The sequence below is a fragment of the Triturus cristatus genome, chromosome 1_1, assembly GCF_964204655.1.
Source record: "Triturus cristatus chromosome 1_1, aTriCri1.1, whole genome shotgun sequence".
Classification (NCBI taxonomy): Eukaryota; Metazoa; Chordata; class Amphibia; order Caudata; family Salamandridae; genus Triturus; species Triturus cristatus.
The window spans coordinates 1,263,761,030-1,263,833,118 of record NC_140579.1 but is presented as its reverse complement, the minus strand read 5'-3'; positions in this window follow the sequence as shown (position 1 = coordinate 1,263,833,118).

Sequence of the window (72,089 nt, the reverse complement as noted above, 5' to 3'; positions counted from 1 at the left end):
TGATTTTGGGGATCACAACCCTGTAACTGTAATATTTAAAATGGCACCAAAACCGGTTTACAGTACATTGCAGGGAGCAAAAGATTTAAGTGTATCCACTGACAAATTAGGGTTAAAATGGAAAGGTATAGATAAAGCAGGAACCATGAGATCTCTGTTAAGGGAAAACCAGCAGTGCATAGATTTTTACCTAGACCAAACAACTAGTGGCCAGCTAACTATAATATATTTTAGCAAAATATGTGCCACAGTTAGGACTATGCTGATGGTTCAAGCCCCTCAGAGCCCTAAAGATCCCAGGTGGTTTGACCACAGCTGTTCTGTGGCTAATAGGAACTTACGCAAGATACTTGCAGAAGTTCCTAGAATTGGAGTAAAAGTAAGTGTAGCAAGGAAGGCTTATAAACTAGCACTAGAGAAAAGGAGATCTACGCTCCTGGATGAACGCTGGGAGGCATTGGCTCTGACCGCTGAAGGAAGAAAATCGAGTAATTTATTTTGGCCAGCAGTAAAAGAACTCCGGAATATGGGCCAACAATTTACTCCAATTAGTTGTACCATTTCCGCTAGTTCTTGGGAATCACATTTCTCTAAAATCTATGCTGCCCCGGTAAAAGGCCCAATCATTAACATCCCCGAAACTTCTCCCAATTTAAAGATAACCATCGGAGAAGTGGAGGAGGCAATCGCTCAGAGTCTTGGCAATAAGGCCCCCGGCCCAGATGGACTTCCGATAGATCTCATTAAATGGCAACCTGATTTCTGGGCACCCATATTGGTGAATGTTTTTAATAGTTTGCCCGAATCATTAATGCCTGATACATGGAGTACTAGCATAATAGTTCCAATTTATAAGAAAGGGGATAGGTCCGACCCTATAAATTATAGACCAATCTCACTGTTAGATAACACACTGAAAATATTAGGTTGTGTTATCTACAACAGATTAATTACATGGACAGAGGAGACTGGGATACTATCCCCTTGCCAGTTAGGATTCAGATCAAGGGTCGGCACAGTGGAACAATGCCTTAATCTTAAATTAATTATTGACAAATATAACATTGCCCGCTCCCAACCTATTTATTTAGCCTTTATGGATTTGTCATCCGCCTTTGATTTGGTTAATCGGTCCAAACTTTGGACTATTTTATTAGAGTATGGTTTGGATATCTCTCTGGTCCACTTTTTAGCTTTTTTACATACGGACCTAAAGTCCAGAGTGAGAATAGGCGTCGGTGGGGAACTGTCTGGACCCATTGAAATCGGAAGAGGAGTCAGACAGGGGTGCGTTTTAGCTCCCCTGCTTTTTATTATCTATATAAATGGGCTCAGTAATTATCTTGTAAAGTTTAAACCAGACGTACCCTTAATAAATGGTAAAGCCATACCCACTCTTCTGTACGCAGATGATGCGGTGCTAATGGGACGTACGCCAAACTCGCTCCGTTCTTTGGTTCTTAATTTTACCACATTTATGGATGACTTGGATTTACGAGTCACTTTTAAAAAATCTTTTATAATGGCAACTGGCCCTGGCAAACGACAATTGAGCCCCATACAGGTCGGGGGAGAAAAACTTATTGCTACCAATACCTTTCCATATTTGGGTGTGACCTTTGCTGCGAATGGCTCGTGGTCTGGGCATTTGGCCCAGGCCACGAGCAAATTCTCAAAGGCCACAAACTCAATTTTAAGTATTCCCAAACCAAAGAGATCGGGAGTTACCAAGGCGATTGCTAAGATTTTAAAACTTCAATGTGCCCCAGTGGCAACTTATGGAGCAGAAGTTTGGGGCATTGGGAACAGCATCTCTATCCAGCGAGTGGAGAATCGGTTCTGTAGGAGACTATTAAACGTGCCAATTTTTACATCTAATTTTATTACACACCATGAATTAAATCTAAATTTTATCTCAGATTTTGTTAGTTCCCGACCAGTGCTATTTTGGCACTCGGTCTGGATGAATAAATCAGCGTCACTTACGCAAGAAATAATAACCGATTGTCTAAGCTGTGATAGGGGTTGAAGATCCCGTGGATTTCTTATATACACACAAATTTGCGAGAAATAGGCATGGATAATATTTTTATTAACCCTACCCATGCCAGCAAAATTAAGGAATCCGAACTAAAAGAGGCATTAAGTGTACTGTACTCCCAAAAGAGACTCAGGAGGGAACAAGAGAAACCAACAGTTACGAGGTACATGGATATAGTAGTACCCAGATATCCCCTTGCATTATACCTAACGATACAACTGACAAATTGGGAAAGAAGCCTTTTATGTCGCTTGAGGGCTGGAACTATTAGGTATTTGTTAAATTTCCCCTTGGGTTACCAGGAAAGTACAACCACGATGAGCTGTCCCTGTAATGGACAAAATAAACAAAATGATTTGCATTTCTTTTTTCTCTGTGATTTTTATTCAAAGTATACAAGATGATTTTAACTTCTTATTTAAAAAAACTTAGACCAATTAGTTTGGTCAAATTTTATCAGGCACTGTTAACACTTGAAAATGAGGAAATCATTTTTCGTGTTTGCAGTTTTTTAAAGATTGCTGTTTATGCGCGCAGAACGATGGAAATGTAAATAATGATCTGCTTTAATCTGTATGCCTTTTATTTGGGACTTAGATTTTCTTATGTGTTATAAGATGTGCTTTTATGAATTGTTATAATTCGAATAAAGATTCTTTGAATTGAATTGAATTGAACAACCAATCAGAATTACGCTCGCGCACGTAAGGGTGCACGCACGGTGCACGGCTATAGATATGTATGTGCTTTTAAATGCAATTTTCTCAGGAACTACTGAATAGATTGACTCCATATATGCAAAAGGCACTTCCCTGACCTGAGGATTACCTCTCTGCCAAATTCCAAGTAATTCTGTTCAGCCGTTCGGGCTGTACCTTCGACTAAAGGTCCTATGGGAAAATGCATGGGGAAAATGCGTTGTGGGACCCCCTTTTTTCTCGGCCCCCGCTTGACGAATCACCCCGAGACTTTCAGGGTAGGAGCTGAGCGGAGCGCCCCATTAGTTTTGAAAATTTCGCGAAGATTCGTCAACTGGCGCCAAAGTTATTCAAAATAGAATTTTGCGATTTCCTATGGAAACACGGTCCTAACTATAACTATCTACTGGCGACCGCCAGTCGATAATATATATATATATATATATATATATATATATATATATATATATTATCTACTGGCGGTCGCCAGTAGATAGTTATAGTTAGGACCAAGTTCCCATAGGAAATCTGAAAATTCTATTTTGAATAACTTTGGCGCCGGTTGACTTTTCTTCGTGAAATTTTCAAAACTAATGGGGCGCTCCGCTCAGCTCCTACTGAAAGTCTCGGGGTGATTCGTCAAGCGGGGGCTGAGAAAAAAGGGGGTCCCAAAATGCGTTTTCCCCATGCATTTTCCCATAGGACCTTTAGTCGAAGGTACAGCCCGAACGGCTGAACAGAATTACTTGAAATTTGGCAAAGAGGTAGTCCTCAGGTCAGGCATGTGCCTTTTGCTTAAATGGTGTAAATCCGTTCAGTAGTTCCTGAGAAAATCAAAAGTAAAATCACATATATATCTGGGCGGAGCCTAACCACACATCTCATCGTGAGATCTGTTTGGCTGTCAGCCCTTCATCCAAGAAGTGTTGGCAGCCATCTTGGGACCAATATACATGATAGCACCTCATTAAAAAGCATTGCAGTTAATAAAAGGTTTTAAGACTTTAGTTACATTATAAATCATTTGTTGATGGTACCATACTCATTTTAGGAATTGTGGTGTGTTCTAAGGTGATTTTACCATGTGAAAAAGCCTTCTGCTGTGATATCATGAATCATGTTTGAGAGAAAACTATTTTCTCATGCTTTTCCCACAGAGGTTTGGAAGGTGATCTATAAGCTAACTGAGAGCATATTTTCTGTAAATTCACATTATCTTTCTCAGTCATGTGAGAATGAAGTCTGACATTCTCAGTAAAACATGTACATTCAACAAGGGCAGAGACTGTCAGTTGATTCCTTTGTGTTCTACTGCAGCTTCCCAGAGTGTTCTAAAGAACAACTAGAGCGCTAACAGTCCTACTTATGACAAACGTATGGCACACCTGAAGCCATCTTGGTTGGAATAAAGTGGTCATTCTTAAAACATTTAATTTAAAAAGGAACAAAAGCAGGGGGTTCATTTTGCCATAGAAAGTATGATTAGTGCTGCAGAAAGAATTAGGGCACATTTTGAGTGACTTCTCAAATCCTCTTCTATTTCATTAAAAAATTCTGACATGCAGACTGAAACATGCAATTTCAAGACCAGCAGCAGACTTCCCTGGTGAGCAGTAGCTTTACTACAGTGATCTAATAAGCAACTAGAGTGCTAACATTCTGAATGGCAAATTTGTGACACATCTGAATGCCTTCTTGATGGAATCAAAGTAAAAAACTGAAAGGATTTCCTACTGAGGAGACTGTAGTAAATGAGGAAATTAGGAAACATCATAACAAATAAGTCTCCCAAAATGGCCACCAGAGACAAAAGAGCCCAAATGTAGCCCTAATATCACCGAGATGTAGCCCAAGTATAGCCCAATGATAGAATGTCCCAGAGTGTTCTAACGAACAGCTAGAGCGCTAACAGTCTTACTTATGACAAAAGTATGGCACACCTGAAGCTATCTTGAATGGAATAAAGTGGTAACACTTAAAACATTTAATTTACTAAGGAACTCAATGAGGGGATTCATTTTGCCATAGAAATTATGATTAGTTCTGCAGAAAGAAAAATTAGGGCACATTTTGACTTCTCAAATCCTCTTCTATTTCATAAACAAATTCTGACATGCAGACTGAAACATGCACTTTGAATACCAGCAGCAGACTTCCCTGGTGAGCAGTAGCTTTACTACAGTGATCTAATGAGCAACTAGAGTGCTAACATTCAGAATTTATGGCAAATGTGTGACACATCTGAATGCCTTCTTGATGGAACCAAGTAAAAAACTGAAAGTATTTCCTACTGAGGAGACTGCAGTAAATGAGGAAATTAGGAAACTTCATAACAAATAAATCTCCCAAGATGGCCACCAGAGACAAAAGAGCCCAAATGTAGCCCAAATATCACCCAGATGTAGCCCAAGTATAGCCCAATGACAGAATGTCCCAGAGTGTTCTAACGAACAACTAGAGCGCTAACAGTCTTACTTATGACAAAAGTATGGCACACCTGAAGCCATCTTGATTGGAATAAAGTGGTAACACTTAAAAAATTTAATTTACAAAGGAACAAAATAAGGGGGTTCATTTTGCCATAGAAATTATGATTAGTTCTGCAGAAAGAAAAATTAGGGCACATTTTGACTTCTCAAATCCTCTTCTATTTCATAAACAAATTCTGACATGCAGACTGAAACATGCACTTTGAATACCAGCAGCAGACTTCCCTGGTGAGCAGTAGTTTTACTACAGTGATCTAATGAGCAACTAGAGTTCTAACATTCAGAATTTATGGCAAATGTGTGACACATCTGAATGCCTTCTTGATGGAACCAAAATAAAAAACTGAAAGTATTCCCACTGAGGAGACTGCAGTAAATGAGGAAATTAGGAAACTTCATAACAAATAAATCTCCCAAGATGGCCACCAGAGACAAAAGGGCCCAAATGTAGCCCAAGTATTACCCAGATGTAGCCCAAGTATAGCCTAATGACAGAATGTCCCAGAGTGTTCTTAAGAACAACTAGAGCGCTTACTGTCTCACTTATGACAAAAGTATGGCACACCTGAAGCCATCTTGATTGGAATAAATTGGTAACACTTAAAACATTTAATTTAAAAAGGAACACAATGAGGGGGTACATTTTGCCATAGAAATTATGATTAGTGCTGAAGAAAGAAAAATTAGGGCACATTTTGAGTGACTTCTCAAATCCTCTTCTATTTCATTAAAAAATTCTGATATGCAGACTGAAACATGTACTTTTAATATCAGCAGCAGACTTGCGTGGTGAGCAGTAGCTTTACTATAGTGATCTAATGAGCAACTAGAGTGCTAACATTCAGAATTTATGGCAAATGTGTGACATATCTGAATACCTTCTTGATGGAATCAAAGTAAAAAACTGAAAGCATTTCCTACTGAGGAGACTGCAGTAAATGAGGAAATTAGGAAAATTCATAACAAATAAATCTCCCAAGATGGCCACCAGACACAAAAGAGCCTAAATGCAGCACAAATATCACCCAGATGTAGCCCACATGTAGCCCAATGACAGAAGTGTGCAAAACATCACAAAAGATCAAATTCATTTTGGTTGTAGACATGGGGAGATTAAGTGATTTGACCACAATCACAGAATGTTGAGCTGAAGCAGAAACTCCAACCTGGTTCCCCAGTTGCAAAGTCTGCAGCTCTGGAAGTAACACCACATCCTCTCGCCAAGGTGCAACATTAAATCAAGTGGTCAACTGGATAAAAAAACAAAGATTACAAATAATTTAAAAGTTCTTTGTCGCTATCTGAAAACTCAGAAAATATGTCCTCATTTTAGTTTTTTAGAGCACTAACCATAATTTTGATGCAAATAAGACCCTCTCATATATGTAATTTCTAAAGGAAATACCCTAGGTATTACAGTTTTGATTACATCAAGATGACGTCAGGCGTTCCACACTTTTGTAATAAATGTAGAATGTTAGCAATCTAGTTGTTCACTGGGATACTGTTGAGAGGCAGAGGCCAGGGGCACGGACTCTGAAAATTGAAGGCAGGTAGGAGAGTGCAGAGGCAACAATTTGACCACACTGGGCAGGCAGGAAGGGCAGTGGCAGCACAACAGACTATGGAGGGCAGTGGAAAGGGGAGCAAGGGCAACAAACCAACAATACAGGACTGGCAAGAGAGGCTGTGGCAATATAATAGACCATTGTGGGCAGAAGGAAGAGGCAGTGGTAGTACAACCATACATGCCAACAGACCCGTTTCAGCCAGGAAACGTCCAATGTTTTTAAGCTCAAATGGGCTTTATTTGATCTGTCTCCTGTCTACAATCTCTTCTTTTTCAATGTAACTCAAAGGGGAAAATCAATACCCCAGTTTTTTTTTCAAAATCTCCCTCTTACCAAGTTCAAAATGTTCGCAAGCATGGTACATTGAATCATGGTAGGTAGGAGGAATTGGGGTAGGGACATGGACTCGGATAACAGAGGACAGGAGGGACATGGAGAGGTGCACCAAACTGACCCTACAGGGCAGGCATCAGGGTTTGCAGCAGCACAATACACCACACAGCGCATGCGGGACAGGAGTGCAGCACAACAATCCATAGAAAGCAATCGGGAGAGGACAGGACCATGCACATGGGCAACAGAGAACAGATGGGAAAGAGGCAATGGTAGCTAGCTGACCATAATGAACAGACAAGAGAGAAAGCTGCAGCATAACAGACCATAAAGGGCAGGAGGGACGGATCAGGGGCATTACAATGGAACAGACAAGCCAGGAGGGAGGGAATAGGGGGTCTGCACATGGAAACAGAGGGCTGGGGGCAAGGTGGCAGGGCAGGAGCAGCAAGATGACCATGGAGGTCAGGCAGTATGGGCACTAGAAACAAGACACACCATGGAGAGCAACAATGAGACTATGGTGGCATACACACAGACCATGGAGGGAAGGTGGGAGGGGGTCGGGGGCAGCTAGCTGACCACACAGGGAAGGTGGGAGGGGCCATGGCAGCACAGAAGACCATGCATGGCAAGCGGGAGGATTAGTGGCAGCAAAATGGCTATGATGGGCAAGAAGGAGGCTGCAGGGGCATGCACAAAGGACAATGGAGGATAGAAGGGAGGGTCAGGACCTGGGCACGGACAAGAGAGTTCAGGGGAAGGGGCCTCACAACAGACCGCGCGGGGCAGGCAGGAGGAGCAGTTGCAGCACAACAGACCAGGGAGGGCAGAAGGGTGTGGCAGTAAAATGGACCATGGAGGACAGGAGGAAGGGGATAGGGGCATGGCATGTGGACAGGCAGGGTGGAGGTGGCAGGGACAGGTTACAGTCATCTGACAGTGCTAGGCAGGTGGGAGGGGAGTGGCAGCTCAACAGAACACTCAGAGTAGATAGGAGTGGCAGGTCCATGGAACATAGTGGGCAAAAAGGATGGAGCAGGGGTATGCACAAAGATATCGGAGGGCAGGGGGAAGGAGAATAGGGGCAGCAAGCTAAGCACAGAGGCTAAGCAGGAGGTCAATGATGGTCCATAGAATTGGGCAATGGAGGGCAGGAGGAGTGGACTGGTACATCATGCTAAATGGAGGGCAGTGGCAGCACATCAGACCATGCATGGCAGGAGGGAGGAGGCTAGTCCATGGATTCAGACAACAGAGGATAGGGAGGAGGTGGATGGGGCAGCAAGCTAACTGTTCAGAGAAGGTCGGTATTAGGAACTTTATTGTTTTTAAAATGTGTGTCTGTGCGAACTACTTAAAATATGAACAAGTATGCAGCATAATCTCACTTTTATTCAGGAAGAAGAGGACGTTTATGACTGTGACTCCGGGCTCACTTGGCAGAAACACCCCCTGACCCTCCACCCCCATCGCAAAATGTAATGCCCGTGAAAAGGGTAGGTGTACGCAGTGTTATATAGAACATAGTCCTGAAAATGAAAACTAGATGTAGTATATGGTATAAACTATGCACCAAAAAGTGTGATATAAGATGAACCGGGGCGTGAAATATAATATGCAATACATTGTGCGCAATGACAGATTCATTGGAGAGTGCGAGATAGCACAGGCACTAGCGCGTGCTATGCGATATGCGCCTTGGAGTGTAATATGCACAGGGCAGTGTTGTGTAACCTAACTAGTCTCTAAAGTTGTAATATAAAATATGTGCTGGGGAGTGTAACGTTGCATATGCACTGTGACAAAGATATGGATCCCAGATTGTAATATGTATGGCATAGCGCTGTGCGTTATAACATACACATCGAGGAAGCCACGTTAGATGGGGCAATATAACCTGTGCGAAGGCAAGTGTGGCATGACATATTCACGGGGTGGTGTTACAGTGCACATGGGCTAGAGAGTGTCCTAGCATACGCACTAGCTGGTGGAATACAACACAGAGGTGTGAGGCAATCGGCGGGCACTGGTGGGTGTAACACAGCATTGGGCTCAGCCAGGAGCACGCTGTGACTCTCAAGTGAGGTTCGTCTCCTTTCCAGAGAGTAAAATAAAAAGTATTACACATCTGGCGGTGGATGTGTTTTTTATTAACCATGAAGGGGGTTTCTTGCATAGTTTGGTCGAATTTTTGTCGAATCCCCTTTGAATGGCTTGGTGTGCGTGTATATTAAATGTGCCCGTCAATAGCTACCCATGTTTGTATAAATAAACGACAAGGGTGTCTACTTGTAGAGTACCCACCGGCGGGGGCGCCGGGATTAGGCACGGTAGGGCGTCAGACACATCAGAGCTTAACTAGCGGTGTAAATACATTCCATGTGGATTCATTCTATGCATAGCCTTTTAATGAATATCACGCAAATCGTCATGGTGATAGGTACATACGGTTTGTCCAGCATGTCCTAGGTCTTTCTATAAATATATATATTTTTAAAATAATAAAAACAAAGGCCGGCCCCGGGGGATGGGGTCCCCGGAGCCATAAGTGGCCTGAGGAGGGGGGCAACGCAGCCCCCTCCTAAAAATTTAAATTGGGGTTGGGGTCCCTGGGGCCGATTAAGGCCTTTGGAGTGCCTAATTTATTTTTTTCAACAAAACAAATTAGGGTGCAGGCCCTGGGGGATGGGGTCCCCAGGGCCAGTAAATTTGAAAAAGAAGGGGGGCCACACAGCCCTCCTTCTTAAAAAAATAAAATAAATAAAAGAACAGCATTGCTCGAGGCCACGCCCCCTCCTTCCAGCACTCTGCAAACGCGCCCCCTGGCCAGTTGTAAGTTGGGGAATTAATTCCCCTTCAATACTGAGGGTCCCTGAGGGCCAACTAGCCCAACTGGTATCTCCAGTGTGCGCCAGGGAGCTGCGTTGCAGACAGGTGTACTGAGGCCACGCCCCGTTTTACACCTCTATGCAACGCAGCTCTGTGGCGCTTACTGGAGGTACCTAGTGGGCTAGTTTGACCCTAGGGACCCTTAGGATTCAAGGGGACTTAATCTCTCAACTTAGAACGGCCACAGGGCGCGTTTACACAGTGGTGAAGGGAGGGGACGGGGCCTGAGGTGACCTGTGCAAACACGCCCTGTGGCGCATTTTAAGTTGGGGAAATAATTCCCTTTCCATCCTGAGGGACCCTGGGGGCCAACTAGCCCACCAGGTGCTTCCAGTAAGTGCCACTGCTCTGCGTTGCAGAGAGGTGGTGCAGGCCATGCCCCTTTTTACACCTCTCTGCAATGGCGCTTACTGGACGTACCTAGTGGGCTATTTTGCCCCTAGGGATCCTCAGGATTCAAGGGGACTTAATCTCCCAACTTAAAAAATGGCCACAGGGCATGTTTACACAGTGGGGAAGGAAGGGGACGGGGCCTGAGGTGATGTGTGCAAACACGCCCTATGGCGCGTTTTAAGTTGGGGAAATAATTCCCCTTCAATACTGAGGGCCCCTGGGGGCTAACTAGCCCATCAGGTGCTTCCAGTAAGCGCCACTGAGCTGCGTTGCAGAGAGGTGGTCCAGGCCGTGCCACTTTTTACACCTCTCTGCAACGCAGCTCTGTGGCGCATACTGGAGGTACCTAGTAGGCTAGTTGGACCCTAGTGACCCTCAGGATTCAAATGAACTTAATCTCCCAACTAAAAACGGCCACAGGACGTGTTTACACAGTGGTGAAGGGAGGGGACGGGGCCTGAGTTAACGTGTGCAAACAAGCCCTGTGGCGCGTTTTAAGTTGGGGAAATAATTCCCCTTCAATCCTGAGGGACCCTGGGGGCCAACTAGCCCACCAGGTGCTTCCAGTAAGCACCACTCCGCTGCGTTGCACAGAGGTGGTCTAGGCCGTGCCCCTTTTTACATCTCTATGCAATGCAGCTCTGTGGCGCTTACTGGAGGTACCTAGTGGTCTAGTTGGACCCTAGGGACCCTCAGGATTCAAGGGGACTTAATCTCCCAACTTAAAACGGCCACAGGGCGTGTTTACACAGTGGGGAAGTGAGGGGACGAGGCCTGAGGTGATGTGTGCAAACACGCCCTGTGTCGCGTTTTAAGAGGTAGTTTTAATCCCCTGCCCTATTATATACTAGGGGCTTACAGAGGAGGTCATGCTGATCACAGGGGGACCCCAACGCATAGTGTTCCCTAGTGTATGTAGGTGTTTTCACTGTATTCTGAGTGTCTTTTAACATAGCACTGGCTCTAGGACTGGTTAGTCAGACTCAGTTACCACCAGTATCCGTCTGAAAAAGTTGAGGGTACAGGATGATTTTGCAACAAGGCTTCTTTCTGCTCTTCTGTTTGTTCTTTCTGCACGTTATCCTTCTTCCTGCACTTTTCTTCGTCATTGAGGACTTCTGTTGATTCTTTCTGCATTTCTTTTTTTTCTTTCTGTGCGTTTTTTCTCCTTTCTTCACATGTCCTATCTCTGTAGGCATAGTTAGAAATTAGCATTTAAAAAACCTTTGAAATTCACTGAAAAAAACATAGGTTTCAGGCACGTTATAGTTAGGAATTAGCATTTAAAAAACCTTAGAAATTCACTGAAAAAAACCATAGGTTTCAGGGGCGTTATAGTTAGCTGGACTTTTCACTAGTACAAAACCATTGAAATTCCCCCGTTATAGTTAGTTCAGCTAACTATAACTCGCGTGCCCGCAATGCACTGCTGATGACGTCACATATTACATCACTCATGACATGGTCAGTGACATCACTCATGACATCACTGATGACATCTCAAATGACATCACTAATGACATCACTGCTGACATCATCCTTGTGATAGAGTGGCAGACCTCCTCTTCCCCTAATATAACCTTTGATACACACATTCAAAAATAGAAACTACAATGTTCAAAACAATGGACATACCAATACCAGTTACAACAACCTATTCAGTAATTCTAAGATCCACATACACATCCACTCATTCACCAACAGTCCTATAGTCACTCATACATGTACTCACTCATCATATGTACTCACACACCTATACATCCTGTTACACAATGCCACTCATCCATAGAGTTACTCACACACATAGTCACTCATGCTAATAAAGAATCAAACATCCATTTACTTGCATATACAGTTATACACACACCACCACACTTACTTCTACAGAAACTTACACATACTTAGTCTTTTAAACAATCACTTATAGAAACCCATACTTATTCATACAGGAACTCTTTCAATCTCTCACTCTCACATATACTCACTTATATACACCAATAGTCGCATATACTAGTTGAAAACATATGTAGTTACTCATAAAGACACTATTGAGACAGTCTATCACTCACTAACACACCCATGCGCACACTCATCCACCCATACAGTCCTGCACACATGCTGTCTTCAACACATACAAACAGTGAGTCACTCATTCATATACCTATGCACTACGTAATACCCCCCACCAAACCATACAGACACTCATATTGATACTCAAAAAACCAACTAATAACCTATATAGACACTCATGTAGCTACTCACCAACCCATGCAGCCACTTATACACAAAGTGAGAGACTGATACAGATATTTACACATTTAAACATTACTCACTAAGCCATGTATTCACTAAGATACACTTAATCAGTCAGTTATACATTCAATTTTTCAAAAACAAATCATCCATTTAGACACTTATATACCCATTTATTCTTCCATCGACCTTGAGATATACATATATAAAACATATGTAATTTTCAGAAAAACACACATTCACTGGATGATGTCATCAGTGATGTCATTTGAGATGTCATCAGTGATGTAATGAGTGATGTCACTGACCATGTCATGAGTGATGTAATATGTGACATCATCAGCAGTGGATTGCGGGCGCGCGAGTTATAGTTAGCTGAACTAACTATAACGGGGGAATTTCAATGGTTTTGTACGAGTGAAAAGTCCAGCTAACTATAACACCCCTGAAACCTATGGTTTTTTCAGTGAATTTCTAAGGTTTTTTAAATGCTAATTCCTAACTATAACGTGCCTGAAACCTATGTTTTTTTCAGTGAATATATATATATATATATATATATATAGTCTTTATCTATATCAACTATATCTACATCTATCTATATAGATATATATATCGACATCTAGCTAAAAATGGAAATATATGTGTTAGCCATAGATAAACCTGTAGATGTAGATAGGTAAATAGATTCATGTCATTAACAGGGCACACAAAAACGATATATAACAGCAGAAAAGCAAATATATCAACAATTACCAGGTAAAAATAAGTTACATAACCTATAAAAATACTACCAATAGTCCAAAGTTTAGATAAGTAACTCAGATTTATCTGGATTGACTAACTAGGCTGCGATTTGACAAACTTCTTGAGTTATGGAATTAGCTTGTTGGATGGTCGTCTGAGCATAGGAAGTTTACATGATTAGGTCCTCAGCAAAGATGGCTAATTTATTTTCTATTTACTTTCATACCCTAAGCAGCTAAAAAGAGTAATATCATGGTTTCGCCTGATCTTCTGTGCTAAAGGGTCGCTGTAGAAATCGAACATCCATGGCAGCCTTTCCTCGTGTGATTCCAGTAATCCCATATAACAACCTTCCAATTCATGTTTGAGCATGGTACATCAGTTACAATGTCTCCTTTTTTAAATGTATTTGATCGGTTTTAACCTTTACCAAGTGCACACTTTCAAAGTTCATTGTAAGTGTGAGACATTATTAATCAGATTTAGCATTCTTAGCAAGTGGTTAGCGTTGTAATACAGTGAAGAATAACGTAAATATCAGATGTCTATAGAGGACGATGCACACTTCTTATTACATAAACATATGACAATACATAGGATGAGATCAGTCACCAGCCTGCTCGGATGTATAAAGAGGACCTCTATGGTCTGGGAAAGACAGGGATTGCTGTAAGGATTTGTATAAACCAGTGTATCTGATGTAGTGATCTCGGTTGAAGGAGGTTTATCATCAGCTTCAGGAGCAGCCTCAGCAGTATTGTGTCTCAGTCAGTGCGCCCACAGCTATCTCAGCTTTATAATTAGACACCTTCGGGAAATGTCTTCCCCTACTACCCACTTGTGTAACAGCAAGTGTCATATGGAGACCGATGGGACATGGAATGATTTCTATGGAGCAGCTATCGGTTTCTTAGGAAGTCCGGGTCAAAAAAACGCCAACCAGCCTTGTCGGCCTTGGGTCTCGACATGAGGCCTTACAGCTTTGCTTGTGGTGTAACCAACCATTGCTTTACCGTCCATTCTAGGGCCAGTTTCTCACCCTCATTCAACAACAAAGCTCCTCGAAACAAGGCCATACCATATGATGGGGGGAATCCCTGGAAATTTATGAAAATATATTATGTAATTGAAGTGGCATATGGTAAAATAATTAAATATGTCATCACTTTAGATCTATTTGATACTATTGTTGGAGCATTTTATATGTTCTTCTCTTTCCAACTTAACTGCACTTGGCCTTCCTAAAATTACAATGATTTCTCATGTAGTTCTATATGTCTAAACTTCTGGTCCTTAACCCACAGACATAAATTTTTGTGACTGATCTTTTTCTGACGAAAGGAGGGGTGATTCTAAATTCCCTCAAACCACACTATCCATTACCAGCTTAGGATCATATCCCACCGAATTGCACAATTGCTGTGAACAAACATAGACACAAATGAAAGTTCCAATCAAATTTAGAGTTTAAAAGTTATTGCAGTAAAGAATTGAAATTAATTAGTATAATTAACCTCTTTAGCATTTCAGTCAGAACTATATCAGTTTTAATAAGAGTCCTCAGCATTTGTGCAGAAATAGCTTAAAGCCACTTACAGAGGTACAGTCCTGCTGACCATAAGATAGTAGGATGGTTCTTTAACTAACAGTAATACCCTACTCTGATCCTGGAAAAGGATGATTTAAAAGTCTCTGGGGCATTGTCCATAAAGCTAAGAAAAGGTAAAGTTCAATTCGAGTTCAAGTTTAGCAAGAAAAGTTCTCAATTCATCTACTACTGACTGTAGCATCGAGCCATAATCCAAAGGAAAATTATTCTGATATCCTCAGAGTTTAGTCAGCATAGGAAATAAATGAAAGAATAGAGTGCACTACAGGGGCGGCTCCTCCGCTAAGGCGGAGGAGCATCGCCCCAATGCCTTTCAGCACTGCAAAAAATGAAAAATAAAATGATAATAACACAAGGTTATTATCATTTTATTTTTCCATGCTGAGGCGGTTTTGTGAGGTGGGTGAGGCTGCTTTGATGATAGGAGCAGGGAGAAAGGTGAGCATGAATGTTTGGTTGGCCGTCTCGGGCTGGCCTAACATTAATGCGCACTTTGAATGTTATCCACCCAGGCTGCATTACAGCCCGGGTGGAGAACATGCCCAGGCTCTCATTACCTGTCTGAGCACCGAGCCACGGTGCTCCGACCGATCACAATGGGGCATTGCAGCGTTGTGATTGGCTTAGGGATCCTGGGTGCTTCCTGCATCCTATTAGCAGAGAAGCCAGGCAAAGAATTACAGAGAGGACGGAGGCAGCCGGCCAGCCAGCTGGCCGGCCAGCAAGTAAGTGATCCTATTTTGTTTTTTTTACATTTACAGCCACTTTCCCTGCCCCCATCCCCCTACCGATTCACAGGAGCAGCCGCCACTGGTGCGCTATGCACTCTAAGGAAAAGAAACCAATTCGTAGCAACCCATAAGCAAAATAAATTGAGTGAGTCAACCCTCTTCTGGGGTTTCTTCTTTTATAACTTCATAATGAAATGTCTGTGTCATGTGGTGTCCATATGCACATTAAACCATCTAAAGAATAGAAACCCCAGCAACGATTCCCACAAGAACAGAAAGATTCATAAATTCACATTGACTGTCGAAACAAAACCTAATAGCAACATACAGCATCTTAGGTAACTCAGTTCGTGGTTTTACCATTCCTATGGGAATGGAATTATGGAGAGAGTACGGAGTGTGCAGTTGTAGTAAAAAAAGGCAACATTATTCATAGTAACTAAGCCATTGGTGAAACCGTAGAGTAAAGGTCACAGCTAGACATGTCCTAACACAAAGCCTTTAACTTGACTTCACGTTTTACTTTTCATCTAATGCATTTGAAATTGTTATGAAATGTTATAAATTCATAATAATTCTCATTATTCCATATTATTATTCCAGTACTATCATTATAATGCATTGTTTTAGCTTTGTTATACTTCATTTCTGCATAAATCATCAATTCACTGAAAACTTAAATGTTTCTACTTTTAAGATATAACATTTGTTTCAACATTTTCATAATCTATATTATTTATTATATACTTTCCTAAAATTTCAAGTTTCTAGCTCATAGTTTAGTATTGATACCAGTCACATTTTCTACCTAATGTTATTTCCCCATAGCACTCTTCAATGACACTAGGCCATGTTATTCTCTTCCATGTTTTAAATGTAAATGTATACATTTGCATGTATGTTAAAAGCACTCTTTTATTGTGCTTCTACTACTCTAAAATTCTCTTTTCATGATGTTTTCTATCTAATGTGTGCAACGTTTAATTTGCAAATTCATGTTTTCATTCTGCTTGATCATGCATTTGTTTTTAAGATTTACGCTCTATCAATCCCCGCTCTGATGGCATTTAGCCATCATCTTGTCTTTATCTCATCAGATACCATCACCAAGTTGGATGTGTTGTCTTTTGTCTTTCTCTGCTACACTCTTCTACTGTCTTTATTTCGTCATAAATTCTACATTGTGCATCTTTTATTTCAAGATCAGTTCTTGTCCTTTTTACTCCTTTATTTCTTTTCCTTTTAAATTTTCAAAATGTGATTGACAAAAACAATAGCAATATTCACAAAGAGATTATTATCATTGGTGTTAATAATGAGATTGCTAGTTCATTTTCTAAGTTCCCTAATCATTTGCCAGCATTTGATAATCATCTTCCTACTATTTCTCACAAGTCATCAGCTTCTAATTCTTTTAAGTCGCTGTTTAAATCAGTAAAGTTTTTAATATATCTGTAAGTCTTTGCCTCTGTCTGGTATGTATGCTCAACAATGTTGTATTTTCAGTAAACAACAGAATCCGCCTTATTTTGCGAGTATTATATCAACCGCAAGTCTCTTTAGATGACCATTGATCTCATCACTAACATTTTTCCGTTTATTACTATAAAACCTCCAGATGTACTAGGTGCTAATGCACCTACTATTGTAGACAGCTTTTGAATTTTCTGTGCATTTAACACTACTCCTACTGAGGGTGTCTTTATCATTTATAGTTGTATTCTTCCTTCTTCCCTCAACAATATTTATTTAAAAAATCAGTTCTCACTAGTTTACAGGTTAAATAATTTGTATGTGCTTAAGCCATGTTAAACATTTAAGTTAGTATAAAAATATAACCCATTGTTTCAATGCTTGAAATTTCAGAATGTGGATTTGAGTTTGTCAGTACTTAGAGTTCAGAAAAGACTCGATCTTGATTGGAATAATAGTATTGCAGATAATCAGTAACAAAAAATATAACCAGTCAGAACACTGCATGAAATCCCATATGTAAAAGACAAATTATGATATGTTACACCTTCAGCAACTGATGTCGGTATTTGCGTACAAACATAGCAATCACCTACATCCATAGTATTCACATATTCACTCAATAATATTTTATTAACTTATGAGCTAAAATCAATTTTCAATGTATCGTTATGTAAAGAATCAATTCTAAAATCATCAAAATTGGAATCATTTCTTTTCACAGAATTAATGTCTGCAGTATTTTTCAAGAAAGCATGATACAATTAATTCAAGAAAATCAACAATGCAATTATCGATAACACAGAAAATTTAAGCAATATTGTGTATATACACTTGCGTTTGGCAGAAATTACCCCCTCGGATTGCATGATCACTCAAACTTCAGACCGAAAGCCAAATAATATTTTAAACTATCAGCAATGCTTAGAGTTATTCGAGTCAACATTTTTATAGGGACTACCTTCTAGGCTTCAAATCTTCTCAGGTATGGAAAAACTCTGATATCTTGTTCATTGATGAGTACATTCAGGAAAAACTGTGTCAGTCCTTCATTAGGCACTTCCAAACCAAAGTTCAAATCAACAACACAGTTCACTACAGGGCAGTTCAGGTGAATTTGTATTGTTAAAACAAAACTTGTAGTACTCCTGTTTACACTCATTAGCAGCTAAGTAAGTCCACTCACTTGCTAGGTACCTCAGAATAGCTACCTTTGTTCTTTTTGACCTTCTTACTGCACTGTTTTACTCATCATCAGTATGATTTATCTCTGATGTTTCAGAGGTTTCAGGAATTGTAGGTGGTCCTCGTTCTGTGGTTAGGCAGCGTCTCAAGATATCACTTCTTCTGGGGCAGCAATCTCCAGATATCACTTTCCTCTTTGCTGCACTGCACCCTTCATTGGAGCTTGCTTCTCCAGTAGCCAACTCTTCTGATGGCCAACCTTCGGATGGAGTAGTGGACTCTTTCTGACTCCTCTCAGGCAAAGCGAGTGCTGAAGTCCCCACTGCTTGCGAATCCCCAAAATCTTGGCTGACCTGATCCCTGCCTTGCCTCACCTTTACATCTGGTATTTGACGAATAGGCATTGTGGCATCATTCAGGGGACCAGGATCTTTGTGAGTATGCGCTGCTTGCTCCCAGTTGGAAAGACCACCACACTTCACAGCTGTATTTGTACTCAGGATCACCTGCTACAGTCCTTTCAAGTAAGGTTCAAGACACATTTCTTTCACCATTACCCAGTTCCCCATACTGAGGTCATGGCTACTCTGATTGTACTGCTTGAGCTGCCTCTCTGACCTGTCGAGAAACAGAACATAACACATCAGTAAGACTTTTGCAGAAGTCCGTCAGTGGTGTAGCTATACCTTTTGCAGCCCATGGTGGTCGGGCTGTTTGTCACCCCACGATGGCCGCAGGTAACTACTGGCAATTGCATCACACATCCCATGATCACCTCATGTGGTTATATTCCTGTTCTCTGATCTGGAGTCCTCCTCGGACTCATCAACACAGGCCATGTTGAAGCAAAAACCTTCACCAATCAGGATTTCAAAGTTCCATTTATCTGTTCCACCAGCCCTGAAGCCTCTGGAGTGTAATTGCAATGAACCTTCTTCTAAACCTGCAATGCTGCACATAACATTTTAAGGACCTCATTGTTAAAATGAGACCCTTGGTCTGGTTCCAGAGCGGTCGGAAATCCGAAACGTGGAATCAGTTGCCTCAACATTCTTCTTGCCACTGTCATCTGTGAGTGGGGTAAGCTTCAACCCACTTTGAAAAGATACAAACAATTACCAAGGCATATCTCAGACTGTTGCAAAGGAGCATTTTAATTAAATCCACTTGCATCTGGTTAAAAGGACCAGCTGATTTTCCAATGTGGCTCATAATGACCTGCGTGTGTCTTCCTGGATTTTGTTGCTGACTTACTACACATCTGTGGCACAAAGTTTCTGCAGCTACTCTGAATCTGGGATTGTACCATACTTGTTAGAATAATCGTATCATTGCATCTCTCCCTACATGTGCAGGACCATGGTAATGACGTGCCATTGGTGACCGTAAACTATCAGGCAAAGCTGGCCTGCCATCAACATAAATCCACACATCCTCCTCTCTTTGGTACATCCTGCTCATATCCAAACTTGCTGTTCTGATTCTGAGACCTCATCCTGTGACTTTCTCACTTCCTCCCACGTATAGAAGACTGACAACCTTATGGAACACTCTGTGGTATCTAATTGATTTATCAGAACTTCCTCATTGAATGTGTGTGCATTCAGAGCCCTGTAGTGTGCCATCTCATTTGCATATTTTTCCCACAATTACATAGTCAGTTCCCTAACAGTGTATGACCCATTTTACAACAGAAATTTGTGCAGGCAATTGTAATGACTGCAAAAGGTTCCTTACATCCTCTCCATTTCTATTGACTACAATTGCCCAAAGTCATATACGACTCCAAAGCCATACTGACTATCGGTATAGTCACTCTCATCTGTTCTGAAAGGGTGCACACCCTTGTCAGTGCTATAAGCTCCGCCACTTAAGCAGAAAACACTCCTTGCAACCATGATGCTTCAACAATTCGTCCAACCATGCAACAAACAACACATAATCTGATTCAGGTATAGGAACATATGAAATATCAGGCAGTTTAGTAGACAGTTCAGTCACATCCAGACAATCAAGTTCCACTTCATCCATCACACACTCATTTCCAGGTAAGGGCATAAAAATGTCTTGATTTAGTACCATGCATCTTTTCAACATCACATTTTCTGCATCCAACAAAATCTGCTCTCACAGTAGAGTGGGTAGCACCAGTGTAAACAAGGAATAAGATTGGATTCCCATCCACTTTTCCATCTACATCGGGACCACTTTGGTCTACTTCTAGAGCTGCACCAAGCATGCAGTTCTCCTCCTCCCTCGGGCACCATCATGATAACGGTTCCTGATCAGTGTCATTCAAATAAATCAAATATTGCTGTGCCACATTCTCGTTCTGATAAGAATTCTTGTTTATGCTATACCTTTGTACCTGGGCATTCTATTGTGGCACTGCAGCTTGTGGCAAGCAGAGTTTTGCATTCTCTGCCCCTGCACATGTGGTGATTGACCCATGTTATTTCCTTGAAACTGCACAATCCACATTTTGCATCTGATTCCCCACATTGTTCATCATTCCCTACAATTTCCTCTCCAATGTCCAAGCTATCTGCATCTGTGACTTGGATTTGTCTTTTTCAACTGTGATACCTCAATTCCAGTTTTTGGATCAAAGGGACCACCACGTACCCTGCCTTGTGACACAAAACCTCTACCGCTGAAACTGGAAACCCCATTTGTAACATTCGATCTTTAACATTATTACTCATGTCAATACATTCCATGGGCTTTGGGCTGAAACTATTTGAAATTCTATACATCTTCCTCTGCACTTGCTCTGTCAAATTCTGATTCTGTGCGACATTTGTGTTTACACGATTATCAGTCTGCATTGGGACCATAGGTGCAGAAACCAAAGAATTCGTCATCAAATGTGGCATATTCCCACGTACTGTATTTAATCCAGTAGGAACAGTCAGGTGATGAACCCTTTTCATTTGTGATCTAGATTTGTAAAAAGGCACAACTGGTCCCATTGTTACAGGCACAGACAAAGCATCTGGTGAGTTTGAATCCATTAAATTCACAATACCTGGTATTTCTGCTTTCGTAATGTCAGGAGGTAAACCTATCTCCTCTCTCGGTGTCTCAGGCATAACTGGAGCATTGGGTTTAAGAGCGGTACTTGTCGCTACTACATCTCTACTTGGGGCTTCATTATAAGGAGGTGGGCAATTTATTGACATCTAATTGAAAATATAATTATCTATGTCATCCTCTTCATCTTCTTTTTCTTAACCCTTTCTATCTGAGTCCAAATGTTTTCTTTTCTCTTCTCTTTTCACTGATGTTTCATTATTTGCTACTAGTACTGGATATACTCCAATACCATGCATCATATCTCTCTCCATAATTTCTGTTGAGCATCCCATTTAGCTACTGCTTAAGGATCCATTGCCCTTTCGTATCTACCTTGGGCGTTTTCCCTATCCTTTTGTTGTGCAACATGTTCTCAGGTATTTAAAGCTTTGAAAACTGTGGGCTTGCAAGGATCTTTCAGTTAGACATATAACATTTTTAAAAAGAAAACTCAGCATTTGTGAAGCAATAGCTTAAAACCACTTACAGAGGTACAAATTCCTGCTACCCATAAGAGAGTAGGAAGGTTCTTCAACTAACAGTAGTAACCTACTCTGATCCAGGGACAGGATGATTTAAAAGTCTCTAGGAGCATTGTCCATAAAGCTAAGAAAAGGGAAAGTTTTGTTTGAGTTCAAGTTCGAGCAAGAAAAGTTCTCAATCCATCTTCTACTGACTGTTGCTTTGAGCCATAATCCAAAGGAAAATATTTCAGATATCCTCAGAGTTCAGTCAGCATAGATAATAAATGAAAGAATGAAGTGCGCTATGCACTCTAAGGAAACAAACCAATGCATCACAACCTATAGGCAAAATAAATTGAGTGTGTCACCCCTCTTTCGGGTTTCTTCCTTTATAAGTTCATAATGAAATGTCCGGGTCATGTGGTGTCACACCACCATAGAAAGACCATCACTAGTCCAGGATGCAACTTAAGTCATCTAAATAACAGAAACATCAGCAAAGTTTTCCATGTTTGACATGAGAATGGACAGATTCACAAGTTCACATCGGCTGTCAAAAGGAAACATAATAGCAACATACAGCGTCTTTGGTAACTCAGTTCATGGTCTTACCATTCCCAGTAAACCATTGTTAAAACTATAGAGTAAAGGTCACAGCGAGACATGTCCTAAAATGAAGTCTTCAACTTGACTTCACATTTTACTTCATCTAATGCATTTGCAATTATTACTAAACTATATAAATTCATAATAATTCTCGTTATTCCATCTTAAGACTCATGTACTATCATCATAATGCATTACTTATGCTTAGGTATGTTTGAATACTACAAAATTCATCAATTCCATGAAAACGCACATTTTGAAATTTATTTCAACATTTTCATAATGTATATTATTTCTAATATTCTCTAAAACTTCAAGTTTTTTGCACAAACATAGTTTAGTATCGATACCACCAGAGTTTCTACCTCACTTTATTTCTCCATAACACTCTTCAATGAAACTAGGCCTTGTTTTTCTCTTCCACGTTTTATATGTAAATGTATTAATTTGCATGTATACTTGTCTCTTATGTTTTAAAGAACTGTTTTACAGTGCTTCTACTACTCTAAAATTCTCTTTTCATCATGTTTTCTGTCTAATGTGTGCAACGTGTAATTTCCAAATTCTTTTATGCATCATCAACTATATGTTTTTAAGATTCCATCTCTATCACTATTAAACCAGACATGAAACACTAACATTTTTTTTCAGCAGTTGGTGAAAATGAAAAAAAAATAAAAAAATTCGGAGCTTGCACTAACACATTAGCAAATACAGTCTGTTAAATGTACAACAGAAATGTCGTCTGAAGCATATTTCATTTTTTACCACTGCCGAGAAACCTCCATATTCATAAAGTCAATGAAGATAGGAGTCATTTGTTCAGTCACAAGATCTGCAGTGGTGCATCTCCTATCATGACAGCTGCTACAGATTTCCTACATTCCTACACTGGCAGAGCATGTAAATATATTGTACATATTATCTACTGGTGGTCGCCAGTAGATAGTTATAGTTAGGACCGAGTTCCCATAGGAAATCTGAAAATTCTATTTTGAATAACTTTGGCGCCGGTTGACTTATTTTCGTGAAAGTTTCAAAACTAATGGGGCGCTCCGCTCAGCTCCTACCCTGAAAGTCTTGGGGTGATTCGTCAAGCGGGGGCTGAGAAAAAAGGGGGGTCCCAAAACACGTTTTCCCCATGCATTTTCCCATAGGACCTTTAGTCGAAGGTACAGCCCGAATGGCTGAACAGAATTACTTGAAATTTGGCAAAGAGGTAGTCCTCAGGTCAGGCATGTGCCTTTTGCATATATGGTGTCAATCTGTTCAGTAGTTCCTGAGAAAATCAAAAGTAAAATCACATATATATCTGGGCGGAGCCTAACTACAAATCTCATCGTGAGATCTGATTGGCTGTCAGCACTTCATCCAAGAAGTATTGGCAGCCATCTTAGGACCAATATACATGATAGCACCTCATTAAAAAGCATTGCAGTTAATAGAATTTTTAAGACTTTAGTTACATTATAAATCATTTGTTGATGGTACCATACTCATTTTAGGTATTGTGGTGTGTTCTAAGGTGATTTTACCATGTGAAAAAGCCTTCTGCTGTGATATCATGAATCATGTTTGAGAAAAAACTATTTTCTCATGCTTTTCAAACAGAGGTTTGGAAGGTGATCTATAAGCTAAACTGAGAGCATATTTTTTGTAAATTCACATTATCTTTCTCAGTCACGTGAGAATGAAGTCTGACATTCTCAATAAAACATGTACATCCAACAAGGGCAGAGACTGTCAGTTGATTCCTTTGTGTTCTACTGCAGCTTCCCAGAGTGTTCTAAAGAACAACTAGAGCGCTAACAGTCCTACTTATGACAAACGTATGGCACAACTGAAGCCATCTTGGTTGGAATAAAGTGGTAACTCTTAAAACATTTAATTTAAAAAGGAACAAAATGAGGGGGTTCATTTTGCCATAGAAAGTATGATTAGTGCTGCAGAAAGAAAAATTAGGGCACATTTTGAGTGACTTCTCAAATCCTCTTCTATTTCATTAAAAAATTCTGACATGCAGACTGAAACATGCACTTTCAATACCAGCAGCAGACTTCCCTGGTGAGCAGTAGCTTTACTACAGTGATCTAATAAGCAACTAGTGTGCTAACATTCTGAATTTATGGCAAATGTGTGACGCATCTGAATGCCTTCTTAATGGAATCAAAGTAAAAAACTGAAAGTATTTCCTACTGAGGAGACTGCAGTAAATGAGGAAATTAGGAAACTTCATAACAAATAAATCTCCCAAGATGGCCACCAGAGACAAAAGAGTCCAAATATAGCCCAAATATCACCCAGATGCAGCCCAAGTATAGCCCAATGACAGAATGTCCCAGAGTGTTCTAACGAACAACTAGAGCGCTAACAGTCTTACTTATGACAAAAGTATTGCGCACCTGAAGCCATCTTGATTGTAATAAAGTGGTAACACTTAAAACATTTAATTTACAAAGGAACAAAATGAGGGGGTTCATTTTGCCATAGAAATTATGATTAGTTCTGCAGAAAAAAAAATGAGGGCACATTTTGACTTCTCAAATCCTCTTCTATTTCATAAACAAATTCTGACATGCAGACTGACACATGCACTTTGAATACCAGCAGCAGACTTCCCTGGTGAGCAGTAGTTTTACTACGGTGATCTAATGAGCAACTAGAGTGCTAACATTCAGAATTCATGGCAAATGTGTGACACATATGAATGCCTTCTTGATGGAACCAAAATAAAAAACTGAAAGTATTCCCACTGAGGAGATTGCAGTAAATGAGGAAATTAGGAAACTTCATAACAAATAAATCTCCCAAGATGGCCACCAGAGACAAAAGAGCCCAAATGTAGCCCAAATATCACCCAGATGTAGCCCAAGTATAGCACGATGACAGAATGCCCCAGAGTGTTCTTAAGAACAACTAGAGCGCTTACTGTCTTACTTATGACAAAAGTATGGCGCACCTGAAGCCATCTTGATTGGAATAAACTGGTAACACTTAAAACTTCATAACAAATAAATCTCTCAAGATGGCCACCAGAGACAAAAGAGCCCAAATGCAGCACAAACATCACCCAGAAGTAGCCCACATGTAGCCCAATGACAGAAGTGTGCAAAACACTTATTTTTTCTGTATTTTCAGTTTTATATAGTGCAGACTTGTCAGGTATTGGAGTGCTTTACATGAGCATTGGTTACATCACACAAGATCAAATTCATTTTGGTTGTAGACATGGGGAGATCAAGTGATTTGACCAGAATCACAGAATGTTGAGCTGAAGCAGAAACTCCAACCTGGTTCCCCAGTTGCAAAGTCTGCAGCTCTGGAAGTAACACCACATCCTCTCCCCTAGGTGCAACATTTAATCAAGTAGTCAACTGGATAAAAAAACATAAAGATTACAAATAATTTAAAAGTTCATTGTCGCTATTTGAAAACTCAGAAAATATGTCCTCATTTTAGTTTTTTAGAGCACTAACCATAATTTTGATGCAAATAAGACCCTCTCATATATGTCATTTCTAAAGGAAATACTCTAGGTATTACAGTTTTGATTACATCAAGATGACGTCTGGCGTTCCACACTTTTGTAATAAATATAGAATGTTAGCAATCTAGTTGTTCATTGGGATACTGTTGAGAGGCAGAGGCCAGGGGCACGGACTCTGAAAATTGAAGGCAGGTAGGAGAGTGCAGAGGCAACAATTTTACCACACTGGGCAGGCAGGAAAGCAGTGGCAGCACACCAGACTATGGAGGACAGTGGAAAGGGGGGCAGGGGCAACAAACCAACAATACAGGACTGGCAAGAGAGGCTGTGGCAATATAATAGACCATTGTGGGCAGAAGGAAGAGGCAGTGGTAGTACAACCATACATGCCAACAGACCCGTTTCAGCCAGGAAACTTCCAATGTTTTTAAGCTCAAATGGGCTTTATTTGATCTGTCTCCTGTCTACAATCTCCTCTTTTTCAATGTAACTCAAAGGGGAAAATCAATACCCCAGTTTTTTTCAAAATCTCCCTCTTACCAAGTTCAAAATGTTCGCAAGTATGGTACATTGGATCATGGTAGGCAGGAGGAGTTGGGGTAGGGACATGGACTCGGATAACAGAGGACAGGAGGGACATGGAGAGGTGCACCAAACTGACCCTACAGGGCAGGCATCAGGGTTTGCAGCAGCACAATACACCACACAGCGCATGCGGGACGGGAGTGCAGCACAACAATCCATAGAAAGCAATAGGGAGGGGACAGGACCATGCACATGGACAACAGAGAACAGATGGGAAAGAGGCAATGGTAGCTAGCTGACCATAATGGACAGACAGGAGAGAAAGCTGCAGCATAACAGACCATAAATGGCGGAGGGACGGATCAGGGGCATTACAATGGAACAGACAAGCCAGGAGGGAGGGAATAGGGGTCTGCACATGGAAACAGAGGGCTGGGGGCAAGGGGGCAGGGCAGGAGCAGCAAGATGACCATGGAGGTCAGGCCGGATGGGCACTAGAAACAAGACACACCATGGAGAGCAACAATGAGACTATGATGGCTTACACACAGACCATGGAGGGAAAGTGGGAGGGGGTCAGGGGCAGCTAGCTGACCACACAGGGAAGGTGGGAGGGGCCATGGCAGCACAGAAGACCATGCATGGCAAGCGGGAGGGTTAGTGGCAGCACAATGGCTATGATGGGCAGGAAGGAGGGTGCAGGGGCATGCACAAAGGACCATGGTGGATAGAAGGGAGGGTCAGGACCTGGCACAGACAAGAGAGTTCAGGGGAAGGGGCTTCTCAACAGACCGCGTGGGGCAGGCAGGAGGAGCAGTTGCAGCACAACAGACCAGGGAGGGCAGAAGGGTGTGGCAGTAAAATGGACCTTGGAGGACAGGAGGAAGGGGATAGGGGCATGGCATGCTGACAGGCAGGGTGGAGGTGGCAGGGACAAGTTACAGTCATCTGACAATGCTAGGCAGGTGGGAGGGGAGTGGCAGCTCAACAGAACACTCAGAGTAGATAGGAGTGGCAGGTCCATTGTACATGGTGGGCAAAAAGGATGGAGCAGGGGCATGCACAAAGACATCAGAGGGCAGGGGGAAGGAGAATAGGGGCGGCAAGCTAAGCACAGAGGCTAAGCAGGAGGTCAATGATGGGCCATAGAATTGGGCAATGGAGGGCAGGTGGAGTGGACTGGTACATCATGCTAAATGGAGGGCAGTAGCAGCACATCAGACCATGCATGGCAGGAGGGAGGAGGCTAGTCCATGGATTCAGACAACAGAGGATAGGGAGCAGGTGGATGGGGCAGAAAGCTAACTGTTCAGAGAAGGTGGGTATTAGGAACTTTATTGTTTTTAAAATGTGTGTCTGTGCGAACTACTTAAAATATGAACAAGTATGCAGCATAATCTCACTTTTATTCAGGAAGAAGAGGACGTTTGTGACTGTGACTCCGGGCTCACTTGGCAGAAACACCCCCTGACCCTCCACCCCCCCATCGCAAAATGTAATGCCCGTGAAAAGGGTAGGTGGACGCAGTGTTATATAGAACATAGTCCTGAGAGCACGATTGAAAATGAAAACTAGATATAGTATATGGTATAAACTATGCACCAAAAAGTGTGATATAAGATGAACCGGGGCTTGAAATATAATATGCAATACATTGTGCGCAATGACAGATTCATTGGAGAGCGCGAGATAGCACAGGCACTAGCGTGTGCTATGCAATATGCGCCTTGGAGTGTAATATGCACAGGGCAGTGTTGTGTAACCTAACTAGTCTCTAAAGTTGTAATATAAAATATGTGCTGGGGAGTGTAACGTTGCATATGCACTGTGACAAAGATATGGATCCCAGATTGTAATATGTATGGCATAGCGCTGTGCGTTATAACATAGGCATCGAGGAAGGCACGTTAGATGGGGCAATATAACCCGTGCGAAGGCAAGTGTGGCATGACATATTCACGGGGTGGTGTTGCAGTGCACATGGGCTAGAGAGTGTCATAGCATACGCACTAGCTGGTGGAATACAACACAGAGGTGTGAGGCACTCGGCGGGCACTGGTGGGTGTAACACAGCATTGGGCTCAGCCCGGAGCACGGTGTGACTCTCAAGTGAGATTCATCTCCTTTCCAGAGAGTAAAATAAAAAGTATTACACATCCGGTGGTGGATGTGTATTTTATTAACCGTGAAGGGGGTTTCTTGCATAGTTTGGTCGAATTTTTGTTGAATCCCCTTTGAATGGCTTGGTGTGCGTGTATATTAAATGTGCCCGTCAATAGCTATCCATGTTTATATAAATAAACAACAAGGGTCTCTACTTGGAGAGTACCCACTGGCGGGGATGCCGGGATTAGGCACGGTGGGTCGTCAGACACGTCAGAGCTTCACTAGCGGTGTAAATACATTCCACGTGGATTCATTCTATGCATAGTCGCCTTTTAATGAATATCACGCAAATTGTCATGATGATAGGTACATACGGTTTGTCCAGCATGTCCTAGGTGTTTCTATAAATATATATTTAAAAAACAAAAAATAAACAAAGGCCGGCCCTGGGGGATGGGGTCCCCGGGGCCATAAGTGGCCTGAGAAGGGGGGCCACGCAGCACCCTCCTAAAGAATTTAAAAAAAACAAAGGCCATGACCCAGGGGTTGGGGTCCCCGGGGCCGATTAAGACCTTGGGAGGGCCAAATTAATTTTATTCAACAAAAAAAATTAGGGTGCAGACCCAGGGGGATGGGGTCCCCAGGGCCAGTAAATTAGAAAAAGAAGGGGGGCCACACAGCCCTCCTTCTTAAAAAATAAAATAAATAAAAGACCGGCATCGCGCCGGAGGCCACGCCCCCTCCTTGCAGCACGCTGCAAACGGGCCCCCTGGCCAGTTGTAAGTTGGGGAATTAATTCCCCTTCAATATTGAGGGTCCCTGAGGGCCAACTAGCCCAACAGGTATCTCCAGTATGCGCCAGGGAGCTGCGTTGCAGACAGGTGTTCTGAGGCCACGCCCCTTTTTCCACCTCTATGCAACGCAGCTCTGTGGCGCTTACTGGAGGTACCTAGTGGGCTAGTTTGACCCTAGGGACCCTTAGGATTCAAGGGGACTTAATCTCTCAACTTAGAACGGCCACAGGGCGCGTTTATACAGTTGTGAAGGGAGGGGACGGGGCCTGAGGTGACGTGTGCAAACACGCCCTGTGGCGCGTTTTAAGTTGGGGACATAATTCCCTTTCAATCCTGAGGGACCCTGGGGGCCAACTAGCCCACCAGGTGCTTCCAGTAAGCGCCACTGCACTGCGTTGCAGAGAGGTGGTCTAGGCCGTGCCCCTTTTTACATCTCTCTGCAACACAGCTCTGTGGTGCTTACTGGAGGTACCTAGTGGTCTAATGGGACCCTAGGGACCCTCAGGATTCAAGGGGACTTAATCTCCCAACTTAAAACAGCCACAGGGCGTGTTTACACAGTGGGGAAGTGAGGGGACGGGCCTGAGGTGACGTGTGCAAACACGCCCTGTGGCGCGTTTTAAGAGGTAGTTTTAATCCCCTGCCCTATTATATACTAGGGGCTTACAGAGGAGGTCATGCTGATCACACGGTGATCCCAACGCATAGTGTTCCCTAGTGTATGTAGGTGGTTTCACTGTATTCTGAGTGTCTTTTAACATAGCACTGGCTCTAGGACTGGTTAGTCAGACTCAGTTACCACCAGTATCCGTCTGAAAAAGTTGAGGGTACAGGATGATTTTGCAACAAGGCTTCTTTCTGCTCTTCTGTTTGTTCTTTCTGCACATTATCCTTCTTCCTGCACTTTTCTTCGTCTTTGAGGACTTCTGTTGCTTCTTTCTGCATTTCTTTTTTTTCTTTCTGTGCGTTTTTTCTTCTTTCTTCACATGCCCTATCTCTGTAGGCATAGTTAGAAATTGGCATTTAAAAAACTTTTGAAATTCACTGAAAAAACCATAGGTTTTAGGCACGTTATAGTTAGGAATTAGCATTTAAAAAACCTTAGAAATTCACTGAAAAAAACATAGGTGCTAGGCACGTTATAGTTAGGAATTAGCATTTAAAAAACCTTAGAAATTCACTGAAAAAACCATAGGTTTCAGGGGCGTTATAGTTAGCTGGACTTTTCACTCGTACAAAACCATTGAAATTCCCCCGTTATAGTTAGTTCAGCTGACTATAACTCGCGCGCCCGCAATGCACTGCTGATGACGTCACATATTACATCACTCATGACATGGTCACTGACATCACTCATGACATCACTGATGACATCTCAAATGACATCACTGATGACATCATCCTTGTGATAGTGTGGCAGACCTCCTCTCCCCCTAATATAACCTTTGATACACACATTCAAAAATAGAAACTAAAATTTTCAAAACAATTGACATACCAATATCAGTTACAACAACCTATTCAGTAATTCTAAGATCCACATACACATCCACTCATTCACTAACAGTCCTATACAATCACTCATACATGTATACAATCACTCATACATGTACTCACTCATCATATGTACTCATACACCTATACATCCTGTTACACAACACCACTCATCCATAAAGTTACTCACACACATAGTCACTCATGCTAATAAAGAATCAAACATCCATTTACTTGCATATACAGTTATACACACACCACCACACTTACTTCTACAGAAACTTACACATACTTAGTCTTTTAAACAATCACTTATAGAAACACATACTTATTCATACAGGAACTCTTTCAATCTCTCACTCTCACATATACTCACTTATATACACCAATAGTCACATATACTAGTTTAAAACATATGTAGTTACTCATAAATACACTATTGAGACAGTCATTCACTCACTAATACACCCATGCACACACTCATCCACCCATACAGTCCTGCACACATGCTATCTTCAACACATACAAACAGTGAGTCACTCATTCATATACCTATGCACTACGTAATACCCCCCACCGATCCATACAGACACTCAGACACTCATACTGATACTCAAAAAACCAACCAATAACCTATATAGACACTCATGTAGCTACTCACCAACCCATGCAGCCACTTATACACAAAGTGAGAGACTGATACAGATATTTACATATTTAAACATTACTCACTAAGCCATGTATTCACTAAGATACACTTAATCAGTCAGTTATACATTCAATTTTTCAAAAACAAATCATCCATTTAGACACTTATATACCCATTTATTCTTCCATCGACCTTGAGATATACATATATAAAACATATGTAATTTTCAGAAAAACACACATTCACTGGATGATGTCATCAGTGATGTCATCAGTGATGTCATTTGAGATGTCATCAGTGATGTCATGAGTGATGTCACTGACCATGTCATGAGTGATGTAATATGTGACGTCATCAGCAGTGCATTGCGGGCGCGCGAGTTATAGTTAGCTGAACTAACTATAACGGGGGAATTTCAATGGTTTTGTACGAGTGAAAAGTCCAGCTAACTATAACGCCCCTGAAACCTATGGTTTTTTCAGTGAATATATATATATATCATACCTCCGTGTTTGCTACTGCTTCCCTCCTTATGTTTTCCTGCGAAGATATGGTATTGTAGGGCTGTTGCCTAGACACGTCATCCTCCCTCTTCAGTTTCGTTGAAGCTTGGCGCTCCAGAGACTTCATGATGGAAAGCTGAAATAGGAAGTGGTTGAAAGTTCAAACAAGGTAAGGTTCTAGTCAAGATTTTCAAAGTGCATCAGTGGAATAGGGGACATTGGCATCCAATCAACAAAGTCACTGGAGAAGGGGGAAGTGAGAACACTCTTGAAATGATAGGCATACCTGCAAATGACCAGGCACCATTCTTGTTGGATTCATGTAGTTTTCAGTACCCAAACGACCACATAAAACCTATTCAGCTTCTGATGCTAGGTAAAGCCTCACATCTGTTGTCTATCCTGCATTGGTACAGAAACAGTCTTATGAGAGAGGTACGGCATTGTGACCCGGTATAGCCATCATGAGCCCTGGTACAACCTCATAGGACTTGCAGTTGGATAAAATGCATGGTTGTGCAACATAACCCATTTACAACCTCATGGGGCAGGTTCATCTTCATGTCCTAGGTGGAGCCTCATGTATTAGTTACTGATGTTAGACCTCCGACCCTCGGTCTAGGTCCATTCTCTCCATGCAGCTCCGCTGTGCTGTCTCTTGCCTCCAGACTCTGACCTCCTCCTTGGGAGGTTCGAGGCTGCTGCCCGCTCCTGCGCCTGCTGGCCTTTCCAACTGGGTCCAGACTGCCTGCAACCACCGTAACCTATCTCAGCTGTTTTTACTTCTTAATTTTTCCCTGTTGTGCCACTGGTATTGTGCCCATCTGTGTCTTGCTCTAATTCCACCACTGTTTTTATTTTCTCGTGCCTGCCTGTCCCTTTCACCTTTCGCCACTGCTGCCCCTGTGGCCCCTCTCCACTGGAACTCCCCCCCGTAATTCCCCTGCTCCCACCTCCCTGCCTCTCTTCCCTTCCACCTCCCCTACCTAATGGCTGATGCTGCGGGAGTGCACGCAGCAGGCACGCCGCCGGCATGCCGAAGGCAAGCCCGTCTGTGCCTGTTCGCTACCCGACCGCGGCCAGCGCCAGGAACCCTGGACCTCCCCTACCCATCGCTACGACACCACCACCCTCCTCGCACTCAACCTTGGAAGACTTAGAGAATGCCAATAGGCCTCGCCGAACACGACCGACGGCCAGTTCTCCTGCATCCACTGCTGCCAGACCCTCACCGCCACCCCGGCCTCCAACACCGCCACCCCGGCCTCCAACACCGCCAGCACCAGTGACACCCTAAAATGCATCCTCCTCAACGTACGCTCTGTACACAAACACGCCATGGAAATCTGGAACCTTCTCAACTCTCTGTGGCCAGACATTGCCTTCTTCACAGAGACCTCGACCAACGCATCCTCCACCCCCGACATAAGCACCGCCATCCCAGACGTATACAAGATCCAGAGGGAAGACCACCCCAACCACCCAGGAGGGGGCCTCGCCATCACCCACAAGAGCACCCTCCGCCTCACCACCTTCAGCGAAACCTTTCCCTCCGCCGAACACCTGCACTTCAAGATCCAGACCACCCCCAAAGCCACACTTCGAGGAACCCTCGTCTACAGCCCCCCAGCCCCCAAACACCCTTCGCCACCACCATCACCGACTTCATCGCACCCCACGCCATCGCCTCAACAAACTACATACTCATTGGAGACCTGAACTTCCACCTCGACAACCCCAGCGATCCCAACTCCACTATCCTTTGTGACAACCTCGCCAGCATTGGACTAAAACAACTCGTCAACACACCGACCCACAGAGCAGGACACACCCTCAACCCCATCTTTGCGGCAGGAACCAGCATCCAATTCAGCCACACAACACAGCCCCCATGGACCGACCACCACTGCGTACACTTCGCCATCAACTAACCCAAGGCACCCAAACCAGCCCCAGACTCACCACGATGGAACTGGAGCAAGGTTACCGACGAGCAACTTAACTCCGCCCTCACCCGAGACAACCATACCTGGGCACACAACGCAAATGGCGCAGCCAGAGAACTCCACACCTGGATCTCCAACTGCGCAGACAAGCTCACTCCCCACTACACAACTCTGACAGACAATGCCCCAGGAAAGCCACCTGGTTCACCAACCCTCTCCAAGAAGCCAGACACACCTGCAGACACGCGGAGAAGAACTGGAGAAACACCAAGACAACCGAAAACCACACCACCATGACGGAAAACCACAACCAGATCAAAGCCACCAAGAGGAACTTCATCCACAACAAAATCCTGGCCAACTCCACCAACTCCAATGAACTTTTCAGTGTCATTCAAGAATTCACCAACCCATGCCGCGAAGCCACAGACATCACCCCATCCCAAGACCTCTGCGACAAGCTTGGAACCTATTTCCACCTCAAGATCAAAAACCTCTACGACACATCGACCATCCACCAGGCACCACAGACGGCCCCCCGCCCCACAGAAACACCAGCCAGCCCACCATCTCCAACTGGACACCAATCACGGCCGAAGACACCGCCTCGACCATGAAAAGCATCCACTCGGGGGCCCCCACCGACCCCTGCCCCCCTCACATCTACCACAGAGCCAGGCCACCATCGCACCCGAACTACAACACACCATCAACACCACCTTCAAAACACACCTCACCGACCTCAAGAACTATCGGCCCTTCTCGCTCCTTCCCTTCGCAGCCAAAGTTGCAGAGAAAACAGTTAACAGGAAACTGACACGATTCATTGAAGAGAACACCATCCTCGACCCGTCCCAATCCGGATTCCGAAGCAACCATAGCACAGAGACCGCCATACTCACTGCCACAGACGACATCCTGGACCAAGGCCACTCTGCAGCCCTCATCCTACTCGACCTATCAGTGGCCATCGGCATCGTCTCCCACCGCACACTAGTCACCAGACTACACAACGCAGGCATACAAGGAACAGCCCTGGACTGGATCCGATCATTCCTCACCGGAAGAAGCCAAAGGATCAGACTCCCACCCTTCCTCTCCGACCCCACCAAAAATCACCTGCGGAGTCCCACAGGGTTCATCACTGAGCCCCACCCTCTTAAACATCTACATGGCCTCCCTCCCAGCCATCGTCCGACAACAAGGCCTCAACATCGTATCCTACGCCGACGACACCCAGCTCATCCTCTCCCTCAACAAAGACCCCACCACTGCCAAACTCAACTTCCAGAAAGGAATGCAAGACGTCGCAGTCTGGATGACCAACAGCTGCCTGAAGCTCAACGCCAAGAAGACAGAAGTCCTCATCCTCAGTACCACCCCTTCTTCATGGGACAGCATCTGGTGGCCGACCGCCCTCGGAAGCCCACCTACCCCCTCAGACCACACCAAGAACCTCGGCATCATACTCGACTCATCACTCACCATGAACCGACAGGTCAACGCCGTCACCTTGAGCTGCTTCAACACCCTCCGCATCCTCCGCAAGACCTTCAAGTGGATCCCCCCTGAGTCAAGGAAGACAGTCACCCACGCACTCATCACCAGCAGATTGGACTATGCAAATGCACTCTATGCCGGCATTAACAAGTCCCTACTCCGCAAACTCCAGACAATACAGACAACTCCAGACAATGCCAAACGCGTCCTCGGCATCCCCCAACACGAACACCTATGAAGTCTCCACTGGCTCCCTGTGGAGAAAAGAGTCACTTTCAAAATCCTCACTCACGCCTACAAATGCCTACACAACAACGGACCCAAATACCTCAACGACAGAATCAACTTTCACATACCCAAAAAAAACCTCTGATCTTCCAACCTCGCACTGGCCGAAACCCCGCGCATCCACAGAGCCAGAGCAGGCGGAAGATCCTTCTCTCACATTGTAGCCAACACCTGGAACGAGCTACCGGCAGACATCAAACGCCCCCCTCCCTGAACACCTTCAGGAAGACCCTTAAGACCTGGCTCTTCAGCTAAATAGATCTGCGGACCCCCTCTCAGCACCTTGAGACCCTCACGGGTGAGTAGCGCGCTTACAATTCCCTGATTGATTGATTGATCTACGAGGCATTTTACAGCAATTGCCTTTTGCATCATGTGTACTAAATGTTATCTTGTATACCTCAGTACACTCTCATCCAGCGTGTAGAACAACCACATGCTGATGTGGAAGTGGAAGAGCCATTTGTTGACATTATGATTTAGCCAAGCAAAACCATCACCATAAAAATACAAACATTGGCAAAGCCATTAGGTCAGGTATTGGCCATCCACCTTCGGTCGATTCTTGTCTTGTTTTGTCATGGTTTTTGCAAAACATTTTTTATGGGAATATGCTTGGACCACAGGAAAGGTTTTTTTTGTCACAAAAAAACATACATTACCATAGTACTCCCTGGCACTGAAAAGAACTACTTTGTGTGCAGATGTGCTCCTTCTGAAAGGGGTGTGTCTTATGGTTTCTCGCCCTAAGTGAGCCAGGTATGCCCAGACATGGGTCCTGGGCTCACTGTGCCACTGGAATCAAGCTATCCTGACTGAAGAGGAGTGAAACTCTGAAACCGGTCCTAGGATGCTTGTTTCCGGTCCAGGGAGGACCTGGCTTGGCAGCTCGGGCTGGACTGTTCCCATGAGGCACAGGGTCAAGACTGATTTGCATATGGCCAGGTCTAAACTGGGGTGGCATGGTGAGCAAAAGAATGATGGATTTAACCCAGATCTCTTGACTGGGGGTGAATGTTTTGATTTGTTCTGCATTCCGTCCATCAATTGTGTGTCTTTTGCCTTCTGAAAGGGGGACATGCCATAGCTTTCAGTGAAGTCAGGAAATGGCTGAAGTGGGCTGATGCAATGCACCTTAATGAATGCTGTGGTAGCTGGAAGAATAATGTGAATGGCACCCACCAGTGTTTAATGGATGAAGGCTGGCTGAAATCATCAAAGCAAGTGGTTAACATTGTAAGTAACTGAACAATAATGTAACCATCAGATTTCTCTGTGGGAAGATTCACATTTTTTATTACATAAACGTGTGGCATTATACCAGCTTACTCAGGTGCTGAAGTGGACCTCTATGTTCTGGGAAAGATAGTATTCATCTAAATCAGTGTATCTGATGTAGTGATCTCAGTTCAAGGAGGTTTATTGTCAGACTTCCGGAGAAGCTTCAGCAGTATTGTGTCTCAATAAGTGCGCCTGCAGCTCCCTCTGCTTATAATTAGACACTTTAGGGTAATGTCTTCCCCTCTTGTGTAATCCTAATCGTTATATGGAGACCGATGGGACATGGAATGATTTCCATGGGACAGCGATGGGTTTCTTAGGAAGCCCAGGTCAATAAAACACCAACCAGCCTTGTCGGCCTCGGGTCTCAGCATGGAGCCCAACAGATTTTCTTGTGGTGTAACCAACCACAACCTTCTAGTCCATTCTAGGGTGAGTTCTCTCACCTTTGTCTAACAAACAATCACTTGGAAAAATGGCCATACCATATGATAGGGGGCTAATCCCTAGAAATTGATGAAAATATGTTATGTAATTTAAGTGGCATTAGGTAAAAAAGTTAAATGTTCCTTACTATGGTGGTTCAAATATGTTTGTAATAATTTTCACTATCAGCAGCTTTCTTCCGGAACAATCCAAATTATACCGTGTGACCAAAGCAGTAGAAATGGATTGAAGTAGCGATCTCATGAAACCACCCAGAAAAGGGGCCAAGATATATTCATAACAGGCTGTGGGGAGTCCTAGTCAGTCGAAGAAACATAGATATTTGGGGCAGGTGATGTCTCGGAACACCGAAGACAATAAAGACAGGAAGAGCCACCATAGATCCAGGAAAGAGACAAAAGAGCTCCATTCCTAAGGTGTGCCATAATCGATGTAACCATCCCGTATACGTTGGTATCAAACTCATGCCCCAGTGTGACAAAATATTTTGTAAGGTGCACCTAATGCTAGTCCAGTTTGTCTGCCTCGCCGGAATTTAAGAGGGTAGGTAAGTGCATTAGGTAGGCCTAATATCACATAAGCAGGAAAATGGGGGGGGGGGGGTGTATCGAAATGACTGTTGATATCATCTAATATCTGTGCCCAATAGGATGTGAGTGCAGGGCCATCCCAAAGTATATGCATTAGTGTGCCCAAGGGACCACAGTCATGCCAACATTCAGGCTTGCAATTTGGATTGTAAACGAGGAGGAGTGAGGTACCAATATGTGACGTCATGGTTACCGTTTCACGTCAACCCCAGCTATGTCGGGAGCTGTATGTCTGGTGCGATAATAAATGCTCTCTATTCTATTCTTTTTTTGTATTCTTCTTTTTGGTTTTTTTCACAGTAATTAACAATTCATTACAGTTATATCTTAGGAAACATAATACCATATTTTAACAAAACAGCATTTCATTTAGCAGAAGAGAGAGGAGTTAAGGTAAATAAAGCCAACCACCAACAGAAAATATATAAATATAAATTGGCGGCATATGGGCTCCATTCCATTGAAGCAATCAAAGATCTATTTTTTTTTACCTAGGACTCTAGCCACCTATATAAGGGTGCCCAAATACGTCTGCCGAGGGATTTCCCATTCTTGCCTTTTTTCTCGTATATTTCCTTCTCGAGATTAAATACATAAATTAAATGTAGGGACGGCTGGATCTAGCCAGACTGAAGCAACACAGATTCGGAAAACTGCCATAGCAACAAAGAGAAAGCGAAGGGTCATGGTATGTCCCTGGGTATTATCAACCCCCAGCAGAATTAGAGATGAAGTTAACTTAACCCGAAGACCCAAGGTGGACTCAAAAAAGGTCAAAATTGCATTTTTTAGCACATCTAATCGGGGGCAGGTTGAAAACATATGATCTAGATCAGCCGGTCTGCAATCGCAACGTGGACACGTGATTCCCTGCTGCCCCCCCGTCATTGTAAAATTTTTGCCGGCGTGTAATACAGGGAAAATACTGTTTTATAATGTTGAGCCTGAAGCCCCGCAGAAGATAAAACTGTCTGTCCCAGCTCCAGCGACTGAAAGAAGTTGTATGGATCTGTGCCCAGCCTATCTTCCCATTTTCCAGCATGTTTCTCTAGATCATCTTGTTTAAGTGCCAAGAGTTCCCTATATATTCCTTTAATAGTGCAACCGTCCCTACTTCTTATAATTTCCATAGTTTTTACCTTATCAAACCCGTTAGGTCCACCTAGCTTTTTACTCAGGTAGCTTCTAAGCTGGAGATATTTAAAAAAATTCCCAAGCCCAATTCCATATTTATCTTGTAGATCCTTAAACTGATAGATTCCAGCAGTACTTAATAAATCCCCAACATTTAAAAGGCCACGTCCCACCCAGAATGCCATAGTTTGATCTGAGAAGATTTCTGGGAGTGTTGGGTTACCACTCATTTATGTGTAGTAATTTAACCTCCATAAGCCAACCTTTTTTTAAAAACTAGACCAAATTTTAAACGCAGCCTGAAGAGTTTTAAACTTAGTTCGCTTGAAATAGCTCGGCTCACTAAATCTCATGAGGCAATTTTTAGCATCTTCCCCCACCAGGAGTGTATATACATCTGGGATCTTACCTTCCAAATTTAAAGTTTGGGGATTGCCACCGAGTATTCCATCCATATATTGAAAAGCGGCAGCCCAATAATATAATTTAAAATCCGGAGCAGCCCAGCCACCCCTTGAGTGGGGTAGAGTCATAAAACGTAGGGCCCTCCGGGTTTTACCGTGAACCCAAATAAATCTGTTAGCCAAATTGTCCAGTGCAGTAAACAATTTTTTCTCAAATTCCAAGGGTATTGATCTGAACAGGTACAATATCTTTTGTAAGAGTACCATTTTTATCACGGTACAGCGGCCAATCAGTGTCGGGTGTAAATTGTGAAATTTATCGAAATCTGTGTTGGCCTTCCGAATAATGGGATCAATATTAGTAGCCACTAAATTATTCAAATCTGAAGTAATAGTAATCCCTAAATATATTGCAGAGTCTGTCATCCGTGGATCGGAGTGACTTAATTCCCTATTCACAACAATCTGCGTTTTCTGTTTATTTAGGGCATACCCAGAAATTGAGCCAAAGGTTAAAGCAATTTCCTCAACTGCCTCCATTGCTGCGACTGGGTTAGGGGTGACTAAAGCAACGTCATCAGCGTATGCTAAGACTTTTGTAGATGTCCTATGATAAATAACAGGCTCAATCTCACGGCATGCCATAAACTGCTGAATTAGAGGATCAATATAAATGGCAAATAATAGGGGTGAGCAGGGGCAGCCTTGCCTAGTGCCCCGCATAATCGGAAAGTGGTGGGTGAATTTCCCATTGACTCTGAGGCGAGCTGTAGGTGCACTATACATTTTGCGGATAGCTTTTATAAACCCTGGCCCGATTCCAAACCAATTCACAGCCTGCCATAAATAGTCCCAGGAGACCCTATCGAAAGCCTTCTCGGCGTCCAGAAGAAGCATAGCCATAGGGTTACCGGAGACTTCTGCTGCATCGAATAAGGTTATTACCCGACGGATATGTTTAGTAGTCCCTCTTCCCGGGATAAATCCGTGTTGAAATGGATGGATTACTTTCATTATTATATAGAGTTTAATCTAGTAGCCAAAGCTTTAGACATAATCTTTACATCACAGTTTATTAAAGTGATCGGCCGATATGATCCGGGCTCTAGAGGTGGTTTACCCTTTTTTAAAAATATAATAATATCAGCTCCCGACCAGGAATCGGGGACAGAACTCCCAAGTTATGCTAGGCAGATCGTATCCACCAGCACAGGTCCGATTTCATCCCAGAAAGTTTTATAAAATTCCAGAGGAATCTGGTCAGGGCCGGAGGCCTTGCATGGAGGAAGGCTCTTCAGAGCGCAATATACCTCTTCATATGTAAGAATAGTTTCAAGTCCCGATCTATCCTCATCATTAATATGAAATAGTGGTATACTATTAAGATAATCTAATATTAATTCCTTCTGAACCGGGGGTTCAGCCCCATATAGTCGCTGATAAAATCGCAGAAATACTCCCTGAATCTTAAAAGGATCCTTAACTAAATTCCCACTCTTATCTGTAATCTCATTTATTTCACTCTTAACACTCCGTTGTCTGAGTCTGGCTGCCAGCGTACGGCCGATTCTATCACTAAATTCATAGCAATGTTCCCTATTATTCAAAAACAGCTTGGCTGCCTTTAAGGCAGCTTGATCTCCTATTTCTGCCTTGGCCCACGCCAGCCAAAGTAAAATATCATTTAGAGATGAACCAGTGCTTACTGCAGTTGCCAATTCCTCCTCAATCCTAACTAGAGATTGATACAATGCTTTCGTCCGACATGCTTCCTTCTTTTGTCGAGAGAGGGTGAAGCTAAGCATCTCCCCTCTAATACCTGCCTTAAAAGCGTCCCACACCTTCCCAGAGCTTGTACTATATCTATTCATATCCCAATATGAGGTAATCCATCCCTTCATATGAGAGACATATTCAGGATCTGTTAAGAGCCATCTTTCAAAGGTCCATATCCGCTCACTACGCGGACCGCCAGATAAAACAAGGGTAAGGGCCAAGGGGTTATGGTAAGAGATTACCCTAGGATATTTTTCTATCCCGCCCCGATGTGCAAGCGAGTGGGAAATAAAAAAGTCTAAAAACTGCCTTATGTGGAGCTGAAAAAAACGTACTCCCTGGGTCATTTAGTTTAACATGATTCCATAAATCAATCAGGCCATGGTTGCTAACCATATTAGTCAGTGCCTTGAAAACCCTTTTTTTCGTCCAGAATAGATATCTCCCCCCTACCCCAAAGCCCCCCCAGCCCGTTAATATTAAAATCACCACAAACTATTAAAGGTGTAGGCCAATTTGCTAGTTCGATATCTAAGTACCCCAAGGCTTCTGGTTCATCAGCGGTCGAGCCATACAGTGAGCATACAGTAAAGACTTCTCTGGCGAACGCACATTCTATTATTGCCCAGCGGCCCCATTTGTCTGATAATTTCCTTTTAACAATAATATCACTCCGTCGGGTTAAAATAGCTACCCCTCTTGTCCAGGTTCCTTGCTTTGTAGCAACCAGTAACCTAAATCCGAGCTGCTCAAGAACTCCGCCCTGCGTACCTTCTATATGAGTCTCCTGTATACATACGATATCAGCACTCATAGTTTTCAGTAAGATTGCACCCTTTGTCGTTTAGCTTGATCGTTGAGCCCACAGATATTGATAGTTATAACTCTAAGCTTTAATGATCCCATAAAGCAGTTTAAAATCCCTTTCCTTCATCATTATCTTACTGTTTATCTTTTCTCTTAACACCGTCTTAGTCTCCTCTTCTCTTCTGTAGATAATCTGTCCGATATATCTAAAATCTTTGAGGTTTTGTTCCCACTTACATTGTGCTTTACTGTGCCGTGTTTTATCCACCCCCATCCCCCAGCCACCCCCCTGTATCAACCCACCCAACACCCCCACCTGAACCCCCCCCCCACTACCCAAACAAGCAAATAGGTCTAACAAGACCTATGTATGGCGGCCGAACTCACAGCCTAAGCCGCCCGCCCCCTTATGTGTAGTAAAACAGAAAAAGAACCCGAGTCCATTTTGAGACCCTGTACCCACAAAACATAAAGAAAACACAGGAATACGTTGTGCGGCAAATTAAGGGCTAGTCTTACTCTATCCTTTGAATATCGCTCATACCATCCAAATTATTTTCAACATTTTTCAACTATTCATAAAAAATATCAGAAAATATCACGTAACAATGCTCCCTTTCTCTTTTGCCAATTTCAAATCTGTCAAGTAATCTTGAGCCTTGACTTCAGAAAAAAACATATATACACGACCATTAGCAATAACCTTAAGCCGAGCGGGAAAATGTAAATACGCTTCACAGCCCTGGCCCTGAAATGCAGTTATGATTTGACGAAGTCTCCATCGACGCTCCACGGTGGCATGGCAGAAATCTGGGCGGGCAAAAAAAATATGCCCGTCAAAGGTCCTCTTAGCGTCTGGTCTGGCCATATCTATTATGGCTTGGCGGAGCAGGAAATTTCCAACATATATCAAAATTGCTCTGGGGCGATCTTCTTGTCCGGCTGGAAAGGTTAGTTTCTGCGTGATTGGGAAGTGGTGAGCCCGCTGAACCTCCCTCTCCCAGTTCCACTGGGCGAGTTCGGGAAGTGCGCCTTTTAATAGGGAGATAACAAAGGACATTATGTTCCCCCTTCCGCATTTTCCGCAATTCCCAATAATCGAACGTTATTTCTTCTTTGACGATTTTTAAAATCCTCAAGCTTCCAGCACACGTTCATTGCCTGCTTTTCCTGCTGCCCCTTGGACTCTTGTAATTTATCAACTGCTTCTTCCAAAGCCACTGTCCGGTCCTCCACTTGAGTGACCCTTTCGGCCATTTCAGTGCAAAATTTATTTGTCTTGCGTATTGAAGCCTGTAATTTTTTTGTTGCTTTAAGCGCCCGCCTACTTTCAATTCTGGCCTCACCCTGTATTTGTTTTAGGGTGGAGTATATTAGATCCAGAGATGGAGGGGCAGCAGGAGGCAGGGGTACTGCTGAGCCATCCCCTACTACAGGCCCCATGTTATCATACACCATACTTGTGGCAGAGTAGTCCCACTCCAGATTTCTTACTGTGGTTAAAGTATTTTTAATAGGACTTATTTTAGTTCTAGTTCTTCGCTTTAATGAAGCTGATTTTTTAGAATGGCCTTTCTGTACTGTAAGTGATTCCCCAGAGTCCGTACCGCTAGAAATGCTTGATTCGTTGGAACCTAGCGAATCCGGATCAGAATCGTCATTAAGCGAATAGAACTTATCCCCCTCGGGAGAGCCAAGCGATATTGTGGCCAAGGGTCGGAGCATTTTGATGGGGTCATTATCAGAGGCATTAGTAGCGTCGCCCATTGTACTAGCAAGCCCTCCTTGAATATCAGCAATGTCAGTATTATTCTTACTATTATTGTGACATATTCCAGACGGTACTATTCTGCTCATCTCCTGGAGCCCCACATCTGTTGAGCCAGCATTATTGCTTTTTAATACAGGGATCATAGTTTCAAATAAGTTACTTTCCTTCTTTCAAGAGCCAGAATCTACCTGTAGGCTTTCATTGTGTTGATCCAGATTCCTGCTGCCGCTCCAGTCCAGATGATGCTTCCAGCCCTGTAGCCAGGTTTGGCTGGGCTAACAGCTCTGGCAGGACGGTTTCCACAGCTCCTGCTGGAATCAAGTCGCTGGAGATTTCCCCACTATTCTTGGCAGAGGCAGGTGGGGCACCCGGCGATGAAAACGCATCAGTAACTGTTGATTGCCTCAGAGCGCCGGTTGCTGCATTACGCAATCGAACCCCTCCGGTAGCACCATCCGTTCTTCCCATCCGGCCTCCACGCCGTCCCGAAGCCGCACCAGCATTCACCACCGTTCTGACATTGGGCCCCCCTCCGGAGCCGGCCGTAACATTAGCGGAGTCCTTTGGCGCCCCTTTGGCTGCCTTATCTCCTTTTTCGGGTCTCAGAGCCATGACTCGGCGCGAGCAATGAGACAGCTCCCGCGGCCCGTCAGTGCAACAGCGGGTGTTCCGGAGCAGGCACCGCAGAGCTGCGACGATCAGTCTTTCACGCAGCGGGATCCCAGAGTTCAACAACCGCATGGCACGCCACAAAGTGAGTACACAAACCTCTTCATTTAAGTGGGGTGGCGGAGGGGAAGGGCAGCAGCGGCACAGCGCGAGGTCAGTCGGCCATCTTGCCTCAATGCCCCCCCATTCTTGCTGTGTTAGGAAGCGACCTAATTCAATCGCCCATCTTTTCTGGGCCTTGGATTTGGACTGGTGAGCTGCAGGACAGAACAGGCTACACAATTTAGTAATAAGACATGTGTTTGACATCTTAGAGAGCTGTCATTTTTCAGAAGGGGTAAGAAGGCATTGGGCTTCAGGCCGTATTGAAGGGTAAATCAACCAGTGCCTAATTTGCATATAATGTGGTCACTCAGGCAAAGTTTGGTCAGAGCATAAGCTCTCAAAGGAGAGTGATCCCTCTGTATTAAACAGATGGCCAAACAATCTACCCCCCATCTCAGTTCAGTGTGTGAAATCTGATGAATTGAGTCCAGGAGTAAAATATGGATTCCCAGAAATTTGTGTCAATTGAGAGGGGAATGAAGTGAAACCTTTTCGCTCAGCCACTCGATCCCAAGCATTAAGGGAAGCTCTAGTAATAGGAGAGGAGTAGAGACTCCTGGGTCGGGGGGATTTATGAAGGAAGGCGTTCTTCCATAAAGACTGACCAGCTACTGCTCTATTCATGTAAAGCCGATGCTTTCAGATTCAGTGCTCGATCACTCAAAAAATAACCTAAGCTGGGCTGCCTAATAGTACAGAGAAAGACCTTGTATGCCCAGTCCTCCATAACCTGGGGATCTACAGCTCAACTCTTTCCATATTCGGGGTTGCCTCACTCTGCCCATACAAAGCGATTAAGCTCCCGGTGAAGAAACTGGATTGTTTTTGGAGGAAGTTCTACTGGGAGCATCTGGAAGAGAAATAAGATTTTAAGCAGTATTGTCATCTTGAGAGCCGCAATGCGGCCGAGCCATGAGAGAGTATAAGATTTCCATTGTTGAAGCTCTGATCTGACATGTTGGAGCAGTTCATTTATAGCTAAGAGCCGCGTCGTGTGGGCTGTGGTAGTAAGGTGAATCCCCAGATATGGCATTGAAGTTGTTGCCCATTGAATGGGATAACTCTGTTGTAGGGATTCATGTGTGGATGCCCGAAGTGATAAACTGAGAGCCTGGGAATTATGCACATAAACTTTAAGGCCCGCCACCTGGCTAAATAGGTCTAATTTGTAAAGGAAGGCAGGTAGCAAAGTGAAGGGTCTTCCAGCGTTGCTATAAAATTGTCCGCATATAAACTAATGGTATGTTCCTCTCCTCTTAAGGTAACACCCTGAATCGTGTTGTTATCCCAGATCCTCTGAGCTAATGGCCCCATATATGATGCGGGTGACAGCAGTCTCCCCTGCAGCGTGCCCCTGGAGATCGAAAATTGAGTGGAGGAGGATACATTCACCCTAACTGTAGCTGATGGATGGCTATAGTTACTAAGGACCCAGCTACAAAAACGATCTCCCAAGTTGAAGTGTTTGAGAGTGGCCGCCATATACGAACAATGGACCATGTTGAATGCTTTTTCAGCATCTATGGCCAGCAGCATACACTGCTGGTTCAATCTTTGGGCTTTATCAATAAGATGCAATATTCTCTTTGTATTATCGCTGCATTGGCGTGTGGGGACAAAACCTGCTTGATCATGGGGAAATGAGGCGCGGCAGTAGAGGACCCAAGCAACCCTCGAGATTTCCAGTAAAAAGTTTAAGGTCTACGTTCAACAGGGATATTGGTCGATAGGAAGTGCAATACTCTTCATCTTTCCCTGGCTTTGGTATAACAACAATAGACGCTGTTACCATAGAAGAGGGGATTGAAATGGGGCCATCAATAGCATTAAATAGCCTAGTGAGTAGATGAGCCAGGATTGGGCAAAATGTATTATATAAAATGGCAGCGAAGCCATCTGGATCAGGAGGATTGAGCAGTTTTTGGCGAGCCCTGATTGATATAACCTCCTCCACCCGGATGGGACAGTCAAGATCTGTAGCATGCTCCACAGTCAATTTGGGAGTATGAGTCTCATGAAGATATGTATTTCACCCATCTATAGCCAATGGCTGTTCCTTGTATAGATCACTATAACATTCTCTAAGCGTCTCAGCAATATGTGGATCATCAGACCATTCATGACCATCAGGACCCACCACTGTCTAGACTCCCATCTGCTGGTGCTGCACTCTGAGCCTATTGGCCAAGATATGTCTGCATCTATCCTCCCAATATATTAGTTATGATGGAGGTGGAGAGACATGTATTCCGCCCTGTCCAAGTCAGTGAATGCTAATTGGGATGGGGCAGCCTCAAGTTGACACCATGCCTGTGGAGCCCCAGTGCGCTTGTGAATATGCTTGAGTTCTTGGACCTGGTGTGTTAGAAATGGAGGTCTCTAGTTGGCAGAGGTAGGTACCGTTGTCCAAATAGGGGCCCTTGCTTCTAATAAGGGTAAGGGGGATACACTCCTAAAATAACCCCTGCTCACCCACTTGGTAGCTTGGCATGAGCAGACAGGCTTTTCTCAGAGGCAGTGTGTAAAGCATTTGTGAACACATACAGTAACACAGTGAAAACACTACAAAAGGACACCACACCAGTTTAGAGAAATAAGTAATCTTTATCTGAACATTACAAGACCAAAAGATAAAAATCCACAATATAGTATGAAAAATAAGACTTTCAAATGGTAGAAATATTTCAGTTCAATGCAAGCTGTAAATGCGACATGTTTCCATCAAAGTACCTTAGATGCGTCATGCAAAACAGACAAACGGGCCGCAGGGAATGTGATGCATCAGTTCCTTGCTTCGGGGGAGGTGATGCATCGGTTCCTTACTGCAGCGCAGGAGAGGTGATGCGTCGGTTCCTTACCAGAGAGGAGGGGATGCGTCGGTTTCTTACTGCGTTCTGGTTACCATGCGACAAGATGGCGCCACGATGCGCGCGGACGATCCGGTGCGATGCGACACAACGGCGGCTCGATGCAATGTGATAGTCTGGTCCGATGCGTGATCTTTTGCAGCTGCACGGCACGTGCTGCAACGGCCTTCTCTGCGATGCGTCAGGACCCGGTGTGGATGCGGCCTGCTTCTTCCTTGTTGCTCGGCGAGGCATCGAAACCAAGTGCGGATGCAGCACGCTTCTTTCCCGTGGCTTGGCGATGCATCGGGAATTGGTGCGGATGCGACACGATTCTTCTCGTTGGGTCGATCTTCCAGCTCGCAGCAACAAACAGTCTCTAGAGGTCCTAAACAGCAGCAGACAGCTCTTTGCAGGTTAGAATTACCAGCAAGGAAATTCAGGGGAGCTGGTGGTAAAGTCTTTGTGTCCCTGAGACAGGAGGCAAGCTCAGTTTCAAGCCCTTGGAGATCTTTTCTTCAAGCAGGTGACAAAGCAAACAGCAAAGTCCTTCATCTCCTTTCCTTGGCAGCAAGCAGCCACTACAGGCCAACCCCAGACGACAAACAACACAGGGGCAGTATTCCTCGTCAGCTTCTCTGGCTCTTCTCCTTGGCAAAGGTTCCTCTTGATTTCCCAGAAGTAATCTAAAGTTCTGGGGTCTAGGTCCCCCTTTTTATACACCAAAATCCTTTGTTCTCTGAAGGCAGAGAGTGTCTGTACCCAGCCAAAACCAGTTCTGTCTTCACTGGTGCAGCTTCTTGGCAGGAGGTGGAGACCGCATTGTTGAAAGCAGACCTGGCCCAGGCAGGTGAAAGGAAATCTCCGCCCACTACTCTAAATTTAACTCAAGTCCCATTCAGCCCAGACCTGACTCATCAGACGGCCGGAGTTGCAGCCCTCTCCCACCTCCTGTCACTCCCAAGCCAGACATGCAATACACTACCCTAGCAGAGGCACACTGGATGGTTAGGCAAGAAAATACAGACTTTCTAAAAGTGGTATTTTCAAACACAGAATGTAAAAATAACCCTCACTAAAAGATGCACTTTAACGTTCTGAGTTCAGGCATAATAAACTTTATTTTCCTATCTTGTTCCTAGTGCCAGTTGTGGTTATAAGATGTTATAAACTAAGTGCCCATTATAGCCTATGGGAACAGATAGCCTTGCAATAGTGAAAAACGATATTGGCAGTATTTCACTATCAGGACATGCTACACACATCAGGGCATGTCCTTCCTTTCACATACAATGCACCCTGCCCACAGGGGTACCTTGGGCCTACCTTAGGGGTGACTAACATGTAGAAAAGGGAAGGTTTAGGGACTGGCAAGTGGGTGCACTTGCCAAGCCGAAATGGAAGTCCCAGACTGCACACAGGCTCTGCAATGGCAGGCCTGAGTCACATTTTACAGGCTGCTTCTGTGGGTGGCACAATCAGGGATGCAAGCCCAACAGCAGCATTTGATTTACAGGCCCTGGGAACACATGGTGCACTGTACTAGGGTCTGACAAGTAAATAAAATCAGCCAATCATGGAATCACTAATCCATTACATCAATTTACAACAGGGAGCACTTGCACTTTGGCACTGAACAGCAGTGGCAAAGTGCCCGAAGCATCTAGACCAGCAAAAACATATCAAAAACACTGGAGGCACCAGCAAAAAATGGAAGGGAGACCCACACCAATGGTGCCAGGTCTAACACGTGTCCCCTCCAGCTGAAATGTGGAGAGAACTACCCACCCACTTGGGATCTCTCTTCACTAAGGTGGAAAAATCTGGACAGACCATCAGCATTGGCATGTTCTGTACCAGGTCGGTGTTCCACCATGAAGTCCATCCCCTGTAGGGATATGAACCACCTCAACCAACAGCTTTGGATTCTCACCCCTCATCTGCATCTACCATCTGAGGGGCCTGTGGTCTGTCTGAACCCGAAAGTGAGTCCCAAACAAGTATGGTCCCAACTTCTTCAGTGCCCGGACCACAGCAAATGCCTCACGCTCAATCACACTCCACCTCTGTTTCCGTGGAAGTAACCTCCTACTAATGAAGGCCACAGGTTGGTCTAGGCCCTCTCAACTCTGAGAGCACAGCCCCCACACCATGCTCTAAACAATCTGTCTGCACAATTAATTCCCTTGAGAATTTGGGCGCCTGAAGCATGGGAGCCGTGCACATGGCAGATTTCAGGGCATCAAAAGCTTTCTGGCAGGCGTCAGTTCAGTTCACTTTCTTGGGCTGCTTCCTGGAAGTCAGCTCTGTCAAGGGTGCAACAATGCTGCCATACCCCTTGACAAACCTCCTGTGAGTCCTAAAAAGGCTCTCACCTCTGTCTGGGTCTTGGGGGGTTCCCAAGCCAGGATGGTATCAATCTTGGGCTGTAGGGGCGCCACCTGACCGCTCCCAACCTGGTATCCCAAGTATACCACAGGACCCTGCCCGACCTGGCACTTATTCCCCTTGATCAAGAAGCCTGCCCTCTGCGGCGCCTTCAACACTTCCCAGAGGTGGTGCAGATGTTCCTCCCAAGTGGCACTGAACACTGCAATGTCATCCAGGTAGGCAGCACTGAAAGCCTCCAATCCAGCCAACACCTGGTTGACCAACCTCTGAAAGGTGGCAGGGGCATTTTTCATCCCAAAGGGCATCACCCGGAATTGGTAGTGCCCATCTGGTGTGGATAATAATGACCTCTCTCTTGCCCTATCGGTTAAGGCGATCTGCCAGTACCCAGACATTAAGTCAAATGTACTGAGGTACCTGGCAGCCCCCAATCGATCACTGAGCTAATCAGCTCTGGGGATGGGGTGCGCGTCAGTCCTGGTGACTGAATTGAGCCCTCGGTAGTGCACACAGAACCAGAGTTCTGGAGTGGCACCGGGTGCGGCAGCTTTTGGGACCAAGACCACTGGGCTGGCCCAAAGGCTGTTTGAGGACTCAATCATCCCTAACGCTAACATCTTGGAGACCTCCTCCTTGATGCAAGCTCCGACCCTGTCAGTCACTCTCTAAACATTGTGTTTTACTGGATGACTGTCCCCAGTGTCCACAGCATGGACACACCACTGAGTGACACCCGGGGTCAGGGAGAACAGGTCAGAAAACTGTCCCAACAGTTTGCAACAGTCATCCTTCTGCTAAGGGGTCAGGGCGGTAGAGAGGTTCACACTGTCCACTGACCCATCTTGCTCCTTTGCAGACAGGGGGTCAGGAAGAGGCTCAGTCTCCTCTTCCATTCCAACATCTGTTGCTAGGAGCATGCCCACTTCGGACCTCTCCAAGTGGGGCTTCAGGCGGTTCACATGCAGGACCCGCAAAGGGTTCCTAGGAGACTGCAAGTCCACCAAGTAGGTGACATTGCCCTTGCACTCCACCACCTCAAATGGTCCGGTCCACTTATCTTGGAGTGCACAAGGCTCCACTGGGGCCGTGGTCCAAACCTTTTGTCCAGGCTGAAACTCGATCAGAGTGGCATTCTGATCATACCAACATTGGATCTCTTCCTGGCTGGCTTCCAGATTTGCCTGAGCGAGTTGTCTGGAATGCCAAGTCTGGTTTCTGAAGGCCAGCATGTAGCTATATACATCCTGGGGAGGTTTACTGTGAGCTTTCTCCCAGCCTTCTTTCACCAAACTCAGAGATCCTCTCACAGTATGGCCTTACAACAGTTCAAAGGGACTGAACCCTAAGGACATCTGTGGCACCTCTCTGTAAGCAAACAGAAGGCATGGCAAGAGGACGTCCCACTTACGCCTCATGGGAGAGACCCTTGAGCCCACCAGGTAGGTCGCTCCCCCTCCGCACAGCACCGCCTGTGTGTCCATGCCCCAGGTGCCGCTGCTGCTGAGGAAGTTCGAGGACCTCCACCACCCGCAGACTGCCACCTGCACCTCATACCTGGTGGCCAGTGGTAGGCCGTAGGTTTGTTCATCTTCCGCTCTATTGTTTGATTGTATTGCCTGTATTTCATTGTTGTGTATGTGACTGCTGTTGTTCTGTATTCCCCCGCTGACTGTTCGTGGTCCGTGCCTGTTTTCCTCTCTCAGTTCCCCTCGCTGTCCCCGTGTCTCTGCCCGGTTTTTCATCTGTACCCCTCGCTGCCCCCGTGTCTCTGCCCGGTTTTTCCTTCTGTACCCCTCGCTGCCCCCGTGCCTCTCCGCCCGATTTTGCCTTCTGTTTATCAGCTGCCCATGTATTTCTGTGCCCTCTTGCCTTTTGTGACACTCGTTTTTCCTGTTTTTTTCTGCCCTTTTTGCCTCTGTGCCACTCGTTTTTCCTGTATTTCTGTGCCCTCTTGCCTTCTGTGACACTTGTTTTTCCTGTATTTCTCTGCCATTTGTGCCTTCTGTGCCACTTGTTTTTCCTGTATTTCTCTGCCCTTTTTGCCTTCTGTGTCACTCATTTTTCCTGTATTTCTCTGCCCTTTTTGCCTTCTGTGACACTCGCTTTTCCTGTATTTCTGTGCCCTCTTGCCTTCTGTGCCACTCGTTTTTCCTGTATTTCTCTGCCCTTTTTGCCTTCTGAGCCACTTGTTATTCCTGTATTTCTCTGCCCTTTTTCCCTTCTGTGCCACTCGTTTTTTCCTGTATTTCTGTGCCCTCTTGCCTTCTGTGACACACTTTTTTCCTGTATTTCTCTGCCCTTTTTGCCTTCTGTGACACTCGTTTTTCCTGTATTTCTTTGCCCTTTTTGCCTTCTGTGACACTCGTTTTTCCTCTATTTCTGTGCCCTCTTGCCCTCTGTGACACTCGTTTTCTCTAGTTTTTGTGCCCTTTTGCCTTCTGTTCCCTTCATCGTCCCTCACAGCCCCCGCTGCTGCGTCCCCTGCGGCCCCGCCCCCCTGACTGCGCACTGCCCATTCACTGCCCCCAACTCCCGCCTCCCACCTCCCAGCTGCTCCTCCCTTCCACCTCCCCATATATGCCGGCTGCTGCGCAGTGAGGAGAGCGACCCTTGACCCCACCAGGTAGGTCGCTCCCCCTCCGCACAGCACTGCCTGTGTGTCCCTGCCCCAGATGGTGCTGCTGCTGAGGAAGTTCGAGGCCCTCCACTACCCGCAGGCTACCACCTGCTCCTCATCCCTGGTGGCCAGTGGTAGGCCGTAGGTTTGTTTATCTTCAGCTCTATTGTTTGATTGTATTGCCGGTATTTCATAGTTGTGTCCGTGACTGCTGTTGTTCTGTCTTCCCCCGCTGCCTGTTCGTAGTCCGTGCCCGTTTTCCTCCCTCTGTTCCCCTCGCTATCCCCGAGTCTCTGCCTGTTTTTTCCTTCTGTACCCCTCGCTGCCCCGTGTCTCTTCTCTGTTTGTCCTCTGTACCCCTCGCTGCCCCCGTGTCTCTGCCCGGTTTTTCCTTCTGTACCCCTCTCTGCCCCTGTGCCTCTCCGCCTGTTTTTGCCTTCTGTTTTTCAGCTGCCCCTGTATTTCTGTGCCTCTTGCCTTCTGTGACACTCATTTTTTCCTGTATTTCTCTGCCCTTTTTGCCTCTGTGAAAATAGTTTTTCCTGTATTTCTCTGCCCTTTTAGCCTTCTGTGATACTCGTTTTTCCTGTATTTCTGTGCCCTCTTTCCTCCTGTGATACTCGTTTTTCCTGTATTTCTCTGCCCTTTCTGCCTTCTGTGACACTCGTTTTTCCTGTATTTCTCTTCCCTTTTTGCCTTCTGTTACACTCGTTTTTCCTGTATTTCTCTGCCCTTTTTGCCTTCTGTGCCACTCGTTTTTCCTGTATTTCTGTGCCCTCTTGCCTTCTGTGACACTCATTTTTCCTGTATTTCTCTGCCCCTTTTGCCTTCTGTGCCACTCGTTTTCCTGTATTTCTCTGCCCTTTTTGCCTTCTGTGCCACTTGTTTTTGCTGTATTTCTCTGCCCTTTTAGCCTTCTGTGATACTCGTTTTTCCTGTATTTCTGTGCCCTCTTTCCTCCTGTGACACTCGTTTTTCCTGTATTTCTCTGCCCTTTCTGCCTTCTGTGACACTCGTTTTTCCTGTATTTCTCTTCCCTTTTTGCCTTCTGTTACACTCGTTTTTCCTGTATTTCTCTGCCCTTTTTCCCTTCTGTGCCACTCGTTTTTCCTGTATTTCTGTGCCCTCTTGCCTTCTGTGACACTCATTTTTCCTGTATTTCTCTGCCCCTTTTGCCTTCTGTGCCACTCGTTTTTCCTGTATTTCTCTGCCCTTTTTGCGTTCTGTGCCACTAGTTTTTCCTGTATTTCTCTGCCCTTTTTGCCTTCTGTGCCACTCGTTTTTCCTGAATTTCTCTGCCCTTTTTGCCTTTTGTGCCACTCGTTTTCCCTGTATTTCTGTGCCCTCTTGCCTTCTGTGCCACTCGTTTTTCCTGTATTTCTCTGCCCTTTTTGCCTTCTGTGCCACTCGTTTTTCCTGTATTTCTCTGCCCTTTTTGCCTTCTGTGCCACTCGTTTTTCCTGTATTTCTCTGCCCTTTTTGCCTTCTGTGCCACTCGTTTTTCCAGTATTTCTCTGCCTTTTTTCCCTTCTGTGCCACTCTTTTTTCCTGTATTTCTCTGCCCTTTTTGCCTTCTGTGCCACTCGTTTTTCCTGTATTTCTCTGCCCTTTTTGACTCTGTGCCACTCGTTTAGCCTGTATTTCTGTGCCCTCTTGCCTTCTGTGACACGTGTTTTTCCTGTATTTCTCTGCCCTTTTTGCATTCGGTGCCACTCGTTTTTCCTGTATTTCTCTGCCCTTTTTGCCTTCTGTGCCACTCATTTTTCCTGTATTTCTCTGCCCTCTTGCCTTCTGTGACACTTGTTTTTCCGGTATTTCTCTGCCCTTTTTGCCTTCTGTGACACTCTTTTATCCTGTATTTCTGTGCCCTCTTGCCCTCTGTGACACTCGTTTTCCCTCGTTTTTCGTGCCCTTTTGCCTTCTGTTCCCTTCATCGTCCCTCACCACCCCTGCTGCTGCGTCCCCTGCGTCCTCTGCGGCCCCGCCCCCCTGACTGCCCATTCGCTGCCCCCGCCTCCCGCCTCCCACCTCCCAGCTGCTCCTCCCTCCCACCTCCCCATATATGCAGGCTGCTGCGCAGTGAGGAGAGCGACCCTTGACCCCACCAGGTAGGTCGCTCCCCTTCCGCACAACATATCCTGTGTGTCCCTGCCCCAGCTGCCGCTGCTGCTAAGGAAGTTCGAGGACCTCCACCACCCGCAAGCTATCACCTGCGCCTCATCCCTGGTGGCCAGTGGTAGGCCGTAGGTTTGTTAATCTTCAGCTCTATTGTTTGATTGTATTGCATGTTTTTCATAGTTGTGTCCGTGACTGCTATTGTTCTGTCTTCCCCCGGTGCCTGTCGTGGTCCGTGCCCGTTTTCCTCCCTCTGTTCCCCTCGCTATCCCCGAGTCTCTGCCTATTTTTTCCTTCTGTACCCCTCGCTGCCCCGTGTCTCTTCTCTGTTTGTCCTCTGTACCCCTCGCTGCCCCCGTGTCTCTGCCCGGTTTTTCCTTCTGTACCCCTCGCTGCCCCTGTGCCTCTCTGCCTGTTTTTGCCTTCTGTTTTTCAGCTGCCCCTGTATTTCTGTGCCCTTTTGCCTTCTGTGACACTCGTTTTTTCCTGTATTTCTCTGCCCTTTTTGCCTTCTGTGCCACTCGTTTTTCCTGTATTTCTCTGCCCTTTTTGCCTTCCGTGCCACTCGTTTTTCCTGTATTTCTCTGCCTTTTTTCCCTTCTGTGCCACTCTTTTTTCCTGTATTTCTCTGCCCTTTTTGCCTTCTGTGACACGTGTTTTTCCTGTATTTCTCTGCCCTTTTTGCATTCTGTGCCACTCATTTTTCCTGTATTTCTCTGCCCCTTTTGCCTTCTGTGCCAATCGTTTTTCCTGTATTTCTCTGCCCTTTTTGCCTTCTGTGCCACTAGTTTTTCCTGTATTTCTCTGCCCTTTTTGCCTTCTGTGACACTCGTTTTTCCTGTATTTCTCTGCCTTTTTGCCTTCTGTGACACTCGTTTTTCCTGTATTTCTCTGCCCTTTTTGCCTTCTGTGACACTCGTTTTTCCTGTATTTCTGTGCCCTCGTTTTTTGTGCCCTTTTGTCTTCTGTTCTCTTCATCGTCCCTCACCACCCCCGCTGCTGCGTCCCCTGCGGCCCCGCCCCCCTGACTGCCCATTCGCTGCCCCCGCCTCCCGCCTCCCACCTCCCAGCTGCTCCTCCCTCCCACCTCCCCATATATGCAGGCTGCTGCGCAGTGAGGAGAGCGACCCTTGACCCCACCAGGTAGGTTGCTCCCCTTCCGCACAACATATCCTGTGTGTCCCTGCCCCAGCTGCCGCTGCTGCTAAGGAAGTTCGAGGACCTCCACCACCCGCAAGCTATCACCTGCACCTCATCCCTGGTGGCCAGTGGTAGGCCGTAGGTTTGTTAATCTTCAGCTCTATTGTTTGATTGTATTGCATGTTTTTCATAGTTGTGTCCGTGACTGCTATTGTTCTGTCTTCCCCCGGTGCCTGTTCGTGGTCCGTGCCCGTTTTCCTCCCTCTGTTCCCCTCGCTATCCCCGAGTCTCTGCCTGTTTTTTCCTTCTGTACCCCTCGCTGCCCCGTGTCTCTTCTCTGTTTGTCCTCTGTACCCCTCGCTGCCCCCGTGTCTCTGCCCGGTTTTTCCTTCTGTACCCCTCGCTGCCCCTGTGCCTCTCCGCCTGTTTTTGCCTTCTGTTTTTCAGCTGCCCCTGTATTTCTGTGCCCTTTTGCCTTCTGTGACACTCGTTTTTTCCTGTATTTCTCTGCCCTTTTTGCCTTCTGTGCCACTCGTTTTTCCTGTATTTCTCTGCCCTTTTTGCCTTCTGTGCCACTCGTTTTTCCTGTATTTCTCTGCCCTTTTTGCCTTCTGTGCCACTCGTTTTGCCTGTATTTCTCTGCCTTTTTTCCCTTCTGTGCCACTCTTTTTCCCGTATTTCTCTGCCCTTTTTGCCTTCTCTGAGTGTTTTTCCTGTATTTCTCTGCCCTTTTTGCATTCTGTGCCACTCATTTTTCCTATATTTCTCTGCCCCTTTTGCCTTCTGTGCCACTCGTTTTTCCTGTATTTCTCTGCCCTTTTTGCCTTCTGCGCCACTCGTTTTTCCTGTATTTCTCTGCCCTTTTAGCCTTCTGTGATACTCGTTTTTCCTGTATTTCTGTGCCCTCTTTCCTCCTGTGACACTCGTTTTTCCTGTATTTCTCTGCCCTTTCTGCCTTCTGTGACACTCGTTTTTCCTGTATTTCTCTTCCCTTTTTGCCTTCTGTTATACTTGTTTTTCCTGTATTTCTCTGCCCTTTTTGCCTTCTGTGCCACTCGTTTTTCCTGTATTTCTGTGCCCTCTTGCCTTCTGTGACACTCATTTTTCCTGTATTTCTCTGACCCTTTTGCCTTCTGTGCCACTCGTTTTTCCTGTATTTCTCTGCCCTTTTTGCCTTCTGTGCCACTCGTTTTTCCTGTATTTCTCTGCCCTTTTTGCCTTCTGTGCCACTCGTTTTCCCTGTATTTCTGTGCCCTCTTGCCTTCTGTGCCACTCGTTTTTCCTGTATTTCTCTGCCCTTTTTGCCTTCTGTGCCACTCGTTTTTCCTGTATTTCTCTGCCCTTTTTGCCTTCTGTGCCACTCGTTTTTCCTGTATTTCTCTGCCCTTTTTGCCTTCTGTGCCACTCGTTTTTCCTGTATTTCTCTGCCTTTTTTCCCTTCTGTGCCACTCTTTTTTCCTGTATTTCTCTGCCCTTTTTGCCTTCTGTGCCACTCGTTTTTCCTGTATTTCTCTGCCCTTTTTGACTCTGTGCCACTCGTTTAGCCTGTATTTCTGTGCCCTCTTGCCTTCTGTGACACATGTTTTTCCTGTATTTCTCTGCCCTTTTTGCATTCGGTGCCACTCGTTTTTCCTGTATTTCTCTGCCTTTTTGCCTTCTGTGCCACTCGTTTTTCCTGTATTTCTCTGCCCTTTTTGCCTTCTGTGCCACTCGTTTTTCCTGTATTTCTCTGCCCTCTTGCCTTCTGTGACACTTGTTTTTCCGGTATTTCTCTGCCCTTTTTGCCTTCTGTGACACTCTTTTATCCTGTATTTCTGTGCCCTCTTGCCCTCTGTGACACTCGTTTTCCCTCATTTTTGGTGCCCTTTTGCCTTCTGTTCCCTTCATCGTCCCTCACCACCCCTGCTGCTGCGTCCCCTGCGTCCTCTGCGGCCCCGCCCCCCTGACTGCCCATTCGCTGCCCCCGCCTCCCACCTCCCACCTCCCAGCTGCTCCTCCCTCCCACCTCCCCACATATGCAGGCTGCTGCGCAGTGAGGAGAGCGACCCTTGACCCCACCAGGTAGGTCGCTCCCCTTCCGCACAACATATCCTGTGTGTCCCTGCCCCAGCTGCCGCTGAGGAAGTTCGAGGACCTCCACCACCCACAAGCTACCACCTGCGCCTCATCCCTGGTGGCCAGTGGTAGGCCGTAGGTTTGTTAATCTTCAGCTCTATTGTTTGATTGTATTGCATGTTTTTCATAGTTGTGTCCGTGACTGCTATTGTTCTGTCTTCCCCCGCTGCCTGTTCGTGGTCCGTGCCCGTTTTCCTCCCTCTGTTCCCCTCGCTATCCCCGAGTCTCTGCCTGTATTTTCCTTCTGTACCCCTCGCTGCCCCGTGTCTCTTCTCTGTTTGTCCTCTGTACCCCTCGCTGCCCCCGTGTCTCTGCCCGGTTTTTCCTTCTGTACCCCTCGCTGCCCCTGTGCCTCTCCGCCTGTTTTTGCCTTCTGTTTTTCAGCTGCCCCTGTATTTCTGTGCCCTTTTGCCTTCTGTGACACTCGTTTTTTCCTATATTTCTCTGCCCTTTTTGCCTTCTGTGCCACTCATTTTTCCTGTATTTCTCTGCCCTTTTTGCCTTCTGTGCCACTCGTTTTTCCTGTATTTCTCTGCCTTTTTTCCCTTCTGTGCCACTCTTTTTTCCTGTATTTCTCTGCCCTTTTTGCCTTCTGTGACACTCGTTTTTCCTGTATTTCTGTGCCCTCGTTTTTTGTGCCCTTTTGTCTTCTGTTCTCTTCATCGTCCCTCACCACCCCCGCTGCTGCGTCCCCTGCGGCCCCGCCCCCCTGACTGCCCATTCGCTGCCCCCGCCTCCCACCTCCCACCTCCCAGCTGCTCCTCCCTCCCACCTCCCCATATATGCAGGCTGCTGCGCAGTGAGGAGAGCGACCCTTGACCCCACCAGGTAGGTCGCTCCCCTTCCGCACAACATATCCTGTGTGTCCCTGCCCCAGCTGCCGCTGCTGCTAAGGAAGTTCGAGGACCTCCACCACCCGCAAGCTATCACCTGCGCCTCATCCCTGGTGGCCAGTGGTAGGCCGTAGGTTTGTTAATCTTCAGCTCTATTGTTTGATTGTATTGCATGTTTTTCATAGTTGTGTCCGTGACTGCTATTGTTCTGTCTTCCCCCGGTGCCTGTTCGTGGTCCGTGCCCGTTTTCCTCCCTCTGTTCCCCTCGCTATCCCCGAGTCTCTGCCTGTTTTTTCCTTCTGTACCCCTCGCTGCCCCGTGTCTCTTCTCTGTTTGTCCTCTGTACCCCTCGCTGCCCCCGTGTCTCTGCCCGGTTTTTCCTTCTGTACCCCTCGCTGCCCCTGTGCCTCTCCGCCTGTTTTTGCCTTCTGTTTTTCAGCTGCCCCTGTATTTCTCTGCCCTTTTTGCCTTCTGTGCCACTCGTTTTGCCTGTATTTCTCTGCCCTTTTTGCCTTCTGTGCCACTCGTTTTGCCTGTATTTCTCTGCCTTTTTTCCCTTCTGTGCCACTCTTTTTCCCGTATTTCTCTGCCCTTTTTGCCTTCTGTGAGTGTTTTTCCTGTATTTCTCTGCCCTTTTTGCATTCTGTGCCACTCGTTTTTCCTGTATTTCTCTGCCCTTTTTGCCTTCTGTGCCACTCGTTTTTCCTGTCTTTCTCTGCCCTTTTTGCCTTCTGTGCCACTCGTTTTTCCTGTATTTCTCTGCCCTTTTAGCCTTCTGTGATACTCGTTTTTCCTGTATTTCTGTGCCCTCTTTCCTCCTGTGACACTCGTTTTTCCTGTATTTCTCTGCCCTTTCTGCCTTCTGTGACACTCGTTTTTCCTGTATTTCTCTTCCCTTTTTGCCTTCTGTTACACTTGTTTTTCCTGTATTTCTCTGCCCTTTTTGCCTTCTGTGCCACTCGTTTTTCCTGTATTTCTGTGCCCTCTTGCCTTCTGTGACACTCATTTTTCCTGTATCGCTCTGACCCTTTTGCCTTCTGTGCAACTCGTTTTTCCTGTATTTCTCTGCCCTTTTTGCCTTCTGTGCCACTCGTTTTTCCTGTATTTCTCTGCCCTTTTTTCCTTCTGTGCCACTCGTTTTCCCTGTATTTCTGTGCCCTCTTGCCTTCTGTGCCACTCGTTTTTCCTGTATTTCTCTGCCCTTTTTGCCTTCTGTGCCACTCGTTTTTCCTGTATTTCTCTGCCCTTTTTGCCTTCTGTGCCACTCGTTTTTCCTGTATTTCTCTGCCTTTTTTGCCTTCTGTGCCACTCTTTTTTCCTGTATTTCTCTGCCCTTTTTGCCTTCTGTGCCACTCGTTTTTCCTGTATTTCTCTGCCCTCTTGCCTTCTGTGACACTTGTTTTTCCTGTATTTCTGTGCCTTTTTGCCTTTTGTGACACTCGCTTTTCCTGTATTTCTCTGCCCTCTTGCCCTCTGTGACAACCGTTTTCCCTCGTTTTTTGTGCCCTTTTGCCTTAAGTTCCCTTCATCGTCCCTCACCGCCCCTGCCGCTGCGTCCCCTGCGGCCCCGCCCCCCTGACTGCCCACTGCCCATTCGCTGCCCCCGCCTCCCAGCTGCTCCTCCCTCCCACCTCCCCATATATGCTGGCTGCTGCGCAGTGAGGAGAGCGACCCTTGACCCCACCAGGTAGGTCACTCCCCCTCCGCACAGCATCGCCTGTGTGTCCCTGCCCCAGCTGCTGCTGAGGAAGTTCGAGGACCTCCACCACCCGCAGGCTACCACCTGCGCCTCATCCCTGGTGCCAGTGGTAGGCCGTATGTTTGTTCATCTTCCGCTCTATTGTTTGATTGTATTGCCTGTATTTCATTGTTGTGTCTGTGACTTCTATTGTTCTGTCTTCCCCCGCTGCCTGTTCGTGGTCCTTGCCTGTTTTCCTCCCTCTGTTCCCCTCGCTGTCCCCTTGCCTCTGCCCGGTTTTTCCTTCTGTACCCCTCGCTGCCCCGGTGTCTCTCCCCGGTTTTTCCTCTGTACCCCTCACTGCCCCCGTGTCTCTGCCCGGTTTTTCCTTCTGTACCCCTCGCTGCCCCCGTGCCTCTGCACCCGTTTTTGAATTTTGTTTCTCAGCTGCCCCTGTATTTCTGTGCCCTCTTGCATTCTGTGACAGTCGTTTTTCCTGTATTTCTCTGCCCTTTTTGACTCTGTGACACGTGTTTTTCCTGTATTTCTCTGCCCATTTTGCCTTCTGTGCCACTCGTTTTTCCTCTATTTCTGTGCCCTCTTGCCGTCTGTGACACTCGTTTTTCCTGTATTTCTGTGCCTTTTTGCCTTCTGTGACACTCGTTTTTCCTGTATTTCTCAGCTTTTTTTGCCTCTGTGCCACTCGTTTTTCCTGTATTTCTGTGCCCTCTTGCCTTCTGTGACACGCGTTTTTACTGTATTTCTCTGCCCTTTTTGCCTTCTGTGACACGCGTTTTTACTGTATTTCTCTGCCCTTTTTGCCTTCAGTGCCACTCGTTTTTCCTGTATTTCTCTGCCTTTTTGCCTTCAGTGCCACTCTTTTTTCCTGTATTTCTCTGCCCTTTTTGCCTTCAGTACCACTCGTTTTTCCTGTATTTCTCTGCCCTTTTTGCCTTCTGGGCCACTCTTTTTTCCTGTATTTCTCTGCCCTTTTTGCCTTCTGTGCCACTCGTTTTTCCTGTATTTCTCTGCCCTTTTTGCCTTCTGTGCCACTCGTTTTTCCTGTATTTCTCTGCCCTTTTTGCCTTCTGTGCCACTCGTTTTTCCTGTATTTCTCTGCCCTTTTTGCCTTCTGTGCCACTCGTTTTTCCTGTATTTCTGTGCCCTCGTTTTTTGTGCCCTTTTGTCTTCTGTTCATCTTCCGCTCTATTGTTTGACTGTATTGACTGTATTTAATTGTTGTGTCTGCTATTGTTCTGTCTTCCCCCGCTGCCTGTTCGTGGTCTGTGCCTGTTTTCCTCCCTCTGTTCCCCTCGCTGTTCCCTTGTCTCTGCCCAGTTTTTCCTTCTGTACCCCTCACTGCCCCCGTGTCTCTGCCCGGTTTTTCCTCTGTACCCCTAGCTGCCCCCGTGTCTCTGCCCAGATTTTCCTTCTGTACCCCTCGCTGCCCCGTGCCTCTCTGCCCATTTTTGCCTCCTGTTTCTCAGCTGCCCCTGTATTTCTGTGCCCTCTTGCCTTCTGTGACAGTCATTTTTCCTGTATTTCTCTGCCCTTTTTGACTCTGTGCAACTCGTTTTTCCTGTATTTCTGTGACCTCTTGCCTTCTGTGACACGTGTTTTTCCTGTATTTCTCTGCCCTTTTTGCCTTCTGTGCCACTCGTTTTTCCTCTGTTTCTCTGCCTTTTTTACCTTCTGTGCCACTCTTTTTTCCTGTATTTCTCTGCCCTTATGCCTTCTGTGCCACTTCTTTTTCCTGTATTTCTCTACCCTTTTTGTCTTCTGTGCCACTCGTTTTTCCTGTATTTCTGTGCCCTCTTGCCTTCTGTGACACTCGTTTTTCCTGTATTTCTGTGCCTTTTTGCCTTCTGTGACACTAGTTTTTCCTGTATTTCTTTGCCCTTTTTGTTTTCTGTGACACTTGTTTTTCCTGTATTTCTGTGCCCTCTTGCCCTCTGTGACACTCCTTTTCCCTCGTTTTTTGTGCCCTTTTGCCTTCTGTTCCCTTCATCGTCCCTCACCGCCCCCGCTCTTGCGTCCCCTGCGGCCCCGCCCCACTGACTGCCCACTGCCCATTCGCTGCCCCGCCTCCCGCCTCCCAGCTGCTCCTCCCTCCCACCTCCCTATATATGCTGGCTGCTGCGCAGTGAGGAGAGTGACCCTTGACCCACCAGGTAGGTCGCTCCCCCTCCGCACAGCATCGCCTGTGTGTCCCTGCCCCAGCTGCCGCTTCTGCTGAGGAAGTTCGAGGACCTCCACCACCCGCAGGCTACCACCTGCGCCGCATCCCTGGTGGCCAGTGGTAGGCCGTAGGTTTTTTAATCTTCAGCTCTATTGTTTGATTGTATTGCATGTATTTCATAGTTGTGTCCGTGACTGCTATTGTTCCGTCTTCCCCCGCTGCCTGTTCGTGGTTCGTGCCCGTTTTCCTCCCTCTTTTCCCCTTGCTGTCCCCTTGTCTCTGCCCGGTTTTTCCTTCTGTACCCCTCGCTGCCCCCGTGTCTCTGCCCGGTTTTTCCTCTGTACCCCTCACTGCCCCTGTGTCTCTGCCTGGTTTTTCCTTCTGTACCCCTCGCTGCCCCGTGCCTCTTCGCCCGTGTTTGCCTTCTGTTTCTCAGCTGCCCTTGTATTTCTGTGCCCTCTTGCCTTCTGTGACACTAGTTTTTCCTGTATTCCTCTGCTTTTTTTGCCTCTGTGCCACTCGTTTTTCCTGTATTTCTCTGCCCTTTTTGCCTTCTGTGCCACTTGTTTTTCCTGTATTTCTCTGCCCTTTTTGCCTTCTGTGCCACTCGTTTTTCCTGTATTTCTCTGCCCTTTTTGCCTTCTGTGCCACTCGTTTTTCCTGTATTTCTCTGCCTTTGTTACCTTCTGTGCCACTCGTTTTTCCTGTATTTCTCTGCCCTTTTTGCCTTCTGTGCCACTCGTTTTTCCTGTATTTCTCTGCCCTTTTTGCCTTCTGTGCCACTCGTTTTTCCTGTATTTCTCTGCCCTTTTTGCCTTCTGTGCCACTCGTTTTTCCTGTATTTCTCTGCCCTCTTGCCTTCTGTGACACTTGTTTTTCCTGTATTTCTGTGCCTTTTTGCCTTCTGTGACACTCGCTTTTCCTGTATTTCTCTGCCCTCTTGCCCTCTGTGACAACCGTTTTCCCTCGTTTTTTGTGCCCTTTTGCCTTCTGTTCCCTTCATCGTCCCTCACCGCCCCCGCCGCTGCGTCCCCTGCGGCCCCGCCCCCCTGACTGCCCACTGCCCATTCGCTGCCCCCGCCTCACGCCTCTCAGCTGCTCCTCCCTCCCACCTCCCCATATATGCCAGCTGCTGCGCAGTGAGGAGAGCGACCCTTGACCCCACCAGGTAGGTCACTCCCCCTCCGCACAGCATCGCCTGTGTGTCCCTGCCCCAGCTGCTGCTGAGGAAGTTCGAGGACCTCCACCACCCGCAGGCTACCACCTGCGCCTCATCCCTGGTGCCAGTGGTAGGCCGTATGTTTGTTCATCCTCCGCTCTATTGTTTGACAGTATTGACTGTATTTAATTGTTGTGTCTGCTATTGTTCTGTCTTCCCCCGCTGTCTGTTCGTGGTCTGTGCCTGTTTTCCTCCCTCCGTTCCCCTCACTGCCCCCGAGTCTCTGCCCGGTTTTTCCTCTGTACCCCTAGCTGCCCCCGTGTCTCTGCCCAGATTTTCCTTCTGTACCCCTCGCTGCCCCCATGCCTCTCTGCCCATTTTTGCCTCCGGTTTCTCAGCTGCCCCTGTATTTCTGTGCCCTCTTGCCTTCTGTGACAGTCGTTTTTCCTGTATTTCTCTGCCCTTTTTGACTCTGTGCCACTCGTTTTTCCTATATTTCTGTGCCCTCTTGCCTTCTGTGACACGTGTTTTTCCTGTATTTCTCTGCCCTTTTTGCCTTCTGTGCCACTTCTTTTTCCTGTATTTCTCTGCCCTTTTTGTCTTCTGTGCCACTCGTTTTTCCTGTGTTTCTGTGCCCTCTTGCCTTCTGTGACATTCGTTTTTCCTGTATTTCTGTGCCTTTTTGCCTTCTGTGACACTAGTTTTTCCTGTATTTCTTTGCCCTTTTTGTTTTCTGTGACACTCGTTTTTCCTGTATTTCTGTGCCCTCTTGCCCTCTGTGACACTCATTTTCCTCGTTTTTTGTGCCCTTTTGACTTCTGTTCCCTTCATCGTCCCTCACCGCCCCCACCGCTGCGTCCTCTGCGGCCCCGCCCCACTGACTGCCCACTGCCCATTCGCTGGCCCCGCCTCTTGTCTCCCAGCTGCTCCTCCCTCCCACCTCCCCATATATGCCGGCTGCTGCGCAGTGAGGAGAGCGACCCTTGACCCCACCAGGTAGGTCGCTCCCCCTCCACACAGCATCGCCTGTGTGTCCCTGCCCCAGCTGCCGCTGCTGCTGAGGAAGTTCGAGGACCTCCACCACCCGCAGGCTACCACCTGCGCCTCATCCCTGGTGGCCAGTGGTAGGCCGTAGGTTTGTTAATCTTCAGCTCTATTGTTTGATTGTATTGCATGTATTTCATAGTTGTGTCCGTGACTGCTATTGTTCTGTCTTCCCCCGCTGCCTGTTTGTGGTCCGTGCCCGTTTTCCTCCCTCTTTTCCCCTTGCTGTCCCCTTGTCTCTGCCCGGTTTTTCCTTCTGTACCCCTCGCTGCCCCCGTGTCTCTGCCCGGTTTTTCCTCTGTACCCCTCACTGGCCCTGTGTCTCTGCCTGGTTTTTCCTTCTGTACCCCTCGCTGCCCCGTCTCTCTTCGCCCGTTTATGCCTTCTGTTTCTCAGCTGCCCCTGTATTTCTGTGCCCTCTAGCCTTCTGAGACACTAGTTTTTCCTGTATTTCTCTGCTTTTTTTGCCTCTGTGCCACTCATTTTTCCTGTATTTCTGTGCCCTCTTGCCTTCTGTGACACGCGTTTTTCCTGTATTTCTCTGCCCTTTTTACCTTCTGTGCCACTCTTTTTTCCTGTATTTCTCTGCCCTTATGCCTTCTGTGCCACTCGTTTTTCCTGTATTTCTCTGCCCTTTTTGCCTTCCGTGCCACTCGTTTTACCTGTATTTCTCTGCCCTCTTGCCTTCTGTGCCACTCATTTTTCCTGTGTTTCTCTGCCTTTTTTACCTTCTGTGCCACTCTTTTTTCCTGTATTTCTCTGCCCTTATGCCTTCTGTGCCACTCGTTTTTCCTGTATTTCTCTGCCCTTTTTACCTTCTGTGCCACTCGTTTTTCCTGTATTTCTCTGCCCTTTTTGCCTTCTGTGACACTTGTTTTTCCTGTATTTCTCTGCCCTCTTGCCCTCTGTGACAACCGTTTTCCCTCGTTTTTTGTGCCCTTTTGCCTTCTGTTCCCTTCATCATCCCTCACAGCCCCCGCCGCTGCGTCCCCTGCGGCCCCGCCCCCCTGACTGCCCACTGCCCATTCGCTGCCCCCGCCTCCCGCCTCCCAGCTGCTCCTCCCTCCCACCTCCCCATATATGCCGGCTGCTGCGCAGTGAGGAGAGCGACCCTTGACCCCACTAGGTAGGTCACTCCCCCTCCGCACAGCATCGCCTGTGTGTCCCTGCCCCAGCTGCCGCTGCTGCTGAGGAAGTTCGAGGACCTCCACCACCCGCAGGCTACCACCTGCACCTCATCCCTGGTGCCAGTGGTAGGCCATAGGTTTGTTCATCTTCCGCTCTATTGTTTGATTGTATTGCCTGTATTTCATTGTTGTGTCTGTGACTTCTATTGTTCTGTCTTCCCCCGCTGCCTGTTCGTGGTCCTTGCCTGTTTTCCTCCCTCTGTTCCCCTCGCTGTCCCCTTGCCTCTACCCGGTTTTTCCTTCTGTACTCCTCGCTGCCCCGGTGTCTCTCCCCGGTTTTTCCTCTGTACCCCTCACTGCCCCCGTGTCTCTGCCCGGTTTTTCCTTCTGTACCCCTCGCTGCCCCCGTGCCTCTGCACCCGTTTTTGAATTTTGTTTCTCAGCTGCCCCTGTATTTCTGTGCCCTCTTGCATTCTGTGACAGTCGTTTATCCTGTATTTCTGTGCCTTTTTGCCTTCTGTCACACTCATTTTTCCTGTATTTCTCTGCCCTTTTTGTCTTCTGTGACACTCGTTTTTCCTGTATTTCTGTGCCCTCTTGCCCTCTGTGACACTCATTTTCCCTCGTTTTTTGTGCCCTTTTCCCTTCTGTTCCCTTCATCGTCCCTCACCGCCCCCGCCGCTGTGACCCCTGCTGCCCTGCCCCCCTGACTGCCCACTGCCCATTCGCTGCCCCCGCCTCCCGCCTCCCAGCTGCTCCTCCCTCCCACCTCCCCATATATGCCGGCTGCTGCGCAGTGAGGAGAGCGACCCTTGACCCACCAGGTAGGTCGCTCCCCCTCCGCACAGCATGGCCTGTGTGTCCCTGCCCCAGCTGCCGCTGCTGCTGAGGAAGTTCGAGGACCTCCACCACCCGCAGGCTACCACCTGGCCTCATCCCTGGTGGCCAGTGGTAGGCTGTAGGTTTGTTCATCTTCAGCTCTATTGTTTGATTGTATTGCCTGTATTTCAAAGTTGTGTGCGTGACCGCTATTGTTCTGTCTTCCCCCGCTGCCTGTTCGTGGTCCGTGCCCGTTTTCCTGACTCTGTTCCCATTGCTGTCCCCTTGTCTCTGCCCGGTTTTTCCTTCTGTACCCCTTGCTGCCACCGTGTCTCTGCCCGGTTTTTCCTCTGTACCCCTCACTGCCCCTGTGTCTCTGCCTGGTTTTTCCTTCTGTTCCCCTCGCTGTCCCCGTGCCTCTCCGCCCGTTTTTGCCTTCTGTTTCTCAGCTGCCCCTGTATTTCTGTGCCCTCTTGCCTTCTGTGACACGCGTTTTTACTGTATTTCTCTGCCCTTTTTGCCTTCAGTACCACTCGTTTTTCCTGTATTTCTCTGCCTTTTTTGCCTTCTGGGCCACTCTTTTTTCCTGTAGTTCTCTGCCCTTTTTGCCTTCTGTGCTACTCGTTTTTCCTGTATTTCTCTGCCCTTTTTGCCTTCTGTGCCACTCGTTTTTCCTGTATTTCTCTGCCCTCTTGCCTTCTGTGACACTCGTTTTTCCTGTATTTCTGTGCCCTCGTTTTTTGTGCCCTTTTGTCTTCTGTTCTCTTCATCGTCCCTCACCACCCCCGCTGCTGCGTCCCCTGCGGCCCCGCCCCCCTGACTGCCCATTCGATGCCACCGCCTCCCGCCTCCCAGCTGCTCCTCCCTCCCTCCTCCCCATATATGCCGGCTGCTGCGCAGTGAGGAGAGCGACCCTTAACCCCACCAGGTAGGTCCCTCCCTCTCCGCACCGCATCGCCTGTGTGTCCCTGCCCCAGCTGCCGCTGCTGCTGAGGAAGTTCGAGGATCTCCTCCACCCGCAGGCTACCACCTGCTCCTCATCCCTGGTGGCCAGTGGTAGGCCGTAGGTTTGTTCATCTTCCGCTCTATTGTTTGACTGTATTGACTGTATTTAATTGTTGTGTCTGCTATTGTTCTGTCTTCCCCCGCTGCCTGTTCGTGGTCTGTGCCTGTTTTCCTCCCTCTGTTCCCCTCGCTGTTCCCTTGTCTCTGCCCAGTTTTTCCTTCTGTACCCCTCACTGCCCCCGTGTCTCTGCCCGGTTTTTCCTCTGTACCCCTAGCTGCCCCCGTGTCTCTGCCCAGATTTTCCTTCTGTACCCCTCGCTGCCCAGTGCCTCTCTGCCCATTTTTGCCTCCTGTTTCTCAGCTGCCCCTGTATTTCTGTGCCCTCTTGCCTTCTGTGACAGTCATTTTTCCTGTATTTCTCTGCCCTTTTTGACTCTGTGCCACTCGTTTTTCCTGTATTTCTCTGCCCTTTTTGCCTTCTGTGCCACTCGTTTTTCCTCTGTTTCTCTGCCTTTTTTACCTTCTGTGCCACTCTTTTTTCCTGTATTTCTCTGCCCTTATGCCTTCTGTGCCACTTCTTTTTCCTGTATTTCTCTGCCCTTTTTGTCTTCTCTGCCACTCATTTTTCCTGTATTTCTGTGCCCTCTTGCCTTCTGTGACACTCGTTTTTCCTGTATTTCTGTGCCTTTTTGCCTTCTGTGACACTAGTTTTTCCTGTATTTCTTTGCCCTTTTTGTTTTCTGTGACACTTGTTTATCCTGTATTTCTGTGCCCTCTTGCCCTCTGTGACAATCCTTTTCCCTCGTTTTTTGTGCCCTTTTGCCTTCTGTTCCCTTCATCGTCCCTCACCGCCCCCGCTCTTGCGTCCCCTGCGGCCCCGCCCCACTGACTTCCCACTGCCCATTCGCTGCCCCGCCTCCCGCCTCCCAGCTGCTCCTCCCTCCCACCTCCCTATATATGCTGGCTGCTGCGCAGTGAGGAGAGTGACACTTGACCCACCAGGTAGGTCGCTCCCCCTCCGCACAGCATCGCCTGTGTGTCTCTGCCCCAGCTGCCGCTTCTGCTGAGGAAGTTCGAGGACCTCCACCACCCGCAGGCTACCACCTGCGCCGCTTCCCTGGTGGCCAGTGGTAGGCCGTAGGTTTTTTAATCTTCAGCTCTATTGTTTGATTGTATTGCATGTATTTCATAGTTGTGTCCGTGACTGCTATTGTTCCGTCTTCCCCCGCTGCCTGTTCGTGGTCCGTGCCCGTTTTCCTCCCTCTTTTCCCCTTGCTGTCCCGTTGTCTCTGCCCGGTTTTTCCTTCTGTACCCCTCGCTGCCCCCGTGTCTCTGCCCGGTTTTTCCTCTGTACCCCTCACTGCCCCTGTGTCTCTGCCTGGTTTTTCCTTCTGTACCCCTCGCTGCCCCGTGCCTCTTCGCCCGTTTTTGCATTCTGTTTCTCAGCTGCCCCTGTATTTCTGTGCCCTCTTGCCTTCTGTGACACTAGTTTTTCCTGAATTTCTCTGCTTTTTTTGCCTCTGTGCCACTCGTTTTTCCTGTATTTCTGTGCCCTCTTGCCTTCTGTGACACGCGTTTTTCCTGTATTTCTCTGCCCTTTTTGCCTTCTGTGCCACTCGTTTTTCCTGTATTTCTCTGCCCTTTTTGACTTCTGTGCCACTTGTTTTTCCTGTATTTCTCTGCCCTTTTTGCCTTCTGTGCCACTCGTTTTTCCTGTATTTCTCTGCCCTTTTTGCCTTCTGTGCCACTCGTTTTTCCTGTATTTCTCTGCTCTCTTGCCTTCTGTGACACTTGTTTTTCCTGTATTTCTGTGCCTTTTTGCCTTTTGTGACACTCGCTTTTCCTGTATTTCTCTGCCCTCTTGCCCTCTGTGACAACCGTTTTCCCTCGTTTTTTGTGCCCTTTTGCCTTCTGTTCCCTTCATCGTCCCTCACCGCCCCTGCCGCTGCGTCCCCTGCGGCCCCGCCCCCCTGACTGCCCACTGCCCATTCGCTGCCCCCGCCTCCCAGCTGCTCCTCCCTCCCACCTCCCCATATATGCCGGCTGCTGCGCAGTGAGGAGAGCGACCCTTGACCCCACCAGGTAGGTCACTCCCCCTCCGCACAGCATCGCCTGTGTGTCCCTGCCCCAGCTGCTGCTGAGAAAGTTCGAGGACCTCCACCACCCGCAGGCTACCACCTGCGCCTCATCCCTGGTGCCAGTGGTAGGCCGTATGTTTGTTCATCTTCCGCTCTATTGTTTGACAGTATTGACTGTATTTAATTGTTGTGTCTGCTATTGTTGTGTCTTCCCCCGCTGTCTGTTCGTGGTCTGTGCCTGTTTTCCTCCCTCTGTTCCCCTCACTGCCCCCGAGTCTCTGCCCGGTTTTTCCTCTGTACCCCTAGCTGCCCCCGTGTCTCTGCCCAGATTTTCCTTCAGTACCCCTCGCTGCCCCATGCCTCTCTGCCCATTTTTGCCTCCGGTTTCTCAGCTGCCCCTGTATTTCTGTGCCCTCTTGCCTTCTGTGACAGTCGTTTTTCCTGTATTTCTCTGCCCTTTTTGACTCTGTGCCACTCGTTTTTCCTGTATTTCTGTGCCCTCTTGCCTTCTGTGACACGTGTTTTTCCTGTATTTCTCTGCCCTTTTTGCCTTCTGTGCCACTTCTTTTTCCTGTATTTCTCTGCCCTTTTTGTCTTCTGTGCCACTCGTTTTTCCTGTGTTTCTGTGCCCTCTTGCCTTCTGTGACATTCGTTTTTCCTGTATTTCTGTGCCTTTTTGCCTTCTGTGACACTATTTTTTCCTGTATTTCTTTGCCCTTTTTGTTTTCTGTGACACTCGTTTTTCCTGTATTTCTGTGCCCTCTTGCCCTCTGTGACACTCATTTTCCTCGTTTTTTGTGCCCTTTTGACTTCTGTTCCCTTCATCGTCCCTCACCGCCCCCGCCGCTGCGTCCTCTGCGGCCCCGCCCCACTGACTGCCCACTGCCCATTCGCTGGCCCCGCCTCCCGCCTCCAAGCTGCTCCTCCCTCCCACCTCCCCATATATGCCGGCTGCTGCGCAGTGAGGAGAGCGACCCTTGACCCCACCAGGTAGGTCGCTCCCCCTCCACACAGCATCGCCTGTGTGTCCCTGCCCCAGCTGCCGCTGCTGCTGAGGAAGTTCGAGGACCTCCACCACCCGCAGGCTACCACCTGCGCCTCATCCCTGGTGCCAGTGGTAGGCCGTAGGTTTGTTCATCTTCCGCTCTATTGTTTGATTGTATTGCATGTATTTCATAGTTGTGTCCGTGACTGCTATTGTTCTGTCTTCCCCCGCTGCCTGTTCGTGGTCCGTGCCCGTTTTCCTCCCTCTTTTCCCCTTGCTGTCCCGTTGTCTCTGCCCGGTTTTTCCTTCTGTACCCCTCGCTGCCCCCGTGTCTCTGCCCGGTTTTTCCTCTGTACCCCTCACTGGCCCTGTGTCTCTGTCTGGTTTTTCCTTCTGTACCCCTCGCTGCCCCGTCTCTCTTCGCCTGTTTATGCCTTCTGTTTCTCAGCTGCCCCTGTATTTCTGTGCCCTCTAGCCTTCTGTGACACTAGTTTTTCCTGTATTTCTCTGCTTTTTTTGCCTCTGTGCACTCGTTTTTCCTGTATTTCTGTGCCCTCTTACCTTCTGTGACACGCGTTTTTCCTGTATTTCTCTGCCCTTTTTGCCTTCAGTGCCACTATTTGTTCCTGTATTTCTCTGTCCTTTTTGCCTTCTGTGCCACTCGTTTTTCCTGTATTTCTCTGCACTTTTTGCCTTCTGTGCCACTCGTTTTTCCTGTATTTCTCTGCCTTTTTTGACTTCTGTGCCACTCTTTTTTCCTTTATTTCTCTGCCCTTTTTGCCTTCTGTGAACCTCATTTTTCCTGTATTTCTCTGTCCTTTTTGCCTTCTGTGTCACTCGTTTTTCCTGTAGTTCTCAGCCCTTTTTGCCTTCTGTGACACTTGTTTTTCCTGTATTTCTGTGCCTTTTTGCCTTCTGTGACACTCGTTTTTCCTGTATTTCTCTGCCCTTTTTGCCTTCTGTGACACTCGGTTTTCCTGTATTTCTGTGCCCTCTTGCCCTCTGTGACACTCGTTTTCCCTTGTTTTTAGTGCCCTCTTGCCCTCTGTGACACTCATTTTCCCTCGTTGTTTGTGCCCTTTTGCCTTCTGTTCCCTTCATCGTCCCTAACCGCCCCCGCTG